Here is a 72,089-nt window from a genome sequence, read left to right on the forward strand (position 1 = left end):
AAAAACTGGTAAAATGTTCATCTAGGTTATAAAAAACGTAATATTTTCTTCTCAGCCATGTCAACAATTGTCCATGAGTGAAATCTCCTCCCATCCGTTGTCTGATTGGCTTTCTGTGCGCGCGTGTGTGTTTCAGGTGTGTGTCAGACAGTGCGAGTGTCCTGAGTTCATGGCTTATTGCACTTCCTTGCTAACAAAAATATAATGGTAACGGAGTGTAAAATGTTAAATTACTGCATAAATGGGGACAGAACCTCTGTCTGATGCGTGATGGCATTTAGTGTCTGGAATAGGCCCCGCCCACAGCAGAGATAACGAGACATGAAGTAGCTAAAGTTATACGTTTTGAGCAGTCGGAGAATTATCAGTTAAAACAAGTGTCTAAAACACATAAATAACTGCTCTATTGTGGATTTATTCTGCAATGAACTTGTTAGGCAACTTTTGACATGTGTTTGGCGTCGAGTGTGTTATTTTATATCGAGTTATTTTGACTTTGTATTACCAGGCACAACCGTGATTAATTTGTGCATTGTCTTGTGTTTTATGTAGATCTGATTCATTCTCAACGAAGTGAAACCCCTATTTCCACGTTTTATATCTACATTGTGCATGTAATATGTATAAAAAATGTTGTTATTTAATGTGTTTAATGGATTAATTGTTTTATTCATGTAGTATTGTGCATATTCACCACTAGGTGGGGATGTTTCCCTTCACATTTAGTTTAATTGAGTTGTTCAGCATTTCATTGAGTTGATGTGATTTAATTCACTGAAAATGAATTATAATTGTCAATCTGCAAAATTGTACTCACTATATGATCACAACGCAAAAAGATTACATTGATTTAAAATATTAAAAAGAAGAGTAGTACTGTTTTAAATAAACATTTCTAATAAATTTATATTTTTGAACTTATAAACGCAAGCTTGATAAAAATGATCATTCTAGAAGAAAATTTCAGATGGCACTTAGAGGCTTTTGCATCTGAACTCTTCATACATATACATATACACCGGTGCTCCACTTTTAAGTTTAGTTTGATAAACAGTGAACTGTGTTTCTTTCCATTTGTATTAGGATGGAATAAAACAGTCAGCTGTGTTTAGAAATAGGCCAAATGCATTGCATGGTAGCTCATTTATAAAACAATAAGCCGGTCTGTCACAGGTTGAGGGACATCGCGATTTAAGAGACAGATTTTGAGATTGTCTGATTTGAATGGGTTTTTTTTTTTTTTACCACTAATTGATTTTTAAGAAAGCCTCATGTGAGCAAGACTCTGAGATTGTAGCTGGTTTTCTACTCTCAGAATATGATGTTGATGATGATATTATAATAAAGCTAATAAAAGATTTTACAGGATCCACCTCTTAGTTTCTTCAGCTGTTTTAATTCAGTGATGTATAGAAGCTTGTTTCCGCCACAGAATAAAAGGTAATTGCGCCTTTTTATCTCACAATTCACATTTCTAAACTCCTTATATCCTGCAATTCTGACTTTTTTCTCATAATTTCTAGCCTTGATTAATTTGGACAAAAATCATCCCTGCACAATGTCCATTGCATTGTGATGGTGGGAGTGGTCCTATGTGTGTATATACAATGCAGTTTTCTCTGTATATGTATATATATATATATGATGTGCATGGATAAATCATTTATAATAAATTATTTCTTTATTGCAATATTCAATAAAAACAACAATTGTCCAATTGTCCATTTCATGGTGACTTTAATATGTTGTTCAGGCAACACGTGCATACTATGATTATCTTCACTTTATGCATATTTATAATTAAACAAAATATGATATAAATCAAATAAAACCAAATCAGGAAATACATGCATACTCTGTTTATCTTTAATGTATATTTATAATACAGAGAATATAGTATTATACATGAAAATGAGCTATTTTGGCTTTCAATGTAAACACCATTGTTAATTCATGTGTATCGTCCTAATAAATAAAGTTTAATTTTTTTATTCAGTTCATTTTACAAAGTACAAATGTTGGTGATGCTTCGTTCCCTTGTTCATTCGCTGGTATCCTTAGGCACGCTCCGCTTTTTACATGGACTTCGCTGACTTGCACCTACATTTTCATATAAGCATGATTGCTTATATGAAGAAGCAATAGCAAGTAAAATGATGATTTATTGAACAGATGTTCACACAGGAAAACTCAGAACAGGCAGATGATCGCTTGATGACGAAAGTCAGACCAGGAACACAGACTGCAGGAGAGCGGTGACGCAGGGACTGAGATGGGCGATCCAGGGGTGAGTGAAGCAGAGAAGATAATCCAGAGGTGAGAACGGGAGTGAACTCAGTGAAGCAATCCGGTATCCAGTGAGACAGGAAACACGAGGAATACAGGAAACAGGCACGAACCCGGGAAGCTTCAACAACGATCTGACAAACACAAGACGAAAGACAGGGCATTAAGTATTAAGTATTGTTATTAAGTAAGCTGGCTAGATGGCCTGCAGCTGCCGCTGATGATGATAATAAGCGGTAACGCCCACAAGAAACAATCAGCGCAAACGAGACCCACACACACACACACACAAGACCAGAATGATACAGCGGATCTACCAACCGTGACAGGAAATAGACATAATCAGGTTTAATAAGCTGGAGGAGGTAAAAAAGACATATCACTTAACTTGTTTCACCATGAGGGGTCTATGAATTTGACTGAAATATACAAAGTATTCTAAATTGAGGATAACAAACAAAGTAGCTTAGTTGAAGACCGTGCTTGTTTGTTTTTAATAAATCTGAAAATAATTGATCATTTTCGACAATTACCCTGAATATCTGGGGGAAATGTGGGTCCCTCTCAATGTCTATGGTGGTTGCAGCCTTAGCTGAAGTTTTTACCTTGGAGGTCAGGAAACCAAGTCTTGTGTTTTCTCTTGAATTCAGCTTTCTCTTCTTCACTTGGTTTAGAGTCAGATACTGGAGGAATAAAAAATCATTAAGACACAATTGATGGAAATAATCAATATTAGAGAACAAATTTTTATGTTCAAGAATTTATTTCTGGGGGAAAAAAACAAATTAACGTGTATCCTAAATGTTTAAGAGAAATCGTCTCGGTTATGTATGTAACCCTCGTTCCCTGAGTAGGAGACGTTACGCTGTGACGACGAATGGGGTTTCGCTTAGAAAGCCTCTCGCCTTCGAGTATTATAAAACGGCAGCCTTCTCTTCTCCACTTGGTTTAGATTCAGATACTGGTGAAATGAAAAATAATAATTAAGATCCAATTGGTGGAAATAATATATTAATAATCTAAAAGAAAACAGTATCTTTTGTTGTTGTGGCGCTGGCTGAATTTCTTACCTTCAATGCCAGGAAACCAGGTCTGGAGCTTCCTTCTGAACTCAGCCTTCTCTTCTTCAGCGTGTTTAGAGTCAGAAACTACTGAATTAAAAAAAAAATCATTAAGTGGCACATTTGGTGAAAATAATATACTAATATATATATATATATATATATATATATATATATATATATATATATATATATATATATAAATGAAGGTGACTTGACTATAAAAAGAACATTACAATGACCAAAAATTTGAAAACCTCACTACAAATAATCCAGAATTGAAGACAAATGCTAATAATCTACTCTGTCTGTTACTCTTCCTCACACCTGAAATCTCTGATCGAGTGAATCTCCTGAAGTTCTCCATCCTACAGTAGATCATTTCTAATCCACTTATGTTGTAAGATCTGCTCTACCGTCGGGCGTTTAGTTGGATCCAGGGTTAGGCACTGGCTAATCAGATCACTGCATTCTGTACACATTTTATTAAGGAGAGAGCTGGTTAGTCATGACCATGTGACACTAATGTTGGCATCTATGAAAACAGCATCTGAAACATGATTAATATAAGGTAAAGTGTTCTTTATCTTTACTTTAAAGGTGAAGTATGTATTTTCTTCTGCACTAGTGGCACGTTGCGAAATGACAAAATAAAGCATATTTTAAAAAACCTACGTCATCACGTCATCCCCAACTCAAACATCACAAACGCAGCTCTTACTGGTACTTGTGAAGGCATGTTTCAGGTCCAACATATTAGGAATACTTTTAGCTGTGTTGCATTTGTCTTTATGAACAATAATCTCCGAAAGTAGAAATGCAGTGAATTTTGGCTTTCACTTCTGTGACTAAAGCTACATTTCTTATAGTATTTAACTATATATCAAAATTTTTACACACTTTAACTGTGTCTGTACTGAGCCTTTTGCTTTATGTGTGTGTTTATCACTGTTATCAATATCATTCATTCACCGTTGGATAAGCTGGTGTTCTGAAATGTAAGTTTGGCTTCTTTGATTTCCGTTGGATTGTGAAAAGGAGGACGTGCGTTCACCATCTCGTACAGCAACACTCCTAGAGCCCAGACATTTGCTGGGACGGCGTGGAATCGAGGTTCTGTGAAGACTTCAGGAGGGCAGTAATCCAGTACTCCTGTAAGCAAGACATTTGTGCATTGTTGAGCAATTTTTTCAAAGTGTCAAATAATCAGCAAGTCATTACATCCAGGTTTCCACACACTCCCAAAATGCTCACCAATGTAAATGTGGCTGTCGTAGCCATCACTACTAAGCAGCTGACCACAGCCAAAGTCTATCAGCTTGAGCTCTAACGTGTCTTTCTTCAACAGGAAATTGTGCGCATGAACATCATTGTGAAAAACGTCATGATCAATGCAGTGTTGCACTGCCAGCACAGCCTGTCGCATGATGACCCGTGCGGTCGTTTCGTCCAGTTGAGGATTACGAATGATGAAGTCCAGCACGCTCTCGCAGGGTTCGGGATACTCCATCACCAGGGTGAATTTTCGAGGGTGCTCAAACCAATCGTGTAGTTGTATGGCGTAGGGGCTTATGGGTTCTTGCCTCATCATTAGCAGCAGAGCCACTTCTGTAATGAGAGGTTCGGGACGCCCAGGCTAGAGAAAAGAAAAGAAGACAGAAGATTAGCTGGGTAAAAATCTGAAGAAAACTTCATTTTTAAAGGTACTTTTCTTTGATCTTTGTAGATCCGATCAACAGAGCCTTTCCAGGCTTATTTGTCCATTACATTTACACCTAATGCTTCCTACAGGTGTATTGACTACAGTAATCAGCACTTAAACAACTAAATACACATTCAGCTTTTGGCCAACTTACAATAGCAAGATAAACATCGTTGCAAGTCTTGCGCATCCGCTTGATGGCAACCTGCAAAAACGAAAAAAGAAACACACTATTCAATAACAGTAACAGCATTCAAGCGCCTGACCTTGCACATAACATTTACGATTTGAGCATCCAAGTATTAAATCATCTGTTTTAAATATGTTTTGATGCGTGCAAGAGCAAAATGTTTATACAATTCAACAAGACTGCTTTACCTTTTTGCCATCAAATTTGCGTGTTCCCTCGAACACTCTTCCGAATCCTCCGGATCCAATCATCTCTCCCGCGTTATAGAGAGACTCAAAGGAGTCTGAAAAACAAACAGGAAAATATGAGAAATATATGAGCTTATATGAGCGTAAAAATATCAGTGCAGGTCGAAAAAATAATATGAATATTCTCTGAAAACAAGCCTCAAGATATCTTTAGTGGGAAACAAGACGATAATACTGTTTAAAACAATAATGACTGCAGATTTACCATGATCTGGCTCGACGCCGGAGTGATCTGGATCAGAATCTGGCTCTGAGTCCAGATCTAGAGGAGGAACGAAAGGCTCCACAACATCCACAGCTTTACTGTCAGAACAGCAGCAGGACAGACTCGTCCACAAGTTCCTGATGAACCGACACATTCTTTCCATCTTCTTACGTTTTGTAGGTTTTTCTGGAAAAAAAAGGAGAAATATTTAAGCATAAACAAAAATCAGAAACATCTCTGACCTCACATTTAACAATGATATAACTTCCATTTTACTGTTAAATTCTTATCTTTAATGTCACAAATCCAAAGTAATGCAAATATTTGCAAGCTATCCGCCTGACGACGCTCTGTTTCTGCTTAATACCTGCATAAATGTCCCTTAGCGGTGACCAAAACGTTTTTCACAATATTAAGTAATAATCATTTTATTTCACGATAATGATAGTTATTTTTTGGTTATTTTATTTGATCTTTTATTAAAAAGAGAGCATACATTTCCAGGCCTCATTTGGCACAGTTCTGGCAATGGTAAAGGTCATATGAGCCATCATGTCTTAAAATATATTTCACATTTCTTTTTTATGAAATATAATATACTTAAATAAACATTGATTTTATTAAATACAGCAATGTCTTATTAAAGACATAACTTAACCGACTCTGTTTACATGAATACTGGTCACAACAGCCATTTTGACACAATTTTGTCAGTATTTGACCATACAAACACAATACAGAACTCTATTCAGGATCGTGTGTTTTCGGGTGTGTGTCAGACAGCGCAAGTGAGTTCATGGCTAACCGGCTTAACAAAAATATATTCTAAGAACGTTTTGTCCAACTAAAATATTTCAGAAAAATTTCGCTAAGAAACAGTAAATGTGACCAGACCTTAACTTGTCAAACATTTTAAGCAGTCACCATTCTGCCTTATTTCAGTCTCACCTGTCGAGCTCTTGTTCACATCCTCCATGGCACCCGGAGCAGTCGGGACATCTGAAGTCTTGACGGGAACAGGCAGTGGAGGACACATCCTCTCTTGGAAGCTGTCGGATCTGGACAAACTTCTGTTTCCGCCACTGCCCTGTTCATGTTGGCTCTCAGATCTGTTGTTACTGCTCCTCTTCTCGACGATGTACGTGCCTGTGCTGCTCAAGCTCGACGACAACCCACAAAACCGCCGCACCACATCCCTCACGCAGTGGGACAAAGATGGTGTGGACATGATGCCCGGTGGAGAATCTGTGGAAGCAGCTCCACTGGATCTGCCTGAGGCTGGAATATTCCAGACATTTTTAATAATATTAATAATCAAAAAATGCAACTTTCTATTTTTAGCAGTACATCATTCTGCCTTATTTCAGTCTCACCTGTGGAGCTCTTGTTCACATCCTCCATGGCACCTGGCGCAGTCGGGACGTTTGAAGTCTTCATTGGCTCGACGGGAACTTGACCTGGCAGTGGAGGACACGTCCACTCTTGGAACATTTCTAATAATATTAATAATCAATGTCAGTGGTCACACCCAAAAAAATGCACCTTTCTATATTCAATGACAAATAATTTATGAACTTTAATAAAAGCCTATTCTGACCTCTCTGAGAGCGTTTGGATGAAGTGGACGGACGTCCATCATCTGTCCTCTGCAACTCTCTCTTCCTCTGAGCCGGACCTGTGGACACAGAAACAAACTCACAAGACAGAGGTGTTAAATATCAAGGAATAAGCTCCTGGTTCTGTGCCTGGCTCGGGCCTGGCATCCTCCTTCAAACTGTAATAAAAACAATACAATACAATAAAATTCTCCTCAGAAAACCCCCTCCCAATAAAATAAAACAATTAAATAAAACTCCAAACTCCCTCTAAAATTAGAAAAGAACAATCGAATAGAAGTGTCCACAGAAATAATATGATAAAACTATAAATAAAACTATGTAAATGATTATCCTCCGATCTCCTTCTAGAATAAAAGTCTCTCTGAAATCCTCCAAACAGCTTCAAAATCGCAAGATCAGCACAGAAAATATTCAGCAGAAGTCTCTGAATCGCCTCGTCTCAACCAGCAGATAGCGATCTAGATTTGCAGACAGAATTCATAACACGAATTCATAACACGCGCTTTTGTTTAGCAACAAAAATTCGAAGCATTACAGTTACAGCATTATTCGAAATGCCTGAAGTCACGCGTGAGCAGAGCGCGTGAGCGCACATCGCATCTGGAAACAAACTGAATCAGGACTGAATGTTATTGTTAAATAACCATTTAACAAGTCATATAATAATGTATCATAACTGCTTAGCTAAAAATGTAATATGTTAACTTAAAGCATGAAATAAGGTACCACGCAATCAGTGAATTTGAGTTTCACGAATCAGTGAATTTGAGTCTGATTAGTGTATATTATCAGTAATAAATATAGTAGTAATATATAATATTTCGGTAATATAAAGTAATATAAAGTAATATATATATATATATATATATATATATATATATATATATATATATATATATATTGTAATCGTTCAAAAAAGTATTATGACATTTATGTCAATGCGATTCAGAGACGAATACTAATGTTGTCCACCAGAGGGAGCCACAGAATAGCAAGTTAAAAAACTATGAAAATTGTTCATTAACTTGTAGTCAAAATAGCATATAAATTCATTATAGTTTCATAAAGTTGAATAAAGCCCAATAATGAGTTTGCAAAAACTTACAGACCATGATTTTTTTATTTATTTTTAATGATATTGACAACATATTTGTCAAGTTGCAGACATGACAGAATGTATGTCCAATTGAAGAAGAGGCACTATATTAACGGTCTACTTTTATATAGTACATATATTAATACTTCCATAAAGAGACACTTAAAAACTCATATTTTATTTGAAAAGAGACATGTCCATTGTATAACTAAATATCATCAACACAAGCCATTGTGCTTGAACACCGACGATCGCCTCAAGTTAAACTGCATTGTTTCATTTACCTTCTGTGTCATTGCCCACAACGCTTACGTGACAGGACTTGAAACAGCTAAAACAATAAAAGGCATGATGACTTACATCGCATCCAGCTAGCCAGCTCCGTCCAAGCTCCATCATCCTTATTTTTTCTTCGTTTGAACGCCATGAGAAAGGATTTTGTAAAGATAAAACCGATTAATTCATCTTGAAAGAGATATTGCGGCTGGCTTTACCTTGAAAGTCGAGAACGGTCCAATCACACAAGGCAAAAATATTAAAAAACAACTTTGATTCGCTGAAATCAAAAGTGGGAGGGTCTGGCACAAGGCCATTCTGAAACAAACCAATTAGAGCTTAAGAATAATTAGGCACGTTGATTTTCTGATCATATATATTTTTTGACCAGTTCCAAACCACATTAATCTTAATAACTACTATTCATTTTGTATTGAATCATTTATAAGTGATATATAATTGTTCATGAAAGCTGGAAATAAAAAACGCCTTGTATTCAGGTATGCATAATTATTAGGCAAGTTTTCTTTTACAGATAAAATAAGCCACAAAAATAAGAGAGAGGTAAAGATTTGAACTAAGATTACAATTTTAACACATAATGAAAATTTATTTTTATTACGAAATCCCAAAATTGTCATCTCTTGAATATGTTTTTTTTTTTTTTTTATCCAAACATTTTCATCCACAAGCAAAAGTGGCTGACTGCTTTATTTTTTCCTCTTTTTCTTGTTGAATTTAACTGTCGTTTCATCCCTCAGGCCTAGGCCTATAAATAACAAAAAATGTTTTTTTTTAAATGTATTATAATGAATTATTTAAGAAAATATATATTAAGATATTCAACCTTGTAGGTTCTTTTTTCCTGTGTTAAAAAATCTCATATTATGTATGCAAACCCATAATATATATATATATATATATATATATATATATATATATATATATATATATACATGTCCTTCTCAAAAAATTTGCATATTGTGATAAAGTTCATTATTTTCCATAATGTAATGATAAAAATTAAACTTTCATATATTTTAGATTCATTGCACACCAACTGAAATATTTCAGGTCTTTTATTGTTTTAATACTGATGATTTTGGCATACAGCTCATGAAAACCCAAAAGTCCTATCTCAAAAAATTAGCATATCATGAAAAGGTTCTCTAAACGAGCTATTAACCTAATCATCTGAATCAACTAATTAACTCTAAACACCTGCAAAAGATTCCTGAGGCTTTTAAAAACTCCCAGCCTGGTTCATTACTCAAAACCGCAATCATGATGGGTAAGACTGCCGACCTGACTGCTGTCCAGAAGGCCATCATTGACACCCTCAAGCAAGAGGGTAAGACACAGAAAGACATTTCTGAACGAATAGGCTGTTCCCAGAGTGCTGTATCAAGGCACCTCAGTGGGAAGTCTGTGGGAAGGAAAAAGTGTGGCAAAAAACGCTGCACAACGAGAAGAGGTGACCGGACCCTGAGGAAGATTGTGGAGAAGGACCGATTCCAGACCTTGGGGGACCTGCGGAAGCAGTGGACTGAGTCTGGAGTAGAAACATCCAGAGCCACCGTGCTCAGGCGTGTGCAGGAAATGGGCTACAGGTGCCGCATTCCCCAGGTCAAGCCACTTTTGAACCAGAAACAGCGGCAGAAGCGCCTGACCTGGGCTACAGAGAAGCAGCACTGGACTGTTGCTCAGTGGTCCAAAGTACTTTTTTCGGATGAAAGCAAATTTTGCATGTCATTCGGAAATCAAGGTGCCAGAGTCTGGAGGAAGACTGGGGAGAAGGAAATGCCAAAATGTCTGAAGTCCAGTGTCAAGTACCCACAGTCAGTGATGGTCTGGGCTGCCATGTCAGCTGCTGGTGTTGGTCCACTGTGTTTTATCAAGGGCAGGGTCAATGCAGCTAGCTATCAGGAGATTTTGGAGCACTTCATGCTTCCATCTGCTGAAAAGCTTTATGGAGATGAAGATTTGATTTTTCAGCACGACCTGGCACCTGCTCACAGTGCCAAAACCACTGGTAAATGGTTTACTGACCATGGTATTACTGTGCTCAATTGGCCTGCCAACTCTCCTGACCTGAACCCCATAGAGAATCTGTGGGATATTGTGAAGAGAAAGTTGAGAGACGCAAGACCCAGCACTCTGGATGAGCTTAAGGCCGCTATCGAAGCATCCTGGGCCTCCATAACACCTCAGCAGTGCCACAGGCTGATTGCCTCCACGCCGCATTGAAGCAGTCATTTCTGCAAAAGGATTCCAGACCAAGTATTGAGTGCATAACTGAACATAATTATTTGAAGGTTGACTTTTTTTTGTATTAAAAACACTTTTCTTTTATTGGTCGGATGAAATATGCTAATTTTTTTGGATTTTTGTTTTTTCTTTACTTTTTTGCCAAAATCATCAATATTAAAACAATAAAAGGCTTGAACTACTTCAGTTGTGTGTAATGAATCTAAAATATATGAAAGTCTAATGTTTATCAGTACATTACAGAAAATAATGAACTTTATCACAATATGCTAATTTTTTGAGAAGGACCTGTATATATATATTATGGGTTTGCATACATAATGAGATGTTTTACAGATCTCATAACATCAGTAACTTGACAGCCCTACCTAGAACGGGTTTCCTCAGCATTTGTAATGTCTGCACAAAGGGCAGCTTTTCGAAGATTCGCCTTTGGAGGAAAACTGTTTTTATACTCGAAAAATGTAAGTATCGTTAATATTAAAAATTAAATTACCTCAGAATGAATTGCATTGCTATCCCAACCCAAAACATACAATAACAACAACGATAAATGCTGACCAATACTTAATTATATTACTTTTTACTGAAAATGATATAATTCAATAAAACAAACAAAATGTAATGTATGTCATATGACATAGCTATGCATGAATACACTCTAGATGTGTATATAATGAACATATCTACATTTTCTTTCAAACAATTAAATAAAACATTAATTAAATAATTATATTTTATTTACTGACAACAATGAGAAATATTAATAAATTAGTAAAAGAATGAATGAAAGTCACCATCACACAATAAACAAATATACAAGTCAACACATGAAACAAAGCTTTATTCAAACTACAATCATGTATGTAGGCTACAGGCGCTGAACCCCACATCCTTCTGCCATCTCAACACAGCGGTTCCCATTCTGCGGCTTTATTCTGATGAATCAGCTGACCGCCAGAGGTGAGCCGTTACTTCATGCCTGAGGTTGTTGCGTGATGTGTTGTGCTTCACAATCTGAGGCAATAAGAGCAGGTGGAGTGATGGAGGGTCTCGTAAGGGCTGGTGGAGTGATGGAGGGACTCGTAAGGGCTGGTGGAGTGATGGAGGGACTCGTAAGGGCTGGTGGAGTGATGGAGGGACTCGTAAGGGCTGGTGGAGTGATGGAGGGACTCGTAAGGGCTGGTGGAGTGATGGAGGGTCTCGTAAGGGCTGGTGGAGTGATGGAGTGATGGAGGATCTCATAAGGGCAGGTGGAGTGATGGAGGGACTCATCCATGGCACCGTTTCCAGGATTCAGCTCTGGGCTCTTCATCCTCAGTGCTCACACCAGCCTGCTGACATTTCAGATCCTACAAAATGCACAAACATAACACAAAAGCAGTAATTTTAACCGCACAATGTCATTTGATTTCAGTATTATTTAGAAGACAAAAACGCTTTTTTTCCACAAATGCCGCCGTCATCTTCCCTTGCAGGTCCTGCTCCACCACAAAAGCTGTGCAGCAAATGCACAGAAATCAAGAATCAGAAAAGTGCTGTAATAGCTCTGTTTGAAATTACAATCATTAAAATAAACTACAACTTAAGATTTAAATAGTTGTTATTCATTTCTGTAGTATACTCACTCAAAGCCTTCATGAGCCACTCTCCACTGGATAAACACACATCTGTTCATCTGTCCCTGTAACATCCAGACAAGATTCACATTATTTCTGTGATTTATGAACTAATCACCAATCAGAATGAATTCAGTTAGATTGAAACAAAAGGTGTGCATGTAAACAATGAATGCCGACCGCAGAAAGCAAAAGCCGAATCCCGGACATTTTGGACGATCTCGATGGCCGGACATGTCCGGGAAAAAGAGGATGGTAACCCCTACTACTCAGCTTTCTCCACAGAACAAGAGCCTGCTAGCTTAGCTTCCAAAGAAAGATGGTTGACACTGTTTGTACATTCTGTGAGTGAGATCCCACCCTCTATGGGCGGGTTGAAAACATGCGGGACAGCCCCTACTACTGGCTGTAGTCTTTAGCCTCTGGCCAAAAAATCCTCCGATGACGCAAAATGACGATTTTTTCCAGACAAAAAATACATAAATCTCTCGTCTCAGGGGGATATGAGGGTGGAAAGCACAGTAATTTGAAAATACTACAGGTTTTCTACTAATACAAAGCTTAACGCTAAATCCTGAAGTATCCCTTTAAGGATATAGCCTTCATAAATAGCCCACTAGTGTTCTCATTTAAGCATCTCTTCTTGACAGACACAGATCTAGCTTCAATAGTAGGAGAGATCAATATGTCAAGGAAAATACAGAAATGATCAGACAGTGTAACATCCTTCATAACAATCGATGAAATGTTTAGACCTAGTAAATCTAGAGTGTGTCCACGAGTGTGTGTGGGTCCATGTACATGCTGAGTCAGATCAAAAGTATTTAAAACAGTTTTGATTTGTTTTGTCATATTCGTTTCTGCATTATCTATGTGAATGTTAAAATCCCCAGCAATGGCAAAACAGTCAAACTCTGAGGAAATTTTTGATAACAGTTCTGTAAAGTCCTCAGCAAAGGCTGGAGAGTATTTTTTAAGTGAGTTGTGTAAATTTGAGAAATTACTTTAAACACAGCTGTTTTAGTTTTAATGCACAAACATAAGAGCATTATTTAATTTGAACTCACCTGTTTGTCCAGATTAAAACAAAATGTTGATTGCATCCTCCGTTTGAGCATGATTTGATTCCCATAAAATGGAGAAAGAGTGCTGAAGGATGAGCGTTGAACCGACGTGCTTTCATATATCAATATAGCGCCACCTGTTGACCAAAGTGCGGAACTGCAGAAGCAACAACTGCATCACAGTTTCCACAGTCATTAAGCGTCACAATATTAATAATAATAATAATCAGAAATGTTTCTTAAGCATCAAATCATCATATTAGAATGATTTCTGAAGGATCATGTGACACTGGAGCAAAGGCTGCTGGAAATGAATCTATTGACTGTAGTTTTGATCCAATAAATGCTGACTTGCTGAACATAAGAATCTTATAAAAAAAATAAAAATATATATATCCCAAACTTTTGAACAGTATTTTGAACCTAAAAGACTGTTCTGATAATTAGGATCAAGTCAGTTAAAAGTACCGAGAGAGAGTGAGACCAGGTTTATTTATTTATTTATTTATTTATTATTTACAGGTATCTTTTACTACTGGTTATTTTAAATCACTTTTATGTGAAGCACTTTGAATTGTCATATTGTAGTCATCTTAACACACTTAGGCCTGGTTTCACAGACAGGGCTTAGATTAAGCCAGGATTAGACCTTAGTTCAAGGACATTCACCTAACTTTTATAAACCTGCCTTAGAAAAACAAAACATTACTGGTGTGAATCTTGAGACAAGATTACAACTTGCCTGTAGTCAGGTGATATGTGCAGATGAGCACCTGTGCTTCTAGGTCATGTGACCACATGCAGATATATAGCATGCAGTCTACAGGCTGCCATTTTGAATTTGCCCTGAAGAAGGCCACAGAGGCCGAAACATGTTGGCATGTTTTTTAATGGTTAGCCAAGGCTAACCAATAAAGGCTTTTTAAACCTATATTCCTTTTGAGTGCCTCAGAACTATTGTTTATTTGGGAAACATTTTTGGATCTCCAAGCTGAAGAGCACCAGAGGAACACATCACTCAATACCCAAGTAGCACTCCTAGTAACTCGTTTGTGGAAAACAGAATGCTTGTTTGGCAATGCTTGTTACAACATTTAAGGCACATTTTTAAAACATTTTATTCTCACTTAACTTACAGTAAACATTCTTTATAACATTTTGATAAACAATCAGTATAATGCCTATTTATACATATAGCCTACTGATGCAAATTTCTAGAGCCTATAAATTACCAACAGGATCAAAACTTTGCTGAAAAACCTGTTGCACTCAATCTACAGGGATTTGGACATGGACATCAGGAAGACATGAACTGGAGTGATCTAATATTCACATGTGCACAGAGAAGCCATCGCTACACTCGGGAAAAAACGGTTCATAAGCTGTCACTGGGACACTTTTGAAAGGGTGACGCCACAGTAACTGTTACATTTTGTTAGTTTTGTTATGCATGGATATTCAGTTTGTTTTCATTTGTCACGTCTCTTCCTTGTTCAGTTTTCCTGCTCCTCGTTTGTGTTTTTGGTTTCAGCTGTGTGTAATTATTTAGTCTGGTTTGTGTTTGCTATATAAGTTGAAGCCTCACATTCATTCTCTGTTCGGTCACGTTCGGTGTGTTTCTCTGCCCTTATTGGATTGTCTTGTCAGTATGGATTTATTAAACTTCGTGTTGGAATTATATTCTTCTTCTAGTCTTCGTCTGTCTGTTTGCTACACACACCCTGTATTGTGACAGTAACAGTTTTTGTACCTTTTTCTCTGAGAGTGTCCTCAAACACACCCAAGAATAACATGGTAAAAATTAAACAGATGCATAATTCACACACAAGCATTGAAACAGTTCTGTCACAACACATCAGTTTAGCTGTGGTTGACTTTACCATGAGATGACATATGATGATGTCTAATTAACAGTGCTTACTTTAGTAAAATCTACTTTTACTTCAGTAGAACTTTTGAGCTCGAGACACTGTGCAGAATAAAAACAACAGTATAAACCCCAGGATGGCACAGCTGGAGATATAACCCAACAGATCCCAACAGACATCAGTGGATCCTACAACACATCGAGAAAAAGAGAACTGTCAGGTTACATATTAAAGTTTTGTCTATGAATATTGTTGTCTCTGTGTTGATTTACTTCTGTTCCTAAATGCATACATGCATAGACTAGACTAGAATGACTCACCAGTGTTATCCACATAGAGCACACCTGACACGCGTCCATACGCGGTTGATGCTGTACAGATGTACACACCATTCGAATCAGAGGATGATTTTGGGATGAAAAGTTTATTGCCTTCAGAATGCGGAGTACTCCCATTCACTCTGTTAATGAAGACACATGAGAGAAACTGACATTATAAGAAAGTCTAAGGCCTGCCCAATCGCTCCAGCGACAGTTTCCCCAGGTGAAGGTTTACTGCATGTTACAGTCTTTTCAGCATATCAAAGTCATTTAATTCCAATTAAACTTTTATCATGACTCCATTTTATCACAACCTCAAATTTAGATTAGAATGCCAATTGGTTATTGGTCATTTAGTTTGGAGACGCATTTGATTATTCTATTTAACTCTTTACTCTTATTATCCTCGTTCATTCGGGTGCCTCGCACCGGCCGTTCACATTATCTGGGCCCACGATCACAAATTCGCCAGTCTGAACGATAACCAGAGGTTATGGCTAAAGCAGTTCAACAATGTTGCAACAGGCTTGTTTTTGTTAAAAAGTACCCATGTAGCCCTACAGTCGCCTATAGGACAACTTAGTTAAAGCCCAAAACAATAACCAGAGGTTATGGCTAGTACATTAAGATAATGCCGCTTCAATGCTTGCTATCACCTCAATAGTATTCTTATCTAGCCCCTTACAGTAATGCGCCTGCAGGTCAAGCAGTGAGTCAGGAATCTAGAATCCCACCGGATATGCCTCACGCTCCATCTACACTGGGATCTAGTGTGTACTTAAGCCTGGATGCAGATTTGCGGAAACAATGGATACAACGTAATCTACTAAAGTTAATCATTTCAAAGTCAGAATAAATCCAAATATAAAAATGTATTAATGGTCAGGTTAATGTATCATGCCAATTACATAATCAGTTCAAAGATAATAAATGCAAAACATCAAATGCTCTGGAATAAAGAGAAAAGACGCAAACCTGACATTAGAAAAATACATAATGCTGAATGTCTGAAGACGTAAAGCATTACGGGCTGATATCAACTTCAAAATCTGAGCTGAGCCTCTTGTGGCATTTCTTTAAGTACTCAGACCAAGACAGAAACTTCTTTCCCATGTGCTAACGATGGGAATTTGCATGAATCACTGTCTCACCAGAGTTTACACCTTTTGATGGCAGGATTCCATTTGCATGCAACCTCCTCTGAAAGCAAGATATCTCATGTTTGACTTATTTGGGGATGAGACCTTTGTACCAGTCGCACTGAGACATTTCAAATGATACCAGACATGTATAGTGTTGTATGATAATTGTTCACATTAAACCATATAGATTTTTGGGTGAATTCAGGTGATCTCAGCATGAGAGAGAGACGAGATGGGGGAGTGTGATTTCGTCTTGGATGGGGATGCTAGTTTCTCAAGAGAGAGTTCAAATATTAATTTCCAGAAACGTCCTTTGTCTTCTCAGGGAGTGGTCTTTCCTCAACCAGACTGCCCGGCATTTTCTAATGTCTCAAGACTTACACTATACGGGGGGGCGCTAGAGAGCACCACATGGAGTGGACGTAAATTAAAGGAGAACTCCGGTCAATTTTAACATTGAGCTCATTTTTTTGTACATTTGGAGTGCTGTCAATACAGAGAACAACGACAAAAATCGGTGTTGCCTACACCGAGTTATTCTATTTTTAAAATTTGCACCCTATTGACTTCAATGGGGCAAGTAGTAAGCCTGCTTTTTAGCCTCTTAACATCCTTTAAGTGTCATTACAAGTGCACAGAAAATGTGAGTGATTCCTTCCGAGTGAACACGGGTGGATCTGACTGCAGTAGATGTTAGAGATATTAATAAAAATGAAGTTAATTCAGCCAGCGCTCATACCTTTGTTTACATCCTGTTTTCGGTGGAAGGCCATAGTAGTCGATTGTGGAGTTCACGCGCGTGATCATAGGTACTAAACCTATGCGCATGAACTCGACAATCGATTACTATGGCCTTCCACCGAAAACAGGATGTAAACAAAGGTATGAGCGCTGGCTGAATTAACTTCATTTTTATTAATATCTCTTAACATCTACTGCAGTCAGATCCACCCGTGTTCACTCGGAAGGAATCACTCACATTTTCTGTGCACTTGTAATGACACTTAAAGGATGTTAAGAGGCTAAAAAGCAGGCTTACTACTTGCCCCATTGAAGTCAATAGGGTGCAAATTTTAAAAATAGAATAACTCGGTGTAGGCAACACCGATTTTTGTCGTTGTTGTCTGTATTGACAGCACTCCAAATGTACAAAAAAATGAGCTCAATGTTAAAATTGACCGGAGTTCTCCTTTAAGGGAGCTCCCTCAACAAGCCTCTAAAAACTAGTATTATTTGACTATTTTGATCACGAAAGTTTGCTCAACAATATCTAACAGTGAGATGAAGAAGACTAAGCCCAAGAAAGGTGATTCGCCAACCAGCGCAGTTGAACACCTGGCCGAGAATCCGTCGTCTATTGAGCATGAGCATGAGACCGATCGCGGCACGGCCACGGACTCAACTGCTATCCTGTCAGCCATTCAAACTATGAATAACGGTATGAACGACAGATTTAATTCGCTCGAAGCTACTTTATCTCAGCTGCAAACGGCGCTGTCTGAAACCGCCTCGCGTATCGCGGACCTTGAGAGTGTTAAAGCTGAGCACGAAAGCCGCATTTCTGACCTGGAGGCCTCCTGTCAGGAAATACTATCAGCTAATAAGGCCCTACGTGCAAAACTGGATGATCTCGAGGGCCGTTCCCGACGACAGAATATTAAGATTGTCGGCTTACCCGAGAACGTGGAGTCTGGTCGCCCCACTGATTTTGTGGAAAAACTAATCCCGAACCTCCTGGGAGCCGAGAACTTTCCTGCAGGAATCAAAGTTGACCGTGCACATCGCACCGGGCCTTTACCCCCGAAAGGAGGACGTCCCCGAATTATGATCGCGAGGATACATCACTACCCGGTCAAAGAGATGATCCTGCGGCTTGCGCGGCAACACTCGCCTTTAAAATATGACGGAGTTCACATCTCCTTCTTCCCAGATTTCACGGCTGAGGTACTCTCACAGCGAAGGGCGTTTGACGGGAGTGAAAAGGAAATTGAAGGAGGCTGGTATTCGATTCGGAATGCTGTTCCCCGCACGTCTTCTTGTCACCCAGGGCACTACCAAGAAAATCTTTGGCTCGGTTTCGGATGCTGAATCGTTCGTTAAAGGTCCCATTCCATGGATTATTTTTATTATTTTATAATGTTTCCAGGGGTGCCCTTATAATGTTAGTATGTTTTTTAGATCAATTTTTTTTATAATTTAGAAATAAAAGGCATATTTCCTAGCCTGATTTCATTCCCTGGTTTGAACACTCTGTCTGAAGGGGCGTGTCTGCTGTGAGACTTCAGTGTAAACGCCCTCTGCTGTGATTGGCTGACATGCTTGCATATGAAATATCTGGCATTACATGTGGAACTATCTGGAAAACTTTTACTATTACAGCTATTATACGTTTTTACTATTACAGCTATCTGGATTAACGAATCATGAGAAGTTTTTTAAGTATTTAGATCTATTACCATCACATAAAAGGTTGGAGTGATGAGCACTGAGCAAATGACAGTCTGTTGATCGCGTGAAAGATCTTATCATTGCAACGCAGTTTCTGCACTATCACTAATGATTTCACCAATGCAAACATGAGGCATATAAATACAGTAAGAGCTTCGTTGTGCAGCGTAACAGCGTCATTGATTTCATAACGAGTTTTGGCAAGTGTCCAGATAAACTCGCGCTGTGTGATTGATAGCTTGGGCGATTGGAAAGGGATTGTTCTTTGATCGCTTTCTGTATATTAATCACAGTTTAAGTAAGATTATTTTCATCCTACTAAGAGAAACGAACGATATGAAGAGTGATCGCTACTTCCATATTAAATCACTACTTACCGCTTGCTGGAATATAGTTGAAATAGTCCCCTTCGTCAGTATGAAACGCTGAGAGAAGTCTGCTTGATATTATTCCAAATAAAAACAGTCCGTGGTGAAATGGACAGAGCAAACTAACTTCGAATTAAACTTTTGCGGTATCCGATTATTATAGATAAACATCAACCACGTCTGTTGACATTTCGCCATCAATACGCCTGTGTTCCTGTGGGCGGAGGTTACGGTTCTAGTGACATCATTAAAGCAGGATGTAGAGGGGTGTAGTCCAATCCAGCCGTTTTTTGTAGTCAACTTCTGTTAAATAAAATATCTCGCTTGGCATTGAACTTTGAGCTTTATAATTTTACAGATATTATTTATACTCTAACAACAACATTACACACTAACTAAAGTTTGAAACATGGGATCACATAGAACAGGACCTTTAATACCATCGCTGTTCAAGAACCTTCTTGATCTGCTGCGCGTAGGATTGTTTTTCAATGCCGTTTCCATGGCTGAATGACTTAAATCATTGATCCTGCTGTTTATCGGCGATCTTTAGTACGAGGTTGTGAGTATTTTCAACAACAAAAAAAAAAAAAAAAAAAAAAAAAAAAAAAAAAAAGAGACATTGTACAGTCTGCTTACGATCATGTTATTTGGTCAGTTTACACACGTTATTAGTGTCTTATCTGCACGTACATGTTCATACTATCTGTCACAATTTATAGTTTAAACTGTGTTTATAAAAAAATATATATTTCTGTGTTACAAGGGTGGTGTGCTACACACACTTTAATTCAGCTTTATAGAGCAATTCTTTTGTTGATAACTTAGTTACACGGAGGCTGCGTGGGAGTCCCCTGGTTTCTCTTTTAGAGGTTATTTTAGTAACGTTACACAGGTTTTCCTCTTAAGTTACTCCTTATGCTGCCCTGCAGCTCCACTGTTCATATGAGGGGGTTTTTCCGGCTTCATTTGCAGAAGCTGATGAAAGGGGGAGGGAGGGTGGGTGGTCTTGTTTTTTTTGTTTTGTTTTTTGGTCGTTGTCTCGAATTTACTGTCTGTACATCTCCTTCACTGGTTATTTCAGTGGTTAATATCCCTTCGAATTCATTTTGCAGCTGCCTCTATAATAGACATTATACTATATGATGTGCAGTAGGGGGTCTTCACTGAAAGGTGGCAATGTCACTCTCGCCAGCTGGAATGTCCGGGGATTAAATAACCAGGTTAAGAGAGCTAAAGTTTATTCTTATTTGAAGTCCATCCCTGCTGACATAATATTTTTACAAGAGACGCATATTAGGAATTCTGAACAAAGGCGACTGAGATGCAATTGGATCTCCCAGATATTTCAATCTACCTTCTCATCCAGGGCGAGAGGAGTAGCTATTCTGTTTCGTAAGTCTGCTCCTTTTAAGCACATATCCACTATCAGCGATCCTAACGGCCGCTATTTAATTGTAACTGGCCTACTTTCCTCAATTAATATCACTTTGCTTAAAGTCCCTGTAAAGGCAATTCAAAAAAAAAAATCTAAACACATTATAAATGTTTGAAATGTATTGCTAAAACATATTACAAAGACTGTGAACTGTGAAGTACTGAATTGTGGAGTTAGACCGTTAAACAGTTTTTCACCATTGCTGTGTTCCGGATTTTTTGGGCGGGGCTAAAACGGGGGCTCGATGACGCACTGAAGCCCCTGAGCTCCTGGACACGCCCCTACTTGATGACGCACTGGAACCCCTGATGCTGCCCCTCCCCTAACAATATAGCACATGATTCATTCACATCAGTTTGCCGATCGCGAGTTACTGTCAGTACTATTAGTTACTACAGCCTACAGTTTGCTAGCTAGCTATGCCTTCGTCACGGAAATGCGTACTACCTGGATGCGATCACGTACAAAACAGATCGGTGTCCTTATTTAAATTTCCGAAAAACGATCACATCAAGAAGAGGTGGATTAATTTTGTGAAGAGCCACCTTGATGGAGAGCTGAGGATCACCACCAAAACCCGCCTCTGTAGTGATCATTTTACACGGGATAGTTTTATAAACTTTCATCGGAGACAACTGGGATTCACAGACAATCCGCTGTTACCGGTGAATGGGGCCGAACCGATTAACGTTATCTCCCGCCTCGGCCTTCATCCTCCCGTCGCGCCGACAACTGGTGCCATTGTCGGCAGTGCGAGCCCACCAATGAGTGTAAGTTGCCTTGTGTGCTTATGTTATAATTATAGTAGTCCAGGCTCGAACATGTATGGCTTTGTAAAACCTATGAGCATCCATTCCGGCTGTAGCGGTGACAAGAGTTGAGTGTGGCGACGGCAGCTTTCCCACGAGTGGGCGTGGTTTCAGCGCAGCCAGCGGACACGCCCCCAGCGTTTGAGAGCAGAGACTACTGCTCATTTTTTCAAGATTTTGATAGCTTATTTTATGTACGTGCCGGCTTTTTTTATCATTCAAATTTGGCTGGGTGGCTAATAACACATTTTTATGTGGTGTGACAAACTCAGAACACATACTTAATTTTGACTTTACAGGGACTTTAATGTGTACGGACCTAATTTTGATGACCCTGCTTTTTTTCGCAGAGTCTTTAATCTTTTACCAAACACTCTGAACACGCACCTGATAATAGGTGGTGATTTTAACTTGGTGTTGGACCCCACTGTAGATAGATTTCCTCCTCGCTCTGGAATATCCTTGGCCAACTCTACCTCTGTTCTTAACGATCTGATTACCTCCTTTGACCTTGTTGATATCTGGAGACTAAAACACCCAACGGACATGCAGTATACTTTTTTTTCGCAAGTTCATAAATCATACTCTAGGATAGATTTCTTTTTAGTTGATTCTAAAATTATTCCCTGTGTAAAATCAATGAAGCATCACATTAGAATCATCTCCGACCACTCAGCAGTGACAATCTCTCTAGATCTCGTAGAAATTAAACCCCACTATAACTGGCGTTTTAATCCTACTCTGCTCTCGGATGTCAAATTTTGTGAACAATTAACAGAGTTGCTAGCGGAGTTTCTCAAATTTAATGACACGGGCGAGGTTTCTGACTCGACTCTATGGGAAAGCCTAAAGGCTGTCCTCAGAGGACATATTATTTCATACGAGTCCAATCTAAAAAAGCAAAGGGTAAAACGCCTGTCAGAAATTGATAATCATCTTACTCGGCTGGAGGACACTTACAGAGATTCAACAGACTCAGAAGTGCTTAACGAAATTACAGCACTTAAATTGGAATATAACTCGATTCTTTCGAACCAAGTTAATAATATGTTGTTAAAAGTGAAGCAAAAACAGTTTGAACTTGGGGATAAACCAGACAAATTGCTTTCTCGCCAGCTGAGGGGGCTACAAGCCTCCAGAGCAATTCATAAAATCAAGAACAAGAATGGTGTCGTTCTAACAATTCCCGGTGAAATCAATGATACATTTAAAGAATTTTATGAAAAATTATACAAATCAAAGGGTTCTTCTGACCCCTCAGCTTTAGCAGATTTCCTTCATTCATTACATCTTCCAAAGTTGGGGTGCACAGAACAGGCAGCTTTGAATGCGGACATAACGGTAGAGGAAATATTAGTAGCGATTAAATCTTTCCCCAGTGGCAAGGCGCCTGGCCCAGATGGTTTCGGGATTGAATTCTACAAAAGATTTGCGCAGGTGCTCTCTCCTTTGCTGTTGAGGATGCTTAATCATTCTTTTGACAAACATGAACTTCCCCAGTCCTTGTATGACGCAAATATTTCGCTGATTCTTAAAAAAAGTAAAGAAGAAACTGACCCATCATCTTATCGACCCATATCTCTTTTGAACTCTGACCTTAAAATTTTTACTAAAATTCTGGCTAATAGATTAACTAACTGCATTGGGAAAATTATCCACCCTGACCAATCTGGTTTTATTCCTGGCCGTTATTCTTTTTTTAATGTCAGGCGTTTAATGAATATCTTATACACCAGATTTGAATCTAAAGCTAGTGTTGCAATTCTTGCCTTATTCGATATGGGTGACGCTTTTGCCTCTTGGGTGAAGTTGTTATATCTCCATCCTTCGGCTTCAGTTCTCACCAATTTTAACAAGTCATCGCCATTCCAATTACACAGAGGCACTCGACAGGGCTGTCCACTCTCGCCTTTGCTTTTTGCGATTGCAATCGAACCTCTCGCCCTTGCAATTAAAAGTAACCCTTTAATTTCGCCCTTGAATTTAGGCCAAATTAACCATCATATTTCCCTCTACGCAGATGACATAATTCTGTATCTAAGCAATCCTGAACAGTCTATTCCACCCTTATTAAATCTGTTGGAAACATTTGGTAAACTCTCTGGTTACTCAGTGAATTGGCAAAAAAGTGAATTCTTGGCTGTGACTAACAACATCGATCAAATTTTTATGCGTAGTCTACCTTTTAAAATAGCCATAAACAGTTTGAAATATCTCGGAGTTAATATACCTAAAAACCCTAAGGATATATATAAGCTTAATTATTTAACAATGCTTGAAAACCTAAAGGACAATATAAAATGCTGGAGGACCTTACCGCTATCAATGATGGGGCGTGTGAATGCTATTAAGATGGTGACGTTACCCAGATTCTTGTATCTTTTCCAGAATTTGCCGATTTATTTACCCAAAAAGTTCTTCAAAACCTTAGATTCTATTGTGCTGCCTTTTGTCTGGGGCTTCAAAGCACATAGAATATCTAAATTACACGTGTGTAAGCCTAGGTCGCTGGGGGGGTTGGGTTTGCCAAATTTTCAACATTACTACTGGGCTGCCAATTGTAGAGCCTTAACTTACTGGCAGGACCCGCGCCCCGACAGTCCCTCAACTGACATCCCTTCATGGCTTATGATTGAGCAAGGTGCATCAAATTCGTCACTCTCCTCATTACTTTTTGCTAACCCAGCGACTTTTAAAGCTGCAGTAGGATCCCATTTTATGATTAATAACTCTCTTAGGATATGGCTTCAGATTGGTAAAGCATTTAAATTGCCAAATACCTCTTTTCTTGCTCCTATCTGTCGTAACCATGCCTTTAGACCTTCACTGTTAGACCCAGTGTTCACAGGTTGGGCCAGAAAAGGAATCCTTACCTTGAGAGATTTGTATATCGACAATAATTTTGCCACATTCACTCAACTAACGGAGAAATTTGACCTTCCTGCTTCACACTTCTTTAGATACCTACAAATTAGAAATTACGTTCGTTCCACTGTGCCAAATTTTGAAATATTATCAGCCGATAATGAATTACATAAATTGCTTACTGGCGTTCCCAACACTCCAAAGTTAGTTACAAAATTTGTTGACTTCTTCACAAGTCAGTTAGATTTTTCCACTATTCATCTGAAAAATGTTTGGGAAGAGGAAAGATGTTCAGCTCTCTGAGGAGGACTGGGAAAAATGTCTTAAAAATATATACACCTGTTCTATTAATGCCAGGCACCAACTTATTCAGTATAAGGTGTTACACAGATTACATTACTCAAGGGTTAAACTTAATTCTTTCTATCCTACTATCTCCCCTCTCTGCAATAAGTGTGAATCTGCAGAGGGCTCTCTTGGTCATCTTTTCTGGGCATGCCCAAAACTGGGTGAATTCTGGTCAGAAGTTTTTCAGTTTCTTTCTGAAGCTTATACCTGTGAGCTTCCCTTAGATCCTGCGACTGCCGTTCTTGGTTGGTCGGCCTCCTTGCGCCGCCTTAATAATGCCACCCGATTGCCTATACAGTATGGTTTGATGATTGCCAAAAAATCTATACTCTGCATGTGGAAGAAAAATTCGAAGCCACTATTCAAGATGTGGTTGTCAGAACTTTCCTCCACTCTGCATGTGGAAAGACTTAGATATAGTATTTCTGGAAATTTAGATAAATTTGAAGCCTCTTGGAGGCCTCTTTTCAATCACTTGTTAAAAATCAATAATGACGAGGCTATTTAAAATGTATTTCTATTCATTTATTTTTCTATCAGGATTTTATTGTCATTTCCGTTGACCTCTGTCTTCAATATAGATATCTGAGATATCTGCCTGGTGATGTGGTTATCTGCAAACTTGAATCTAATTGAAGGAGTTTTTTTTTTTTTTATTAATTTTTTTTTTTTTTTATGTGTAGTTGTGTTTGGTTCTGTCCTGTGATTGTATTGTCTATTTGTCTGAAAATCTGAAAATGCTACAATAAATATAATAATAAAAAAAAAAAAAAAAAAAAAAAAACTTACACTATACATGTGATGATCTAAAATGGTAAAAGGCAATAATCTGGAAACTTGAAAGAGGAAAGAGGAAGGGAGGAGATGGATGGATGACAGGATTTTCTTTGAATAAGAAATCAATATATGAAATCCATTATATATACAGTATAAGCTGTGACATAGTTAATCTGGTTAATTTCTTTTTTTGGCTAGTAGAAGTTCTGAATGGCCGGTAATTGGCCGGTAGTAGCCAAATTGTCCAGTCAGTGAAAAAGTTCATTTCAACTTTCATTTCAAACCCTGATTACCAATCATGTTTACACATGGTAAATATGACCGCTTGAAGAAATCAGACAAGTATTTTTGGTGAAAAATTTGTAGAAATGATCATTCTTTCTAAATGTGATGTAAATACTGTCCTGTGACTACAAATAAACAGAAACAGACACAACTTAAGTAAGTGTGTCCTCCTTCTTTAGTGAAATAACTGTAATAATCACTTTATTTCTGTGTAACTAATGTGCAATCTTGACATAAATTAGTTCATTATGATCAATGTATCACTTATTATTGTAAACCTGTGGTAAAACATCGATGCTTGGGTTTTAAATTTTACAAAAATACCTAGTAAACAACAAAAGTAAACAACAAAGGCAAACGTTTCGGTCACATGCAACCTTTGCCATTGAGAAAGGTCGCATGTGACTGAAACTTGTGCCTTTTTTCTCAGTAAAAGCGCTTGATTTTATCTCGCTTTTTGACGTCCTTCGTCTTTTGTGGAGTGTGCGGACTCTTTTGAAGTGCCTCTCTTATTGTTTTTTTTGTCTGCGCACCTCATATGGACTAATTTTAAGGCATGGAAGATTCCTAGCTACTCTTCAATAAATAAATGCATAAATACATTAAAAAATAAATAAATGTGGTAAAAATACAATTATACATAAATAAGGAAATAAAAGTGTAAATACTTTTTTACATTTCTTTGTATATTTATTTTTATTTTTATTTATGTATTTCTGTTTTTTTACATTTCTTTGTATATTAATTTATCTATTTATTTATTTATTATTACGTCAGCTTTGGCATTGAGCATGTGAGCATGAATGACATGCGTTTTCGGTCATGTGTGTGGATGGAGATCTTTTCTGAAACGCAGTGGAAACACCAGAATGAACGAGGATTGTTTTCATTTTAAAAACACAGTGTTTAAATGAAAATGCACTAGTGTGGACAGAGCCTGAATGTGTCTGAAAAGTGTAGAAATCAAAGAACTGAGGACTTCATTACCTGATCCAGATGTAGCTAGTCGGTGTTGGGTTACAGTCCACTAGACAGTGATATTCTTCAGCCTCTGTTGGATCATCAGGGATTATCTTCACCACTTCTGGAGGATCTTAGAGAATTCAACAATATGAGAATAATAATAATATTGCATTATCATAAACATTGTTCATGTGGTGTTGAAATTTAGGTATTCTTAGTTACAGGAGGGCAGCCTGACCTTGTACTGACCCAGTTACACTTCTGTCCAAGTATAATCATTAGTTAGGCCAAAAACTGTGATTAATGTTTTTATAGGAGTAAAAAATTCCCCTGCATTCCACCTCCACCAACAAACAAATATGATATACAGGGGCCCAGACCTGCTAGTGATGCCCCTGACTGTTATATTAATTTGTACGCTAGCTTGACTTTTACTGTGTATACAGTGTTACTTACAGTGGACATTTATCACATAGTCGAGTTCAAGCTGCTTTGTCAGTGTGCTGTGTTTTACCACACACTGGATCTTCTTCTGGTTTAGATGTTTAGATGGTGCTCCCAGTATGTTGGTCACAACAGTGACGGTGCCGTCTGAGTGCTGTGTGCTGCTGGTTTCTGTTCTCAGAGAGTCATTCAGAGCTCCTAATCTCCACAACACTTCTGCTGCAGGAAGGGCATTCGAGGCTTCACATGATGCCAAAGTAACATCGTAATGATCAGAAACATTTGTGCTTCCTGTTACTTTCCCCGCAGGAGGAACTACATTTTAAAAGAAAAGGACAATAAATGAATTGTGAACCATGAGTCATCAAAATTAGCCAGTAACTGATATGGCCCAGATATTGTGCATACCTAACTACAAACACTGTCATTTCACTTTTACAAGTTTTGCTGTACACACACCATGTTTGTGAGAGGAAATATACTCATGAAACATACTCAGTATTATTACATTATTATTACATTACATTATTACATATTACATTCAGTAGTTCATCAAAAACTGAAAATCCTTTATTTTATTTTTTTGCGGACTGAAGCTTTAGTACGGAGCCCCTAAAGGGACCTTTGCAAAAATAAAAATATCCGTACTTCCAAGCTTCAAAAAAGGACACAAAAACACCATTAAAATATCGTAGCAGTGATTTATATGACTCATTTGCGGTATTACAAATCTTGTAAAACCATATGGTAGATTTACATGAGGAACTTTATAGTAATTGTAGGGAAAAGATAATACTCTTCAAAGCATCCCCTTATTATTAAATAAATAAAATCCTTACAGGTTTGGAAAAACATGAAGGGTGTGTAACAGGATCACAGAATTATCTATTTTAATGTAATTTCACTTTCCAAGTGTTGATTTACACCATGTTTGTGAGGGGAAATATCTTCATGAAACATTTAAATGACTGTCAGTAGTTCATCCAAAAACTGGAAATCCTGTCGTCATGTTGCTCCCCCTTCATGTTTTCCCAAAACTGTACGGGATTTGGAATACATCACTATGACAATGAGGCTTTTGTGTCCTGTTTTTGAAGCTTGAAAGCTTCAGTCCCCAATCGTTTGGCTAAGCCCCGCCCTCCTTAGTTACTGTTGCTACGTCCGACAACTTCATCTGGGCAACAAGGTGGCGGTAACGTTAGTCACCTTAAAACTACCACAACAGCGTGTCTGTAACATTAACGTTAGGTGTATGTATCTTGAATAACAAAGTTAGCTAACATCCAGCCGCTAGTCAAAACATACAATCCTGACTTACGTGATAACTAAACTATCGCTAAGCTTGCTTGCTAGCACCTTGATTCTTCATTAATTAGGGTAGAGAACCGAAATCATAACCTAAAACAGCATAAAGCTGTCTAACTAGTATAACTTCACAGTAAGGTTAAAAGCAAAATTTACCACAAAAGTGTACTTGTTGATCCTTGAGGGATTTAGCTGACTGTGAGGACGTCCACACAGTTTAATCCAAAGACGACACTTGTCAGGATTTGACTTCGGTTTTGGGAAGGGAAAAAAACGGACACCCCCCTCCAACCTCTCTGGGAAACGCATATCTGTGTTACAAATGCCCCAGGCACAACGTTTAACCATATTTTTGATAAAACTACGACGGTAATAGCCTGCCGAGACCAAAAATATGAGACGCCTGTGTTAAAGTCAATGGAGCGCTGTGAAAAAGTGTCGGACCTCTGTGGGAGCTCGTTCTTGGCTGCGCTGTGATTGGTCAATCTACATTCTAGGGTGTGGCTTAGCCAAAGGCGAATTGCATGTAAATAGTGTATTTTGAGAAAGAAAGAGAGTTACACAGTTACACTACATGGGTTAATAAATGACAGATTTGTCATTTTTGGTTGAACTTGAAACCCAAAGTGAGAGAAAAACATTCGCAGTCTTACCATGTACTGTGACATTGATGTTTGTCACAATTTTTCCACTAGGAAATGTATTGAAGATGCAAGTGTAGATCCCGTCATCCAGGAGTGACATTCCCAGCAGCTGAATCGATCCATTCTTCTCTTTAAAGTTCCCAATAAATTTGACCTTGTCCTGTAAATCATTTCTGTGTTCAGTTTTCCCATCTTTGTGGATGATAAAGAAGCTGTGCTGTTCAGGGTTTCCTCTTGTCTGTTTCTGCCAGACGATATGAGTTAAAGTCTCCTCGGTCTCAGTCAGGTGACAAAACAAAGTGGCATTCCCTCCTGTCATGACTGTTGAATCATGGCCAATAATCTTTACACCTGCACAATTAATAGAAAAAGAGTGAGTGAACGTATACATATCTGCTGGCATATCTAACATAAACAAAAGTATAAATATTTCACTTGCCTGCTATGCTGGAGCATTTGAGATAAATCAAAAACAGTCCATAGAGTGATAGATCGAAAGTGTTTCTTCTCCCGGTCATGTTGTCCTGTTATAAATCCTTCCTCTCAGTGCTCAGTGAACCAACTGTCTCCGATTACCTCACATATGTAAACAAACCAAATCAAAAGTAGTTCCCTAAGTTTGCATCAATGGTTTGAATAAAAAATTAGATAAAGGCTGAGGGGATAGCAGAGGGGAGAGAGAGCATGAGGATGACCAGCAACTCGCTCACTAAAGAATGATATGTGATGGGTTTGTGTGACGTTGTTCCGGGCGTGTGAAGCTCTGCAGAGCTTGTGACCCAACAGCGGAAATGCAGCATGGTCCTGGGCTCGGTGCTATTAGCATATTAGTGAGTTTGGTTAGTTTCTACCGCGATCACGTAACTTGGTCACGAGCCACTTCCTCTATTTATATGAATAAACTCCTGTAAAAGGTCTACCTTTATAGACTCATGAGGAGTCGGGTAGGAGTATAATGATAATGTACTTGTCTTTGATAACATTATCTCAGGGTCCATGCTGATCACGTCCGTACTCCCTAGCCCTTCAGTCCAGATAACATCAAGCCTACTTCTGTTCAATACACCAGAACTGGCTCTCCGCCCTTAGAAGACACTAATGCCTGCTCATGCACTCTCACAACCCACTCTTTTGCGACTGGTTTGCAAGCTTGACTGACTTTGTAAAGTCCGTCGGGATATCAAATACAAATCTATCTTTTTCAGACAGTTATCTCATGATACCCAAAAATGATTCTTACTCTCCAGCAATAAACAGACTGGGACAATACTATACAGAGTTTTGAGGGCATTCCTCATTCTCAATTTATTATTTCTTGCAGAGGCAAATAAATACACTAAGCTAAATACACCACTCTATGCCAGCTAAGCTGGAAGTTTCGTGGGCCAAATACACAATTACATTGGTAACACTTTACAGTACGGGTGCACTAATAAGCATTAATTCATGCTTAACAGATGCACAGATAATCACATATGTGCTAATGTATGACTCATGAAGAACTAAACCATTAATTAATGATTACTGCATCAGCAACTAATAAAGATTCTAAATGATTAATAGATTAAGTAATATATGAATTGTTATTAATTAAATGTCATAATGTATTAATTCCTTAATAACTTATTTTATTAACTATTAGTGTAAATTAATGCGTTAATTACCACAATTGGTCAAAGCAATGTACTTCAGCTTTGAATTGTCTGCTTTAATTAATCATTAGCTAATGATTTGCAAATGTACCATTAGGTTATGACTTTACTTGTTGAGGCACATGACTATTAACTAATTAAGTAATATGCCATTTTGGTTTTGACATCCACACTAAGCCATGGATTTCAATTTCCAACCATGTACAACCAAGATTTCACTGAGTCCGATGAACCTTGTTGTTCACACACAGGACTATGTCAGGTTCAGCTTGAGGTCGAGGTACACTGAGAACATGCGGCCGAGCGCTGCTGTTTCATAACACTGTGTCTAGACTGGATGCTATCAGTGATGCTACACTGGATGCGGTGCAACGCTACACGACAAAACCCATACAGAAAAAAAAAATATTGAAATATATTTTAAAGTGTCAAAAATATATATTGAAATATATTTGCATTGTTGTTCACTTATATTTATCATTTTGAAATATATTCTGAAATATAACAAAAATATATGATGTTAAGTGTGAAATATATTTACATTTATAACATGTAATGTAAAATATATGACAAAATATATGGTCATAAAATGTTTAGCTTGCTAAAGAAGGGTCGAAAATGTATTTTGATGAAATACAAATTCATGGTGAATTCAGGTGATCTCAGCATGAGAGAGAGACGAGATGGGGAAGTGTGATTTCGTCTTGGATGGGGATGTTAGTTTCTCAAGAGAGAGTTCAAATATTAATTTCCAGAAACGTCCTTTGTCTTCTCAGGGAGTGGTCTTTCCTCAACCAGACTGCCCGGCATTTTCTAATGTCTCAAGACTTACAGTATACATGTGATGATCTAAAATGGTAAAAGGCAATAATCTGGAAACTTGAAAGAGGAAGGGAGGAGATGGATGGATGACAGGATTTTCTTTGAATAAGAAATCAATATATGAAATCCATTATATATACAGTATAAGCTGTGACATAGTTAATCTGGTTAATTTCTTTTTTTGGCTAGTAGAAGTTCTGAATGGCCGGTAATTGGCCGGTAGTAGCCAAATTGTCCAGTCAGTGAAAAAGTTCATTTCAAACCCTGATTACCATAGTAAACATGGTAAATATGACCGCTTGAAGAAATCAGACAAGTATTTTTGGTGATTTTTTTTTAGAAATGATCATTCTTTCTAAATGTGATGTGAATACTGTCCTGTGACTACAAATAAACAGAAACAGACACAACTTAAGTAAGTGTGTCATCCTTCTTTAGTGAAATAACTGTAATTATCACTTTATTTCTGTGTAACTAATGTGCAATCTTGACATAAATTAGTTCATTATGATCAATGTATCACTTATTATTGTAAACCTGTGGTAAAACATCAATGCTTGGGTTTTAAATCTTACAAAAATACCTAGTAAACAACAAAAGTAAACAACAAAGGCAAACGTTTCGGTCACATGCAACCTTTGCCATTGAGAACATTTACATTTACATTTAGTCATTTAGCAGACGCTTTTATCCAAAGCGACTTACAAATCAGGACTAAATTAAGCGAGTCATCATGAAGAGGCAAAAGACAACAACAACGCAAGAAGTGTTCAGAATACGAAGTTCAGGCATTATTCAGAGTAGCATAAGCATGATAAGTGGGATTTTAAGGGAAATTTTTTTTTTTTTTTTTTTTTTTTTTTTTTTTTTTTTTTATGAGTTTAGGTGCTCATGGAAGAGATGGGTTTTCAGCTGTTTTTTGAATGTTGTCAGGGATTCAGCATTCCGGATGAGGGTGGGGAGAGTGTTCCACCAGCATGGAACTGTGAATGAGAATGATCTGGAAAGTGATCTTGTGGCTTTCTGTGATGGAACCACGAGACGTCGCTTGTTGATTGATCGTAGGCGTCTGGTGGGGATGTAGGCTCGTAGGAGTGAGTGAAGGTAGGAGGGAGCTGAGCCTGTGATAGATCTGTAAGCAAGCGTCAATGCCTTGAACTTGATGCGAGCAGCGAGAGGTAGCCAGTGCAGAGAGATTAACAGAGGAGTGACGTGGGCCCTCTTGGGCTCGTTGAAGACAAGACGAGCTGCAGCATTCTGGATCATCTGAAGAGGTTTGGTAGCACATGCTGGAAGTCCGGCCAGAAGAGCATTGCAGTAGTCAAGCCTAGAAATGACCAGGGCCTGGACGAGGAGTTGTGTTGCGTGCTCAGTTAGGAAAGGCCTGATCTTCCTGATGTTGTGCAGCGCAAACCTGCATGATCGAGCTGTCTTTGAAATGTGATCTGTGAAGGTCAGCTGGTCATCAAACGTTACTCCCAGATTTCTGACCGACCTTGATGGTGTGATTGATGATGAATCAAGCTGGATGGTGAAGTCGTGCTGTAGAGACGGATTGGCAGGGAGGACGAGCAGCTCAGTCTTTGCCAGGTTGAGCTGCAGGTGATGTTCCTTCATCCATGTGGAGATGTCTGCCAGACAGCTCGAGACCCGTGCAGCTACTGTGGGATCATCTGGTCGAAATGAGAGGAAGAGTTGTGTGTCATCAGCATAGCAGTGGTAGGAGAAACCATGTGCCTGTATGATGTGTCCCAGTGATGTAGTGTAGATGGAGAAGAGGAGGGGACCGAGAACTGAACCCTGGGGAACCCCTGTGGTCAGTTGATGTGCTCTGGATACCTCGCCTCTCCATGCGACTTTGAAGGACCTACCTGTGAGATAGGATTCAAACCAGTCGAGTGAAGTTCCTGTGATGCCCAGTGATGAGAGGCTGGACATAAGGATCTGATGGTTCACGGTGTCGAAGGCAGCAGACAGATCAAGGAGAATGAGGAGTGAAGATTTGGAAGCAGCTTTTGCAATCCGTAGGGCTTCTGTGACCGACAGTAATGCAGTCTCAGTTGAATGCCCTTTCTTGAAGCCAGATTGGTTGACATCCAGCTGGTTGTTTAGAGACAAGAAGGATGTTACTTGGTTGAAAACAGCTCTTTCAAGTGTTTTTGCAATGAATGGTAGGAGAGAGATGGGTCTGTAATTCTCTACAAATGATGTGTTTAGCGTTGGTTTTTTAAGCAGTGGAGTGACCCGAGCCTGCTTGAATGCTGTAGGGAAGGTGCCAGTATGGAGGGATGAGTTGATGATGTGTGTGAGTGCTGGTAGAAGTGTGGGAGAGATGGCTTGTAGAAGGTGTGAGGGGATGGGGTCTAGAGGGCAGGTGGTAGGGTGACTGGAGAGGAGAAGTGTAGATACTTCTTCCTCTGTTAGCGGCGAAAAGGAGGACAGAGGGGTATTGGCTGTGGAAGGGGTCGGTCTGGGTTCCTGTGTGTGTGGAGCTGAGAATTGACTGCTGATAGTTGTTGTTTTGTTGGTGAAGAAGTTTGCAAAATCGTCGGCAGTTAAGGAGGAGGAGGGTGGTGGTGGAGGTGGACAGAGGAGTGAGTTGAATGTCTTGAAGAGTAGTCGTGCGTTGGAGGAGCTGTTGATCTTGTTGTGGAAATAAGAAGATTTTGCAGCATGAACATCAGCAGAAAAGGACGAGAGGAGAGATTTATACATACTCAGGTCAGATGAGTCTTTTGATTTGCGCCATTTCCTCTCCGCTGCCCTGAGTTCGGTCCGGTGTTCACGAAGAACCTCAGATAGCCAGGGGTTAGAAGGAGTAGCGCGTGCTGGCCTGGAGGAGAGAGGGCAGATTTTGTCTAGAGTAGAGGTTAGTGTGGAGCATAGGGTATCCGTTGCAGTATTCACATCCAGAGATGAGAATTGTGAGGGTGGGGGAAGAGAAGAAGACACGGCAGAAGAGAGGTGGGAGGGGGAAAGTGAGCGTAGGTTTCGCCTGAGGGTGACTGGTGGTGGGGTTGGTGGCGCAGGGGTAGCGAGTTGTAGACTGAAGGTGATGAGGAAATGATCTGAAACATGATCTACATGAGAAAGGTCGCATGTGACTGAAACTTGTGCCTTTTTTCTCAGTAAAAGCGCTTGATTTTATCTCGCTTTTTGACGTCCTTCGTCTTTTGTGGAGTGTGCGGACTCTTTTGAAGTGCCTCTCTTATTGGATTTTTTGTCTGCGCACCTCATATGGACTAATTTTAAGGCATGGTGGATTCCTAGCTACTCTTCAATAAATAAATGCATAAATACATTAAAAAATAAATAAATGTGGTAAAAATACAATTATACATAAATAAGGAAATAAAAGTGTAAATACTTTTTTACATTTCTTTGTATATTTATTTTTATTTTTATTTATGTATTTCTGTTTTTTTACATTTCTTTGTATATTAATTTATCTATTTATTTATTTATTTATTTATTATTACGTCAGCTTTGGCATTGAGCATGTGAGCATGAATGACATGCGTTTTAGGTCATGTGTGTGGATGGAGATCTTTTCTGAAACGCAGTGGAAACACCAGAATGAACGAGGATTGTTTTCATTTTAAAAACACAGTGTTTAAATGAAAATGCACTAGTGTGGACAGAGCCTGAATGTGTCTGAAAAGTGTAGAAATCAAAGAACTGAGGACTTCATTACCTGATCCAGATGTAGCTAGTCGGTGTTGGGTTACAGTCCACTAGACAGTGATATTCTTCAGCCTCTGTTGGATCATCAGGGATTATCACCACCACTTCTGGAGGATCTTAGAGAATTCAAAAATATGAGAATAATAATAATATTGGATTACCATAAACATTGTTCATGTGGCGTTGAAATGTAGGTATTCTTAGTTACAGGAGGGCAGCCTGACCTTGTACTGACCCAGTTACACTTCTGTCCAAGTATAATCATTAGTTAGGCCAAAAACTATGATTAATGTTTTTATAGGAGTAAAAAATTCCCCTGCATTCCACCTCCACCAACAAACAAATATGATATACAGGGGCCCAGACCTCCTAGTGATGCCCCTGACTGTTATATTAATTTGTACGCTAGCTTGACTTTTACTGTGTATACAGTGTTACTTACAGTGGACATTTATCACATAGTCGAGTTCAAGCTGCTTTGTCAGTGTGCTGTGTTTAACCACACACTGGATCTTCTTCTGGTTTAGATGTTTAGATGGTGCTCCCAGTATGTTGGTCACAACAGTGACGGTGCCGTCTGAGTGCTGTGTGCTGCTGGCTTCTGTTCTCAGAGAGTCATTCAGAGCTCCTAATCTCCACAACACTTCTGCTGCAGGACGGGCATTCGAGGCTTCACATGATGCCAAAGTAACATCGTAATGATCAGAAACATGTGTGCTTCCTGTTACTTTCCCCGCAGGAGGAACTACATTTTAAAAGAAAAGGACAATAAATGAATTGTGAACCATGAGTCATCAAAATTAGCCAGTAACTGATATGGCCCAGATATTGTGCATACCTAACTACAAACACTGTCATTTCACTTTTACAAGTTTTGCTGTACACACACCATGTTTGTGAGAGGAAATATACTCATGAAACATACTCAGTATTATTACATTATTATTACATTACATTATTACATATTACATTCAGTAGTTCATCAAAAACTGAAAATCCTTTATTTTATTTTTTTGCGGACTGAAGCTTTCATACGGAGCCCCTAAAGGGACTTTTGCAAAAATAAAAATATCCGTACTTCCAAGCTTCAAAAAAGGACACAAAAACACCATTAAAATATCGTAGCAGTGATTTATATGACTCATTTGCGGTATTACAAATCTTGTAAAACCATATGGTAGATTTACATGAGGAACTTTATAGTAATTGTAGGGAAAAGATAATACTCTTCAAAGCATCCCCTTATTATTAAATAAATAAAATCCTTACAGGTTTGGAAAAACATGAAGGGTGTGTAACAGGATCACAGAATTATCTATTTTAATGTAATTTCACTTTCCAAGTGTTGATTTACACCATGTTTGTGAGTGGAAATATCTTCATGAAACATTTAAATGACTGTCAGTAGTTCATCCAAAAACTGGAAATCCTGTCGTCATGTTACTCCCCCTTCATGTTTTCCCAAAACTGTACGGGATTTGGAATACATCACTATGACAATGAGGCTTTTGTGTCCTGTTTTTGAAGCTTGAAAGCTTCAGTCCCCAATCGTTGTAATTGCATGTAAATAGTGTATTTTGTGAAAGAAAGAGAGTTACACAGTTACACATGGGTTAATAAATGACACATTTGTCATTTTTGTTTGAACTTGAAACCCAAAGTGAGAGAAAAACATTCGCAGTCTTACCATGTACTGTGACACTGATGTTTGTCACAATTTGTCCACTAGGAAATGTGTTGAAGATGCAAGTGTAGATCCCGTCATCCTGGAGTGACATTCCCAGCAGCTGAATCGATCCATTCTTCTCTTTAAAGTTCCCAATAAATTTGGCCTTGTCCTGTAAATCATTTCTGTGTTCAGTTTTCCCATCTTTGTGGATGATAAAGAAGCTGTGCTGTTCAGGGTTTCCTCTTGTCTGTTTCTGCCAGACGATATGAGTTAAAGTCTCCTCGGTCTCAGTCAGATGACAAAACAAAGTGGCATTCCCTCCTTTCATGACTGTTGAATCATGGCCAACAATCTTAACACCTGCACAATTAATAGAAAAAGAGTGAGTGAACGTATACATATCTGCTGGCATATCTAACATAAACAAAAGTATAAATATTTCACTTGCCTGCTATGCTGGAGCATTTGAGATAAATCAAAAACAGTCCATAGAGTGATAGATCGAAAGTGTTTCTTCTCCCGGTCATGTTGTCCTGTTATAAATCCTTCCTCTCAGTGCTCAGTGAACCAACTGTCTCCGATTACCTCACATATGTAAACAAACCAAATCAAAAGTAGTTCCCTAAGTTTGCATCAATGGTTTGAATAAAAAATTAGATAAAGGCTGAGGGGATGGCAGAGGGGATAGCAGAGGGGAGAGAGAGCATGAGGATGACCAGCAACTCGCTCACTAAAGAATGATATGTGATGGGTTTGTGTGACGTTGTTCTGGGCGTGTGAAGCTCTGCAGAGCTTGTGACCCAACAGCGGAAATGCAGCATGGTCCTGGGCTCGGTGCTATTAGCATATTAGTGAGTTTGGTTAGTTTCTACCGCGATCACGTAACTTGGTCACGAGCCACTTCCTCTATTTATATGAATAAATTCCTGTAAAAGGTCTACCTTTATAGACTCATGAGGAGTCGGGTAGGAGTATAATGATAATGTACTTGTCTTTGATAACATTATCTCAGGGTCCATGCTGATCACGTCCGTACTCCCTAGCCCTACAGTCCAGATAACAATCAAGCCTACTTCTGTTCAATACACCAGAACTGGCTCTCTGCCTCAGAGGACACTAATGCCTGCTCACGCACTCTCACAACCCACTCTTTTGCGACTGGTTTGCAAGCTTGACTGACTTTGTAAAGTCCGTCGGGATATCAAATACAAATCTATCTTTTTCAGACAGTTATCTCATGATACCCAAAAATGATTCTTACTCTCCAGCAATAAACAGACTGGGACAATACTATACAGAGTTTTGAGGGCATTCCTCATTCTCAATTTATTATTTCTTGCAGAGGCAAATAAATACACTAAGCTAAATACACCACTCTATGCCAGCTAAGCTGGAAGTTTCATGGGCCAAATACACAATTACATTGGTAACACTTTACAGTACGGGTGCACTAATAAGCATTAATTCATGCTTAACAGATGCACAGATAATCACATATGTGCTAATGTATGACTCATGAAGAACTAAACCATTAATTAATGATTACTGCATCAGCAACTAATAAAGATTCTAAATGATTAATAGATTAAGTAATATATGAATTGTTATTAATTAAATGTCATAATGAATTAATTTCTTAATAACTTATTTTATTAACTATTAGTGTAAATTAATGCGTTAATTACCACAATTGGTCAAAGCAATGTACTTCAGCTTTGAATTGTCTGCTTTAATTAATCATTAACTAATGATTTGCAAATGTACCATTAGGTTATGACTTTACTTGTTGAGGCACATGACTATTAACTAATTAAGTAATATGCCATTTTGGTTTTGACATCCACACTAAGCCATGGATTTCAATTTCCAACCATGTACAACCAAGATTTCACTGAGTCCGATGAACCTTGTTGTTCACACACAGGACTATGTCAGGTTCAGCTTGAGGTCGAGGTACACTGAGAACATGCGGCCGAGCGCTGCTGTTTCATAACACTGTGTCTAGACTGGATGCTATCAGTGATGCTACACTGGATGCGGCGCAACGCTACACGACAAAACCCATACAGAAAAAAAAAATATTGAAATATATTTTAAAGTGTCAAAAATATATATTGAAATATATTTGCATTGTTGTTCACTTATATTTATCATTTTGAAATATATTCTGAAATATAACAAAAATATATGATGTTAAGTGTGAAATATATTTACATTTATAACATGTAATGTAAAATATATGACAAAATATATGGTCATAAAATGTTTAGCTTGCTAAAGAAGGGTCGAAAATGTATTTTGATGAAATACAAATTCATGGTGAATTCAGGTGATCTCAGCATGAGAGAGAGACGAGATGGGGGAGTGTGATTTCGTCTTGGATGGGGATGCTAGTTTCTCAAGAGAGAGTTCAAATATTAATTTCCAGAAACGTCCTTTGTCTTCTCAGGGAGTGGTCTTTCCTCAACCAGACTGCCCGGCATTTTCTAATGTCTCAAGACTTACAGTATACATGTGATGATCTAAAATGGTAAAAGGCAATAATCTGGAAACTTGAAAGAGGAAGGGAGGAGATGGATGGATGACAGGATTTTCTTTGAATAAGAAATCAATATATGAAATCCATTATATATACAGTATAAGCTGTGACATAGTTAATCTGGTTAATTTCTTTTTTTGGCTAGTAGAAGTTCTGAATGGCCGGTAATTGGCCGGTAGTAGCCAAATTGTCCAGTCAGTGAAAAAGTTCATTTCAAACCCTGATTACCATAGTAAACATGGTAAATATGACCGCTTGAAGAAATCAGACAAGTATTTTTGGTGATTTTTTTTTAGAAATGATCATTCTTTCTAAATGTGATGTGAATACTGTCCTGTGACTACAAATAAACAGAAACAGACACAACTTAAGTAAGTGTGTCATCCTTCTTTAGTGAAATAACTGTAATTATCACTTTATTTCTGTGTAACTAATGTGCAATCTTGACATAAATTAGTTCATTATGATCAATGTATCACTTATTATTGTAAACCTGTGGTAAAACATCAATGCTTGGGTTTTAAATCTTACAAAAATACCTAGTAAACAACAAAAGTAAACAACAAAGGCAAACGTTTCGGTCACATGCAACCTTTGCCATTGAGAAAGGTCGCATGTGACTGAAACTTGTGCCTTTTTTCTCAGTAAAAGCGCTTGATTTTATCTCGCTTTTTGACGTCCTTCGTCTTTTGTGGAGTGTGCGGACTCTTTTGAAGTGCCTCTCTTATTGTTTTTTTTGTCTGCGCACCTCATATGGACTAATTTTAAGGCATGGAAGATTCCTAGCTACTCTTCAATAAATAAATGCATAAATACATTAAAAAATAAATAAATGTGGTAAAAATACAATTATACATAAATAAGGAAATAAAAGTGTAAATACTTTTTTACATTTCTTTGTATATTTATTTTTATTTTTATTTATGTATTTCTGTTTTTTTACATTTCTTTGTATATTAATTTATCTATTTATTTATTTATTTATTTATTTATTATTACGTCAGCTTTGGCATTGAGCATGTGAGCATGAATGACATGCGTTTTAGGTCATGTGTGTGGATGGAGATCTTTTCTGAAACGCAGTGGAAACACCAGAATGAACGAGGATTGTTTTCATTTTAAAAACACAGTGTTTAAATGAAAATGCACTAGTGTGGACAGAGCCTGAATGTGTCTGAAAAGTGTAGAAATCAAAGAACTGAGGACTTCATTACCTGATCCAGATGTAGCTAGTCGGTGTTGGGTTACAGTCCACTAGACAGTGATATTCTTCAGCCTCTGTTGGATCATCAGGGATTATCTTCACCACTTCTGGAGGATCTAAGAGAATTCAACAATATGAGAATAATAATAATATTGGATTACCATAAACATTGTTCATGTGGCGTTGAAATGTAGGTATTCTTAGTTACAGGAGGGCAGCCTGACCTTGTACTGACCCAGTTACACTTCTGTCCAAGTATAATCATTAGTTAGGCCAAAAACTATGATTAATGTTTTTATAGGAGTAAAAAATTCCCCTGCATTCCACCTCCACCAACAAACAAATATGATATACAGGGGCCCAGACCTCCTAGTGATGCCCCTGACTGCTATATTAACAGGCTTGACTTTTACTGTGTATACAGTGTTACTTACAGTGGACATTTATCCCATAGTCGAGTTCAAGCTGCTTTGTCAGTGTGCTGTGTTTTACCACACACTGGATCTTCTTCTGGTTTAAATGTTTAGATGGTGCTCCCAGTATGTTGGTCACAACAGTGACGGTGCCGTCTGAGTGCTGTGTGCTGCTGGTTTCTGTTCTCAGAGAGTCATTCAGAGCTCCTAATCTCCACAACACTTCTGCTGCAGGACGGGCATTCGAGGCTACACATGATGCCAAAGTAACGTCGTAATGATCAGAAACGTGTGTGCTTCCTGTTACTTTCCCCGCAGGAGGAACTACATTTTAAAAGAAAAAGGACAATAAATGAATTGTGAACCGTGAGTCATCAAAATTAGCTAATAATTAATATGGCCCAGATATTGTGCATACCTAACTACAAACACTGCCATGTCACTTTTACAAGTTTTGCTCTACACACACCATGTTTGTGAGAGAAAATATACTCATGAAACATACTCAGTATTACATTATTACATATTACATTCAGTAGTTCATCCAAAACTGAAAATCCTTTATTTTATTTTTTGCGGACTGAAGCTTTCATACGGAGCCCCTAAAGAGACCTTTGCAAAAATAAAAATATCTGTACTTCCAAGCTTCAAAAAAGGACACAAAAACACCAATAAAATATCGTAGCAGTGATTTATATGACTCATTTGCGATATTACAAATCTTGTAAAACCATATGGTAGATTTACATGAGGAATTATAGTAATTGTAGGGAAAAGAGAATACACAGAACGATAGATAGATAGATAGATAGATAGATAGATAGATAGATAGATAGATAGATAGATAGATAGATAGATGTACGGGATTTGGAATATATCACTATGACAATGAGGCTTTTGTGTCCTGTTTTTGAAGCTTGAAAGCTTCAGTCCCCTATCATTGTAATTGCATGAAAATAGTGTATAATATAGAAGTATAAATATTTCACTTGCCTGCTATGCTGGAGCATTTGAGATAAATCAAAAACAGTCCATAGAGTGATAGATCGAAAGTGTTTCTTCTCCCGGTCATGTTGTCTTCAGCTGTTAAAAATCTACTTCCCTCTCAGTGCTCAGAGAACCAACTGTCTCCGATTACCTCACATCTGTAAACAAACCAAATCAAAGGCGGTTCCGTAAGTTTACATCGATGGTTTGCACCTCAGATTATAAAAAGCCACATGCAAGCATTACACCCCTCACTCCCTCTGCATTCCAGCTCAAGGGCATTTTATGGGGACACTCTCAAAATTTAAATCTAGTTCAAGGAAAAAAATAAAATAACAGACCATATCATAAGGGTGAATCACAATATGCGCGCACACACACACACACACACACACACACTCTCTGACAATCCACTGACAGATCCTCTGACGCCTGCGGCTCCTCCACTGACAGGAGAGACCTGTGCTGGAGTCATTTCCCCTCTCTCTCTCTCCCTCTCTCTCTCACACACACACACACACACACACACACGCACACACACACACACACACACACATTTCAAACAAGTATTACACGCTAACTAAAGTTGAAGAAAGTGAAAAAAAAAAACCATTCTGTTCTTTTAAAATAATATAAATGAAATGATTATATCACTCAATATAAAAATAAACATCTTACTAAATTTTTTGTAATATATAATCTTTTGAGTGCTTCTTAAGAGACAGAGACAGAGGTGTGAACATACAGTATATGTTGTGACAGTCACAGCAGTGGGGGACGGTGGAGTCCAGGTCAGCACACAGGGTGCCACAGCATATGGAAGTCAGTCTTAGTCTGTTAACTTTTCCACAGCAAATGTTTTGATAGAGTCAAAAAATAACTTCAAATCATAATTGTAAAAGATTAAAAGGAAAGAGACCCCATTGGGGCTAGCTACCCTTGTCGGCAGTGTCCAGCTCTGTGTTTACAGGATGCTGGAAACACCTGCCCAAGGCTTTTAAGAGGAATATCCCCTAGAGTCTGCGAGAGACACGGATAACACGATTAACGACTTAGGAACGGAAACAGATATGAGTGTGGAGAGTACTTAGCCATTTGGGTTGTGAAGTTGCTGATGGTGGTGATGTGAAAACATTCCTTTATAAGGAATAAAAATGACTGCATAATCAAGTCTCTCAGATGCTCTGGGACGCTCTCAGATGCTGTGGCAGACTTTCCCCAACGCACCTGACTTAAGTTAAAACTTGGTGTCCCAGACACCTATGAGTTTATACTCTACTAAGCGTACTTCAATACCTGTTCGAGTCGGCCGACGTCTCGACCTTTTTGAACACGATCACTCAGGAATAAGGTCTCTATTGCTCCACTAAACACTTGAGAATAGAAGTGAGAAGAAAGTGGAAGTAAGTGGAATATGCTTTCAATCACGGCCAGAGGACCTCAGACCAATTTCAGTGAGAATCCCACCAACAAAAAGAGTACAACAGTTTTGATAGAATTTTGATAGAATGGGAGCATAGAAAAGGTAACATGTCATGACATATTACTCATCAGCACATAATTTTTCTCTAATATGATTGGTTCTACATTGGTGCAAACTCAGCAAATGTAAAGGCCTCCCGTCGGCCCAACGACGGATTCCAACGGTGTGTGTGAAGGTATAATGCGTGTTTGTCTTTTCAGCGTTCTGTGAAGTCAACTTAATTTATTAGAATTTAGTTTCAATTTTACTTTAGCTCCACGCTTAATCTGACTCCAATTCCAAATGCTTATAAAATTTAGATCATGTTTCTTATTAGAAAATAATCATAAATATTGATTATGATTTAATTTAGATCTTTGATTATTCTGGGTATCCCATTGAAACCATCAGTTATTCGTTCATTAAAGGAGAACTCCGGACAATTTTAACATTGAGCTCATTTTTTTGTACATTTGGAGTGCTGTCAGTACAGAGATCAATGACAAAAATCGGTGTTGCCTACACCGTGTTATCCTGTTTTTAAAATTTGCACCCTGTTGACTTCAATGGGGCAAGTTTTAAACCTGCTTTTAGCCTCTTAACATCCTTTATGTGTCATTACAAGTGCACAGCTAATGTGAGTGATTCCTTCAGAGTGAACACGTAGGAACTAAACCTATGCGCGTGAACTCGACAATCGACTACTGTGGACTTCGACCGAAAACAGGATGTAAATACAGGAATGTGCGCTGGCTGAATTAACATCACTTTTATTCATATCTGTCACATCTACTGCAGTCAGATTCACCATGTTCAATTTGGTGCAAGAAGGCCGTTTTCTCCTGGGATGCAGCTGTGAGAGGAACTTGCCAGTATCCCTTTGTCAGGTCCAAGGTGGAAATATATCAGGCTCTACCTAGACGCTCTATAAGCTCATCTACTCAGGGCATGGGGTAGCTGTCGAAGGTGGAAACTTCGTTGAGCTTCCGAAAATCATTGCAAAAACGGAGGGTTCCATCAGGCTTTGGGACCATCATGATGGGACTGGACCATGGGCTCCGGGATGCTTCGATGACCCCAAGTTTCAACATCTGCTGGACTTCTTCCTCAATAGCTTGTCGACGAGCCTCGGGGACCCTGTAGGGGCGCAGCCGGACAATAGTTCCAGGGGGAGTGCGAATGTCATGTTGAATTAAGTTGGTCTGCCCGGGTAATTCTGAAAAGACATCTCGGAACTGTCTGACCAGGGATTCAAGTGTTATCCTCTGAGTGCCTGACAATTGTGGTCCCAAATCAACAACTGGTCCTTCAGTTTGTGAAAAAGCAGCCAGGTGGTCTCGAGGTGCAATCCATTTTTTCAACAGGTTGATATGGTAAATTTGTTCTGCTTTCCTCTTTCCTGGCTGGCGAACTCTATAGGTCACTGGCCCAACCCGCTCAATTATGGTGTAGGGCCCCTGCCAGGACGCAAGGAATTTAGAAGCAGCACAAGGAACCAGGACAAGGACCCGATCTCCTGGTTGGAATTCCCGAGCTTGAGCAGGTCGGTTATAAAGGCGTTGTTGCGCGCGCTGGGCAGAGGCTAGATGTTCTCGCACTAATGGCATGACTCGGCCAATCTTCTGTCTCATATCTCGTACATGCTCTATCACTGTTCGATGTGGGGAGGGTTGACGTTCCCATGCATCCCGGGCTACGTCGAGGAGTCCTCGCGGTTGCCGCCCAAACAGCAGACTTCGGCAATGGTCCCACCAGGTCCATCCCAATACGCTCAAAGGGCACCTCGATAATTGGCAATGGGATAAGTGGGCTGGGGGGAGGTTGTAGCGGTGACGTTCTTTGACAAGTTGGGCAGCTTTGGCAGAACCGCCTCACCTCAGCGTCCAGGCCAGGCCAATGGAACCGATCTCGGACACGCTGAATAGTGTTCTGCACCCCCAGGTGCCCTGCCATTGGGTGTGAGTGGGCTAGCTCCAACACGATTTCAGTCTTGGACTTTGGCACTACCAACAGGTGTTTCTCTTCCCCCCGCCGTTGGGCGACACAGTAAAGCAGGCCATTTTTCACTACGAAGTGTGGGTAGGGATGGGGGGCTGGATGTTGTGCTTCTCCCTCCACCTCCCTAACCTGTGACCAACAATTCCGTAGCCTATCATCCTCTCGCTGTTCACGGCCAAATGAGCCCCCTTCAGTGATCTGTTGGAAGAAATCAGTATACAGGTTAGGGGGTGAATTTTGTGACTCAACATTTCTCTCACTGTCGGTGGCCTGCAGGACTGGTCGGCTAGCAGTCTGACGGTGGGCCTTTTGTTTTCGGTGACTCCTGTTCCGACTAGCAGGTTGTATGGTGGTTGCTAGCAGGTGGTCAAACCCGGCCAATCTCTTCCAAGTAGTGCGGGAACCGGGAGGTCCTTTACCACCCCAACCTCCACTGGCCAGGATTTCGATGCAGCAGAGATGGTGACCGTTTGGGCAGGCACATAACACGTGTCCCCATGCACGTAGGTGATTGGGATAGATGATTTTCTGCCTGGCCGGGCCTTGACGATTTAGGGTTGTACCAGGGTCACTGAGCTGCCTGAATCCAGAATAGCATTCACCATCTTCCCATCGATCCGCTCTTGCCGTTCAGGCGCCTCCAGCGGTATAGCTTGGTGGACAATGCAACCTGCTAGCCACACTTTGGCATCAGGTGGGTGTGGGTCGGTTGGCATGGGTTCATCCCGCGGTATGGACGCTGCAGGCCTGTTTACTGGTCTTGAGATGCCCTCTGGTGGTCGCCGTTTTGGGGGCACCCTCCGGGGAAATGTGGCTGCTCTCTCTCCGGCGTCCCAAGCTTGGGCTGCCTCCGCTAGCTCCACCGCCTCTACGAGGTCTGCAAGGGTTGCCGGATTCCTCATACTAACCACTTTCCGATGAACTCGAGGTAATGCACGCAGTAGGCGGTCCACGGCCACCTTTTCAGCTACCTGGCCAGCCGTGGGGTTCCCAGAGAGAAGCCAAAGTTGAGCTAATCGTGATAGCTGGGCGGCTTGAACTCGTGCAGGCAGTTGCAGGTCATACACCCATTCATGGAAGCGTTGTGCAGCACTCACCGGGGAAAGTCCCACTCGTGCCAGGATTTCCTGCTTTAAATGTACATACGACTCATTTGAGGGGGCTTGGAGTGAATAGTAGGCTCGCTGTGCTTCACCGGTGAGAAGAGGTGCTAAGATACGTGCCCACTCATCCTCATCCCATCCTTCTCGAGTAGCTATGATTTCAAATGTATGCAAATAAGCTTCAACATCATCATGCACTGTTAATTTTGTGAGCAGCTGTTGGGCCTGGGCACGGGGGTTTGGAAGGGGTACCTGGGCTGCGGTTCCCATGCTTAATTGCTCAAGCGCAAGCTCCATGCGTTCTTGTCGGCCGGAGAGTTGTTCTACGAACTGCTGTTGGCGAATGCTGACATCGGTAAGCCGGCGGATAATTTCCTCCATTATGAGAGAGAGTGTGGTTTCTGCAGTAAAGATAAACAGAAGTGTCATCAGCATGAAAAGTCTGACCTCATTCAGCAAAAACACTTGCCCGCATTCTCCACCACTGTGGCGGGCTGAGTGAGTGAGGACACAGACCAAACTGGCTTGCAGTGCACACGTCCCCGAAGGGTTTTTGCTGAACATAGACAAATATCTTAATATGGGAATTACGGTGATCAAAGGTTGGAGAAATGATAAGGGTGCAGAAGGGGTCTGTGGCTTTCCAGCATTAGAAGGTCAGTGCTGATCAGTTAATCCTCACTTGAGTCTGTAGAAGCAGAGACAAAGAGAACACACTGTTAGCGTTTCCTTCAGTGGAGAACTAGCTCACCCTTTCATTCTCTTGCTCTGCTTATATTCTCTCTTCTTAATGAAGCACAGGTGTGGCCGATCAGCACTTGCTCCTTGCTGCTGATTGAATGATGAGAAGTAATTACAGGGCGACGCTGAAGTGCTCTCTGGAGACTCATCACAGGTGCTTCATTACAAATAGAAGTAGGAGAAATGCCGTTAGACTTAAGGCGATTACAACTTTCCATGTCTTACTGGATAAATCTGCAAGGTCATGAAGAAACACACCCTACAAAGAAGGTGTTATTAGAATGCTGGGAGTATGGGCATCCACTATGCAGTTTTGGGTGGCATGGGAATAGGCAGGCAAAAGATATGGAAATTGACAACATTGCTTGTTGCAAAACTGTTAACATACCAACAATCCCACCATGGATGTTTTGTTCTCCCAGGGTAGATTTGAAAGCTAAAAATATAATTAAATCAGGGATATATCAAAACGTTCAGCAATATATTGACATAAATTATGAAGACACAGTTCAGATTTTTACAGACGCATCAAAAGATCAGACTGGGAAAACAGGGGTTGCAGTCCACATTTTAAAGTATAATGTAAATATTAAAAAAAGGACAACAGACCATCTGGCCATTTTTACAGCAGAAATGGTAGCAATAATTCTGGCTTTACAATGGGTGGAAGAAGTAAAACCAAATAAGGTGATTATATGTTCAGACTCAATGTCCTCACTAGAATGCATTCAAAGTGGAAAATCTACATGTAGACAGGATCTACTAGATGAAATTAATCAAATTAATTTTAGAATAAGTCAACAAAGCATAAGCGTAGGATTTATATGGGTTCCTGCACACAGGGGAGTGGAGGGGAACGAGAAGGCAGACATGCTGGCAAAGGAAGCAATTACATCAGAACTGGTTGAACTCGATATTAAATTAAGTAGGTCAGAAATTAAAAGTATAATTAAGAACAAAATTAACATAAAGTGGCAGGAGAGATGGGATAAGGAGGGAAAAGGCAGACATTTGTATAATATACACAAAAAGGTTACAGCTAGAAAATTCAGTGGATTGGAAAGACAGGAGGAAACATGGTTTTCCAGACTAAGGATGGGACATACAAGTTTAAATAGTGGATTACACATAATAGGGAAACATCAGACTGGACTATGCATAAATTGTGGAGTAGTAGAAAATGTAAAACATATACTTATAGATTGTACACAATACACCAGAGAAAGGGAGAATATGAAGAGAGCAATAGACAGAGAGTTAACCATGGGAAATTTATTGAGTGTAACCAGCACACAGTCCACAGTTAGGGCAGTTATTAATTATCTTAAAGAAAGCCAACTAGCAAGAAGAATTTAGTTATTTATTTATTTATTTATTTAATAATATTATTACAAGTTTGAGGAGCTATAAGAGTGGAAGCTGGAGGAGCTGAACACGCAGCGCCAGCTGAAGCTTTATTTATTGTTTATTTAGTTACTTTTTTTTTTTTTTTTTTTTTTTTTTTGACATCCCTATGTGATCACACCTCAGCCCAGTAGATGGCGGTAATGCACTTTGACTGCAAACTGCCAATAAAATTATAGAAGAAGAAGAAGAAGAATCACAGGTGCTTTACGGTTTCTTCCAAAATTTTGCCATAAATTTCTTTGAAATCAGATATAGTAACTTTCTGAGGTTGTGATTTGATCTGTCTGACCTCATTGCCACACGAGGACTTTATTATATTATTGATTTTCTCAGAGAAAGAGGAGGCAAACTCTCTGAATTTGCTGTCTGAGAGCATTTCACTGGTTTTGTCTTCCGCCACATGTGCTCTGCTTTTCTGCATTGTCTTCTCATATTCTGCACTGCTGTTGAGTTTCTCCAATGTGCTTTTAGTCTGCCACTCTTCATCCTGACTTTCACAGGAGCAATATCATCAATTACACTTGTAACTTTTGAGTTAAACGAATCAAGGAGAAAATCAACAGAGTCTTCAGATGCTTGGTGTTAAAGGGATACTTCACCTCGGGAAAGATTAATGTGTATTTAAAATGGGTCATTTATGTAGAAGAAATGTGAAATTATTTTTGAATTTGGAGCTTTCTAGACTGAGAAAAGCCAGAAAGTGTATTTTTGGCTTATGTGGATGAAAGACAACAACTCCCAGAATGCACTTGCTTCGCTTAGGAGGCCACTCCCAAGCCATGCCTACCGGTTAGAGAGCAGTTAAACATCAAGACTAGGCTACTAGTGAGTCTCCGTGACGAGTCAGCCCGGGATTTCGAGATCGCCCAAAATGTCCGGGATTCGGCTTTTGCGTTCTACAGTCGCCATTCATCATGTTTACTGTGGCGAGCAGGACGAGGCTGATGGCCGCGGGAGAACAGCGCGAGGCCGGTGGCGTGATTACTGATGAGTGGCACCTGTGAGACGCACCGGTCTCGTATCTCTCACGGAGGAGCGGGAATTTTCTTGATCACTTGTTTAGCGTTCATGTAAACACTACATTCAGATTCACCAATCGGAATGAATTCAGGTAGATTGAAACAAAAGGTGTGCATGTAAACAATGAATGGCGACTGTAGAAAGCAAAAGCCGAATCCCGGACATTTTGGACGATCTCGATGGCCGGACATGTCTGGGAAAAAGAGGATGGTAACCCCTACTACTCAGCTTTCTCCTACTAGTCAAGTATATTTGTATAGCGCTTTTCACAATACAGATTGTATCAAAGCAGCTTCACAGTATTAAATTAAAATAATACAACAAGGTTTGTTTCTAGTGGAATTTATTGATTGATAAAATCAAATTAAATATCCCCAGAATATCCCCAACTGAGCAAGCCAAAGGCAACAGTGGCAAGGAACCGAAAAACTCCATCAAGTGACCTAATGGTGTCCTAAAACTCCATCAGGTGACCCAATGGAGAAAAAAAAAAAAACCTTGGGAGAACCCAGGCTCAGTCGGGGGCCAGTTCTCCTCTGGCATTTATGACCTAGAGGCCGGATTGTAATTTGAACTGTAAGATTAAAAATATTATATGAATGCCTGGATGAAGAGATGCGACTTTAATCTAGTTTTAAACTGAGAGAGCGAGTCTGAGCAACGAACACTATCAGGAAGACTATTCCAGAGTTTTGGAGCTAAATGTGAAAATGCTCTCCCTCCTTTGGTGGATCTGGATATCCTAGGTATGACCAAAAGCCTCGAATTTAGTGATCTTAAAGTGCGCGATGGATTATAGTACGATAGAAGATCCGTTAAATAGACTGGAGCTAAGCCGTTTAGGGCTTTATAAGTCAGTAGCAATACCTTGTAATTAATACGGAACTTTATAGGTAACCAATGCAGTGATGATAAAATCGGTGTTATATGATCATATTTTCTTGATAGAATTCACATTTCTCAGATGGCTAAAAAAGATTTTTGCGTCATCGGAGGATTTTTTCCAGACAAAAAATACATAAATCTCTCGTCTCGGGGGGATATGAGGGTGGAAAGCACGGTAATTCTAAATTACTACAGGTTTTCTACTAATACAAAGCTTAACGCTAAATCCTGAAGTATCCCTTTAAGGATATAGCCTTCATAAATAGCCCACTAGTGTTCTCATTTAAGCATCTCTTCTTGACAGACACAGATCTAGCTTCAATAGGAGAGATCAATATGTCAAGGAAAATACAGAAATGATCAGACAGTGTAACATCCTTCATAACAACCGAATGAAATGTTTAGACCCTTACTGATAAGTAAATCTAGAGTGTGTCCACGAGTGTGTGTGGGTCCATGTACATGCTGAGTCAGATCAAAAGTATTTAAAACAGTTTTGATTTGTTTTGTCATATTCGTTTCTGCATTATCTATGTGAATGTTAAAATCCCCAGCAATAGCAAAACAGTCAAACTCTGATTAAAGTGTTGATAACAGTTCTGTAAAGTCCTCAGCAAAGGCTGGAGAGTATTTTTAAGTGAGTTGTGTAAATCTGAGAAATTACTTTTTCTAATCCTGTCAACACAGCTGTTTTAGTTTTAATGCACAAACATAAGAGCATTATTTAATTTGAACTCACCTGTTTGTCCAGATTAAAACAAAATGTTGATTGCATCCTCCGTTTGAGCATGATTTGATTCCCATAAAATGGAGAAAGAGTGCTGAAGGATGAGCGTTGAACCGACGTGCTTTCAAATAGCAATATAGCGCCACCTGTTGACCAAAGTGCGGAACTGCAAAAGTAAAACTACATCACAGTTTCCACAGTCATTAAGCATCTCGATAATAATAATAATAATAATAATAATAATAATCAGAAATGTTTCTTAAGCATCAAATCATCATATTAGAATGATTTCTGAAGGATCATGTGACACTGGAGCAAAGGCTGCAAGAAATTAATCTTACTGTTTTGACTGTAGTTTTGATCCAATAAATGCTGACTTGCTGAACATAAGAATCTTATAAAAAAAAAATTATATATATATATATATATATCCCAAACTTTTGAACAGTATTGTGAACCTAAAAGACTGTTCTGATAATTAGGATCAAGTCAGTTAAAAGTACCGAGAGAGAGTGAGACCAGGGGCCTGTACCATGAAGCCGGATTAGGTGGCTAGCCGGCTATGTTTCAGTTTAGTTTCCGCCAACCCTGGGTTTTAGGTACTATGAAAGTAGCTCGGCTTTAATCGGTGTTCGTTGCCATGGTATCTTACGCTGCACGGCTAACCTGCTCCGGGGCAGGTTATGTTCTGGATTCGAGATCTCAGACTGAAGTTTGACCAATCAGCTGAGAGCAAAGAAACATATAGGTGACGTAACTTATTCCAAGTGTTTGTTGCAATGACTTCACCTTTTCTTCCAAATCCGGTGGACATCTCAGCGCAAATTGTTAGACGAGCACTTTGTAAAGAAAGAGTTTTTAGCCTGACAAAATCCCCTTGCCTTTCCTGAAAGTTACTTGTATGAAAGATACAGCTTTTCCGCGGAAGGAATGTCTTATCTTTGCGAACTTCTTGAGCCGCACATAAATAATTTAACACGTCGAATTCATTACTGTACCGCAAATGGTATTGCGTTTGTGTTTTTTTGCAAGTGGTACATACTTGCACGGTGGGTGATGCACAGAATGGGGGAAAACACGGTTTGTCGAACCATTCGCAAGGTGGTCCTTGCTCTGCAGGAGTACATGAATAGTTTCATTAATATTGTTCCCCGGACATTTATCGACTATGTCCATAAAAGAGGGCTTTTATAAAATTGCCGGTAAGATGTATTGATAGGGTGACATCACATGAACACTTTTTTTCTTCAAAATGCACATTTCACAAATGTACTATACAATATAATACATGTTAAGAATTATTTTAAATCTTTATTATTATTTTTATTATTATTATTTATTATATATATATTTTATATATATATAATATATATTATTTTATATATTATTTATTATTATATTATTATTATTAATCTTATGATAGGATTCCCTATAGTCTATTGCTCCAGTCTCCACTGCTCTAAGAGAACATGAGGCAGATGTTAATAGGAAATCCTATCACTTCAGGTAGAGATGTGAATTTGTAAGATGATTATTTTCTGTGAGATGAATCTTTAAATTAGTAACATTAACAGATATAAAAATGATCTACTAAACATTTCATCTGCTGATGACTTGTAGTCATGAACGTATGATCACAAGTTTGGATGCCAAATGGCCTGGCTCCAGTGCTTGACTCACGAATTTTCCGTGAGTCTGTGTTGTGTCAGCGCTTTGAGGAAAGCAAGTTAAATTTGGTACAGTACAAAACAGTTAATTTGAACTAAGATAGAAAAACCTACACAATAACCCTCTGACCTCAGACAGGGCCACAGCACCGCTTCAATGTGGCCCTCAGTAAAACCAGAGTGAAGATCGAGATGACCCTTTGGCATCCTAAAGGCACGTTTCAACTGTGTTCAGCGCTTAAGAGTCACCAGAGCGGGCATCACAGATAGTGTCTGCATGTGCCATTCTGCACATTATAGCCACCAGTAGAACAGAGCGAGAACCACCACAAAACCAGCTTCTCCCCGATGAAACTGACCCGATCACACTTGACCACCCAGCTGGTGCAGATGTAGATGCAATCACCATACAATATTACACTTAATAAAAGCACAATGAAACTGCAGATAAGTCTCAAACTGTTTTATTGGTTTTGTGGGATGAGAGGGAGAAAGAGAGCAAGAGAAAGTTTCATTGATAAATATTAATACTAAAGTGTTACTTGGTTAAATAAGTTCACATACTGAGATCAGTTTTATTCAGCTGTTTGATCTCCATTTTATTTTTTTCTCAGCTCACAGTCAGCTCCTAGTGAACAGTCTAGTTCAAGTCTCCTTTAGTGTGCAGTCTAGTTCAAGTCTCCTATAGTGTGCAGTCTAGTTCAAGTCTCCTTTAGTGTGCAGTCTAGTTCAAGTCTCCTTTAGTGTGCAGTCTAGTTCAAGTCTCCTTTAGTGTGCAGTCTAGTTCAAGTCTCCTTTAGTGAACAGTCTAGTCCAAGACTCCTTTAGTGTGCAGTCTAGTTCAAGTCTCCTATAGTGTGCAGTCTAGTTCAAGTCTCCTTTAGTGAACAGTCTAGTTCAAGTCTCCTTTAGTGAGCAGTCTAGTTCAAGACTCCTTTAGTGTGCAGTCTAGTTCAAGTCTCCTTTAGTGTGCAGTCTAGTGCAAGACTCCTTTAGTGAACAGTCTAGTTCAAGTCTCCTTTAGTGTGCAGTCTAGTTCAAGTCTCCTATAGTGTGCAGTCTAGTTCAAGTCTCCTTTAGTGAACAGTCTAGTTCAAGTCTCCTTTAGTGTGCAGTCTAGTTCAAGTCTCCTATAGTGTGCAGTCTAGTTCAAGTCTCCTTTAGTGAACAGTCTAGTTCAAGTCTCCTTTAGTGAGCAGTCTAGTTCAAGACTCCTTTAGTGTGCAGTCTAGTTCAAGTCTCCTTTAGTGTGCAGTCTAGTTCAAGTCTCCTTTAGTGTGCAGTCTAGTTCAAGTCTCCTATAGTGTGCAGTCTAGTTCAAGTCTCCTTTAGTGAACAGTCTAGTTCAAGTCTCCTTTAGTGTGCAGTCTAGTTCAAGTCTCCTATAGTGTGCAGTCTAGTTCAAGTCTCCTTTAGTGAACAGTCTAGTTCAAGTCTCCTTTAGTGAGCAGTCTAGTTCAAGACTCCTTTAGTGTGCAGTCTAGTTCAAGTCTCCTTTAGTGTGCAGTCTAGTTCAAGTCTCCTTTAGTGAACAGTCTAGTTCAAGTCTCCTTTAGTGAACAGTCTAGTTCAAGTCTCCTTTAGTGAACAGTCTAGTCCAAGACTCCTTTAGTGTGCAGTCTAGTGCAAGACTCCTTTAGTGAACAGTCTAGTTCAAGTCTCCTTTAGTGTGCAGTCTAGTTCAAGTCTCCTATAGTGTGCAGTCTAGTTCAAGTCTCCTTTAGTGTGCAGTCTAGTTCAAGACTCCTTTAGTGTGCAGTCTAGTTCAAGTCTCCTTTAGTGAACAGTCTAGTTCAAGACTCCTTTAGTGTGCAGTCTAGTTCAAGACTCCTTTAGTGTGCAGTCTAGTTCAAGACTCCTTTAGTGTGCAGTCTAGTTCAAGACTCCTTTAGTGAACAGTCTAGTTCAAGACTCCTTTAGTGTGCAGTCTAGTTCAAGACTCCTTTAGTGAACAGTCTAGTTCAAGTCTCCTTTAGTGTGCAGTCTAGTTCAAGACTCCTTTAGTGTGCAGTCTAGTTCAAGTCTCATTTTGTACAGGGCCCTGACTGAGTCTGTTTCCACCTGAAACATAATTCCACCACAAACATGATCATTACAAGTTTTCTGGAGGCTCATCAAATCACAAAAAAATCCTTGACTTCCTACAAACACAGGACTGACTGTAATTTATGTCAAGGGTTTTAAATTCTTACACATTTCTTCTGAAGCCCATTGAGGTAGAGGCCTCAGTTTCTGGGGCAGGTTGTGAAAAATCCTACAATAAAAGAGATGTGTAAGGGCCAGTCCCTTTTTTATGCCACACATTCAAATGTTTGCCATAATAAAAAGCCCAGTGCATTCACATCAGCAACTGTCTGAGAACACACAGACAGAGTGTCTTCATTTCCTCCACCCTAATAAATAAAAATAGGCCAATGTAAAGCATAACTGTTGTAAAGCAGGTTATGTTTCTGGTGTTCTGTCTGCTGCATACTGACCTCTGTGTGGGAGACTGTGTGTGTGTGTGCTGGCTTCAACAGGGACACATTTCTCTCTACTGCAGAACATACAGTCAGCCATATTTACAACTTAAAAGTAGTAATGTATTGCACACGTACCCAGTGTTACTTACTTAAAGGAGCCAGCACCAGGGTCAGATTGTACAGCACCTGTAATCCCATCCATAATCGGCCGCCCCTTATTGCCTACTCAGAGCCAACTCCTCCACCACAGAGTATTCTGGTTTTCTGAATTTAACTCTTTATTTCTGTTTGCTGCAAACAAGTGTTTGTGATCAAATGTTCACAGAAGTAATAAAAGGTTGTGGTAAATACTCACCACTTTGAATTATTATTTTTATATTTTGTCTTTATCTGCTGCCAAGAACATTTGGAGTTGGGGTTGCATTTAAAAATCAAGGAATATTAATCTTTCTTAGTACATACATGTACATTTTTTATATATTATACAAATAGGCTATAGGGTATAGTAAACATATAGGCTACACATACATATACATAATTTTACATAAATATAGAACGTATTTGTTTAACTTACACATTAACAATCAGCAATCTTTCTCCAACAGTCTTCTCTTGCTTTGGCACAGAGACCGTATTGTTTCGAGCTTGAAATACATATTTAAATTCATCGTAATTCTGAATAATTATCTCTTGCTCCTCCGCGGAAAAATATAACGCTCTCGCTCTACTACCCGCGATTGGCTGTTCAGTGTCGACGTCACTCTTTTATGTGCACGCGCGCGTGGAGTAATCATAGCTTAAAGATCAAAGCCTGAGTTGACAGAGAAAGTTGATGAGCTGCATCATGGTACCAATAAAGCCTGATCGCAACGGTTTGGATTTGTCAACTCAAAACCAATCCTGTAACCCCGAGTTTGTTCAGCTACCTTCATGGTACAGGCCCCAGGTTTATTTATTTATTTATTCATTTATTATTTACAGGTATCTTTTACTACTGGTTATTTTAAATCACTTTTATGTGAAGCACTTTGAATTGTCATATTGTAGTCCTCTTAACACACTAGGCCTGGTTTCACAGACAGGGCTTAGATTAAGCCAGGATTAGGCCTTCACCTAGCTTTTATAAACCTGCCTTAGAAAAAAAGAAAAAGAAAAAAAACATTACTGGTGTGAATCTTGAGACAAAACAATGGCTGACAGATTTTAAAGATATGACGGTGCAAGTTGCTTCCAGCTTAAACAGCTCAAACATGCATTTTAGTCTTAAATGCAAAACAAGGATCAGGAAAAATGATACAGGCAGTTTTAAAATGCATAAAGAATAGTGGCCTTAAAGGGATAGTTCACTCAAAAAGGATGGGCCCCATTGACTTTCATTGTGTATGTTTCTTTTCCCCCTCCATACTATGGAAGTCAATGGGGCCCAGTCTATTTTTTTACAGTCTATGGGCCCAGCACATGTTTGGCTACCCATATTCTTCTAAATATCTTCTTTTGTGATGAACAAAGAAATTCATACAGGTTTGAAACAATTTCTGTTTGAGTACATGATGATAGATAAAAAAAAATTGGTGAACTATCTATATTTGGTCACTTCACACTCCACACAGGAGGTGGCGGTATGAACTGAGAACCCACCAATAAACCCACAGAAGAAGAAGAAGAAGAAGAAGAAGAAGAGCTGTTGTTGTTGTTGCTGACATGTTGTCAGGATAATATCATTTTAAACGAATTATAGCCTACGCTGTATTTCTTCAAAGGGATTTTTAGATCAGTGTCGCTGACTAGAAAGTCTAACAAATCAATAATAGAAATCTGATCCATGACTATGGACGAATCTAACCGCGCCTCCTCGTACCTGGACGAGCCGGCGAACAGTCGTCTGTTTCTCGTCACCAGTAAGTCCATAACCGAGGAGATCATCCGAGAACACTTCACCCCTTTCGGCGAGATCCAGGACATCTGGGTGGTGAAGGACAAGCACACGAAAGAGTCGAAAGGAGTGTCGTTTGTGAAGTTCTCCAAGTCCTCTCAGGCCTGCACGGCGATGGAGGAGATGCACGGCAGGAGCCTGGCCGAGGGCACCAAACCCATCAAGGTGATCCATAGAGTCAAACACCTCATTTATAGCGCTTTTAACCATGTAGATCGTTTCAAAGCAGCTTTACAGTGATAATAGGACATTAATAGTGCCAGACACGGTTACAGTCCGTGTTGGGGTAACTCATTAAGTAACTTTATTTGTTTTACAATTTAATGTCTGGGTCTGGGATGAGGGTAAAGCAATATAATCTCTATATAAATGCAGAGGAACTCATTACAAGTAACTTCAACTTGAGGTATGTAATCAGATTACTTTTTCACGTAACTAAAGTAACGCATTACTTTTAAAATTTACAACTAAATATCCGTTACTTTTTCAATTAAGTAACGCAAGTTACTTTGTTTTCCCATTTATTGACTGACAGCTCCTCTCCTGTCCTCATGTTGAGACCAGTCGAAGTGTGTGTGTGTGTGTGTGGGAACATGATGGTTATTGTAGTTCTATACTAAATGTGAGCGTGCGTTTACTCATCTCACTTGCACAAAAAAAGTTTCAATATTCCTCAAAATGAATAAAATCAGTGAAATGCAGAATCAGAATACTATGCAAACCTCCAATAACTAAATGTGTTAAATAAAACATAATAGTTGTATGCATTTAATCTCAGTTTAACTGACTGATGTACTTGCTTTTGACCTTTGATGATTCAGTTAAACAATGAGCAAAAATGACTATATAATAGTTTTTTTTTTTTTTTATTATTAGTAAAGCAAGTGTTAAAGGGATAGTTCACTTTGAAATAAAATTTTGGTATGTTTTAGCTTACCTCAAGGGCATCCAAGATGTAGGTGTCTTTTTTTCCGCAGTAGTTTCAATTTTGATATTTTTAGGTCAAACCGTTCTTGTCTGTCAGTCATATAATGCAGGTCGATGGTCACTGTCTCAAAACACAAGCACAGAGTCCAAATTAAAACAATTCCCCATCGTCCAAATGAAACAATTCCCCATCATAAGTACACATTGATGGCCTAAGACACGAAACGAGCGGTTTGTGTGAGAAAACGAACAGTATTTATATCGTTGTTATCTCTTGAAAACAGCACACGTCCAAATGATCTGACGGCGCGGGCGGGTATAGATATATAAATAGATGTCGCCTTGGCTACTGCAGTTCATTGGAACGAAACCGTAGCCAAGGCGACATCTATGTATATATATCTATACCCGCCCGCGCCGTCAGATCATTTGGACGTGTGCTGTTTTCAAGAGATAACAACGATATAAATACTGTTCGTTTTCTCACACAAACCGCTCGTTTCGTGTCTTAGGCCATCAATGTGTACTTATGATGGGGAATTGTTTCATTTGGACGATGGGGAATTGTTTTAATTTGGACTCTGTGCTTGTGTTTTGAGACAGTGACCATCAACCTGCATTATATGACTGACAGACAAGAACGGTTTGACCTAAAAATATCAAAATTGAAACTACTGCGGAAACAAAGACACCTACATCTTGGATGCCCTTGAGGTAAGCTAAAACATATCAAAAATTTATTTCAAAGTGAACTATCCCTTTAAACTATTCTTCTCCTGCATCTGTTCTTCTGCTCAGCTGAATTTACATTTCCTTCAGCCTGAGGAAAAGCATTCTGCTGGATCATAATATATTATTTCACTTTTGGTGTGAAAGGATCTTTACATTTGCCCAAAAATATACTTTTTTTGTTATAAAAAGTAATGCAAAAGTAACGTAACGCATTACTTTTCTAAAAAAGTAACTAATGTGCAATAGTTATTTTTAAGGGAGTAACGCAATATTGTAACGCATTACTTTTGAAAGTAACTTTCCCCGAGGCTGGTTACAGTATGAGTCCTCATCGCAGCTGTTAACGTAAGCGTGTCCTGCTCGTCCAGGTGTTCATCGCTCAGGCCAGATCCTCCGGGAGCCACCGGGATGTGGAGGACGAGGAGCTGACCAGGATATTCGTGATGATCCCAAAGTCCTTCACTGAGGAAGATTTAAAAGACACTTTCAAGGTATTATCTGATGGGAAGTTTGAAAGCAAGGAAATTGACATCGCATGTACTTATATTTTGCATAAAAGCAAACACTTGCATTTCTAAAGACCAATTTATCGTGTGTCTAATTATTTTGAGATTATAACAATATAATATGATTAAATGGTTCATTTCAGTCAAGAAAATGTGGTTGTGAAGGAAGAGGAGCTCACCAGAATATCTGTGATGATCCTAAAATCCTGCACTGGGGACGATTTAAAGGCACAACGTGTGAGATTGTTAGATGAAAATATCCAAAAACCACTAGAACAAATATGTTGTTGACTTGTGTACTTAAATGATCCCAAATGTTTCTAACAGTGTTTAAAATCCAGAGAAATCAGCTATTTTAACCAGTTTTTCGTAGAAAAGATGCGTTAATATTTTGTTTTAGTAAGACAGCCAGGTGAGCAACTGTTTAGATGCCTTTATCGACACAACGAATTGTTATATATAAGCTCAACACGGTTAGTCTTTTTGTCTTAGTCTGTTTAAAGGAGAACTCCGGTCAATTTTAACATTGAGCTCATTTTTTTGTACATTTGGAGTGCTGTCAGTACAGAGAACAACGACAAAAATCGGTGTTGCCTACACCGAGTTATGCTCTTTTTAAAATTTGCACCCTGTTGACTTCAACAGCCTGTTTTCGGTGGAAGTCCACAGTAGTCGATTGTCGAGTTCACGCGCGTGATCATAGGTAACTAAACCTATGCGCGTGAACTCGACAATTGACTACTGTGGACTTCGACCGAAAACAGGATGTAAATACAGGTATGTGCGCTGGCTGAATAAACATCATTTTTTATATATTTCTTTCACATCTACTGCAGTCAGATTCACCCGTGTTCACTCAGAAGGAATCACTCACATGACCTGGGCACTTGTAATGACACATCAAGGATGTTAAGAGGCTAAAAGCAGGTTTAAAACTTGCCCCATTGAAGTCAACAGGGTGCAAATTTTAAAAACAGGATAACACGGTGTAGGCAACACCGATTTTTGTCGTTGTTCTCTGTACTGACAGCACTCCAAATGTACAAAAAAATGAGCTCAATGTTAAAATTGACCGGAGTTCTCCTTTAAGTCTCTTGTTTTCTTGATTTACCGCCAGTAACATGCTTGTACCTCAGAGACAACACTATAGTATTCTGCCAAGTGACTATCATAGCATAATCAGAAAGAGCTGTAGGAACAGTAATGCAGCAGTTTCTCCACTATACAATGTTTTAAATGAAGGGCATGCCATTTAGCAACACAACTCCTCCAGCTTTTATTAATATAATGTTCTAATATCGGTCTAGTTTCCTGCAGTGGGAAACGAGTGTCTCATGTCGGCCACCGAGCGAACAACCTTAACATAACTTTCAACACACTCAAATGTATTTTAATATGATTGTTTTGATCAAGTAAAAAGGCGCTGCATTGCTTTAATTCGTCAGATAATGTGAGGTGTATGAGTACTAATTGAGCACTAGTGACTGTTTAATTTGAATGAAATAAAATTATGTGAATTTAAGTGATCAAACGTAATTGTAACATTGTTCAAGTTCAGGGAAGAACGAGGCTTGTGTTAAACATAAATTTAATTGTAAAATAAACAACAAAATGAAAGGAAAGGACTTTAACTCATTAAAGATGATGATTCTCTGATCTCAAGGATCTGGGGAGAGTAGCCTATATATTGACAACATGTTGGACATAAACACAAGTGCCTGATCGTGAAGAGCCTTAAAGCTACAAAGCTACAAAGTTGATTCTTAGCAAAAACACTTTGTTCTTTCAAAATGATATGTGCTCATTCATGTGTAATTACTTCTACCAACTAATCAAGTATTCTCGTAAGCGTAGAACCTGCCATTTAGAACACATACGAGCGAGTCGCTCGAACGGTGGCAGCCATGTTGCGCCTCCATCTTGAAAATACATGTGCCAAAGAGGGACATACCTGCAAATTCAAGCTTCGCCTTTCGCGCTTTTACACTCAGTGGCACCGTGACGAATGCGAGGGGGAGATTACTCGCGACTGCCGGCAGATTTGAAATAATACGACCACTGTAGGACTTAAAACGCCCTCGGAATGGGAGGGGCTAGAAAGTAATATTCAGTTGGTAGTCATAACCAATTTCACCGCTAGATGGGAGAAAATCCTACACAGTGTAGCTTTAAAAACAAGTATGAGAATCTTATACAGAATTCTGTAATGTACAGGCAGCCATTTCAATAAAATGAATAGCGGTGTAACAGAGTCATGTTTATTGGCAGACTTGATCATCCTAGCTGCTGCGTTTTGGACTTTCTGTAAGCTGGCTAGTGATATAGCATCAGTTCCATACAAAGAGAGTTACAATAGTCCATTCGTGTGAAGACCAAAGCTGTAATTGCTTTCTCAAAATCTGGAACTGATAAAAATGGTTTAGTCTTTGCTAAAAGACGTATATGAAAAAACTGGTTCTCACAACTGAGTTTATATGACGATCCAATTTTTTACACTGGATTTCATTAAACCAGACAAGGGTGTTTGTTGATTTTAAAGATGGAGTCACAGCATCACTGCCAGGGCCGAACACAATCACCCCAGTTTTGTCTTCGTTAAGCTTAAAACAGTTTGCAGCCATCCAGGCCTCGATGTCTTGTAGACATGCTAATAAAGTATAAGTTGAATTTGTATTTGACTGTCTCACTAGCAGATATATCTGAGTATCATCCGCGCAGCACTGAAATGCTATATTGTATTTTCAGAAGTTAGCCCCCAGAGGTAACATATAAAGCCAAAAGAGTAACTGAGCAAGGACCGATCCTTGTGGGATTTTGAAAGATTTTTGACCAAATTTGATTGATTAACATGAAAATCATGCATGGAATCTTAATGGTCCTAAAACAGGCTAAGCAAAATATAATTCCTGTTTTCTTGTATTTGATTTTAAGCTGATATATGAGCCAGATGTCTCTCTGCTGTCTTTTCCACAGGTGTACGGAGATATAGAGTACGCTATCATTATCAGGAACAAGAACACGGGTGAAAGCAAAGGTCTGGGATACGTGCGGTTCCACAAACCCTCGCAAGCCGCCAAGGCCATCGAAAACTGTGACAAGAGTAAGGGTGTCATGTTCTCTACTTCTCGACTATAGCTGTTGTTTTCAGGTGTGCTTATAAACCGCTTGTCTCTGCAGCTTACAGAGCGATCTTAGCTGAGCCCAGGACCAAGAATTCATCCGCAGACAACGACTATTTCAGCAACCCCAGATCGGAGCACTCTGGGAATGATCCCGGCTCCAGCTCATACGCCTTTGGTGAGTATCTGCGCACTTCATTGCATTTATTTATTCATATAGGCACATTTAATGCAACAGCTGTTCACAATCACTAAATAATGATTTGTTACATGTATTTACCATAGTAATAGCAGTAATTACATGCAACTAACCCTCAACCAAATCCTAACCCTATAGGAAGTGCATGTAGTTGCTTAATATTACTCAGTACTTAAATATATAATTACACTGTAACACTGATACCTGTAGCGAATTAGCTAAAATAAAGGGAATACATAATTATTAATGAATTAACTGGTTATTATGATCAATTATTAACTACACATTTTAAATCGCCCAAAAAGGCAATACATAGCCCATGTATTTGTATCTCTATATATAGATAATAAACTACAACGAATTATAATCAATTATGAATATACAGATAGACTGTAGATCAAATTAGAGAATGACCTTTAACAGAATTAATTTCACATCGTATAATCCGTTCGTCCACCGAACCGACCATCCGATCTTCTTATCAACTCTCAAGGAGGATTATTCTTCCTATAAACTCTTAAGAAAGGTTATTCTTCTGGTCATGAAGAACTTTCTGTTCTATAAGATTACTAACTTAAAGTACTCATCAATATAAAGCGGTCACACATTTAAGAGGCTTTGTTCGGTGAGCAGCAGACAGAGACAATCAAGCGTATAATGGGTTTTAATAAATGAAACTATAAAAACAAACGACTACATTTAAACAAAGAATACATATAAACAGAATAACGAAAGGAAAGAAAGAGAGAGAGCAGATCACAGAATGGCAAAATATCACAAACAGTTGACCTTTGAGAGCCAGCAAAGAATCAAATCACCTTAAAGCAGGGCAGACAATCTCAAACGCATTTAAATCTCGATAGAAATAATACTTGCATGGATCTTTGGTGCTGAGCAAGAATGCGTGTGTGTGTGTGTGTGTGTGTGTGTGTGTGTGTGTGTGTGTGTGTGTGTGTGTGTGTGATGATCCTCGCTGGGTCCTGAGGTTGAACCGTTCTCTCGGTTCTTCCGGTTCGCGGGAAGTTCAGACGGTTTACTTGTAAGCAAAGTTGCCGGAAATTCAGGCTAAGTCCATTTCACTCGGGAATTCAGGCTAAGTCCAAAACAAGGCGAGAAGCCGGAGATTAGACAAAAAGCTAAGAAAACAGAGGTAAGACACAAAACAAAACTCAAAAGAGAGATGATGAGCCACTGTCATCGTCCTTTAATGAAAATCTTAGTCCACACCATTTTGGGTGAACCGACCACTAACACTCAGAAAACTTTGAGCAGGAGAGAGTCTCTTTGTTTCCTTCTGCCTAATTTGCATGATTTATGATGGTGTCAGAATTCATCATTTCTACTCCAAAGGATGGTAAACATAGTATAATACATTTTATTGTAACCTACTACATATATTTAGCTAAGGCAAACCAAGAGATTTAATTCGGTACCAAGAAAGATATGCCTGGAAGAGACAACAGTAGAGATACATTCTTACGCTTGAATATAAGCACTTAGAGTTCAGCTAACACCACTAGAAAGTCATAACTAGGCTGATATGAGGTGGGAAACATACATACACACAGGAATATATCATAACCTTTTAGAATGACTTATATTCTGAGTTAGATGCAAAGAATGTGTATTGGGGCGTCTCTGAGAGGTCCATCCACTTCTTGCTTGCCGTGAGAGGGGAGTTGAGGTGATTACGAGCCGTTTGAAGCTCACGAAGGAGTTTGGAGATGTTTCTGTTTAATCTCTACCATGACACTTAATGTGTTAATGGAGCGATTTGATCCAGACTCATTGGCGCTAGGACTGTAATTTACATGAATGAGTCCAATAGGTTAAAAGCTTTCTGAAGTTTAGAATGAATAAGTCATTGTGATTTCGTCCAGACGCTACACACCGTAAAATAAAGTGTAACCGGATGTGCTTTTAACATGGCCTTAAATCTCGGTAGACACTTTACTGACCTTACAGAAAGAGGGAGATCATTGCAAAGTTTGGGTCCGACACGGGAAAACTCTCTGCCGCCCTTATGTTTGTATTTTGTACTGACAACACAGAGAAGATTTTGATTTTCGTATCTCAAAGATCTAGATGGATTATAAATTGCCAGTATAGCCTACTAGAAAGATAAGAAGGGGCAAAATTGTGTAACGCCTTAAAAACAAGTAACAGGATCTTATGGATAATTCTATCTCGAACCGGCAACCATTTGTGTTTAAATGTTTTTTATTTGGTATTTCAGCAGAAGATAATTTGTAACTACACTTTTTTTTGCAAGCAAATAAAACTGACAACCTCACAAAAATCCATGAAAAAAAAAAACAACACACACCGCCAACCCCACCCAAAAGTGCTGTCCAGTGGTAAAGGCAGGTAATGAAGGCATAGTAAAACTTAAAGGGGGGGTGAAACACTCAGTTTCAGTCAATCTCATGTTAATCTTGAGTACCTATAGAGTAGTATTGCATCCTTCATATCTCCAAAAAGTCTTTAGTTTTATTATATTTATAAAAGAAAGATAGGCTGTACCGAGTCTTTCCGGAAAAAAACGAGCGGCTGGATTCAAATCGAACCGGCAACCATTTCGACGATTTTAAAAACGGAGTAATTGACTCTATAGTATTCTGTATTTTTTGAAGACGTGCCGATGCTTTGTTGTCAATTCCAGAGTAAAGAGAGTTGCAGAAGTCCATTCGTGAGAGAACAACCGCAGAAACTGCTTTCTCAAAGTCAACAGTTGATAAAAAAGGTTTAGTTTCAGCTGAGAGACGAAGGGAAAAAGAAACTAGATCTGACAACAGAGTTTATTTGTTCGTCCATTTTTTAACCGATGACAAGTCACCTTTATTTTTATAGCGCTTTTTACAATACAGATTGTTTCAAAGCAGCTTTACAGAGATAACAGGAAAATAATGCAACCGGGTTTGTTTCTAGAAGAAAATAGTGTCACAGTCCAGCTTAAGTAAGTTCAGTGATGGCTCATTGTTGTTGTATGTATATATAGCTGTTCTGGAGAAACCGTATCCTGAAAAACAATTTTTTGTGTGGCTTGTTTCTCGTTTAAACACATTAAAATCATTAACAAGCTTTAAAATGACCTATTTTTCGACTTAGCCTATCCAATTTGAGAAAAAATATTCAATCAAATGAACGCAAGAGTAGGCCACTGATCTCAATCAGACTATTCTACTAAACTATAAGCTTATGTTACGGAAAATAATGTGATCAACTTATCGATGAGTCTCTTTATTGTCAATAAAAGTCACTTGGAAAAAAAGCATTCAGTAACATAAAAACAGTGGATATATGGACATAAAAAATAACCCACTTTAACATTTCAGTTATTTCAAATGGCAACATAAAACATGCATATTAGGGCTTGGAAAAAAAAATCGATTTTTTTTAGTTATTTTAAAATCGATTTTTTTTTATTAGAGATATTAATTCAAATTAAATTGCTTTTTTTTTTTTTTTTTGCCCTTGCTTATAGATGAGGTTGACCTAAGTTATAGCCACTTTCGTTTCAACAGAGGATGAAATATATCGTTACAAAGCTGCACCATTCTTTAAAAGTCTGTGATCTCGATTCAAACACTCACGCGTTCTTCTTCCATTTCGTCTGTCTATTAAACCTTTGACAAAATCATATTGCAACATTCAAATCTGTGTTGGCGTGCGTCACTTTAAGGTAGTGGGAGGGAGTGTTGTGAGGTTAGGGGGCACATCAGCCAGAGTTGTAGTGTGTGTGCGTGCGTGTGTGAGTGAGACTGCTGCCTGCTGAACATTGGGTCGCAGGAATTAGGATCTTAAGTGCCGGTGTTTCGGGAACAAAAACCCGCCGAACTGATCCGAAACCAGCCCAACTTTTATCCACCCGCCCAAACCCATTTTTGCCCGCAAAATAGATTGCAAAACCGCCCAATTGGGCGGTAAACCGCCCAATCTGGCAACCCTGGCACTAGAAATAAGAAATACTACATAAAATGTTTAAGTAATCAAATGTATAAAAAACAATGCCTAGTCTTAAAATGACTAATTAAATGAGTAATTAGTAATTAAAGTTACTGAAGTGAGTCAAGAGCAGTCAGAGGTTTTCTCTTTTTTGTTGTTTGATTAACATGAATAATCACATCAGGTTAATTAGGCTGCAGTCACTTTAAGACCGGCTGCACGGATCCAGTAAAACCGTGTACAGAACAAACACCAGTTACACTAGTTGTAATTAAGCCTGAAGGTTTAAAATATTGAGCCACTTCCTGATAGCTAGGGCCAAACAGAATTGTAGTTTGGTTTCCTGAAGGTCTGTGTTTCCCTCAGCGCACGAGTCCAGCAGCTTCGCCCCCGTGGGGGACACGTGGAGCTCTGACATCATCACGCGGTGCCTGATGGTGTCGACCCGGGCCGCGGTCACGCAGGAGCAGATCTACGGCCTGTTCGACCTGATCCCGGGGATGGACTTCTGTGAGATGCAGATCGATCAGTACGGCTTCAGCAAAGGTTACATTCAATTCAGCTCACAGTTATTTGTATAGTGCTTTTCACAACACACATCGTTTCAAAGCAGCTTTACAGAAAATGCATGAGTCCACATCACAATTTAGAGTGATCTGTCTCAGTTATGTTTTTCAGAAATGTACATAGAAGCTAGAAATGTATTCATACACAGCATAGCAACGTCACATGAGCGTAACCGCAATCCAAAATCTCTGATGGTTGACAAATTTCTACCGGTTAATCGTGTCTTACAGTGTTTTTACAGTGTATATCGCCCAGCCCTCTCATAGATTAATTGCCAGTATGTGTGTGTCCTGCAGGTCAGGTGGTGGTCCGGTATAATAACCTGGGCTCTGCGGTTTATGCCAAAGAGAAGCTGAATGGGTTTGAGTATCCGCCTGGTAACCGGCTGTCAGTCACTTACATAGACGACGGGGAGGACAGGACCAGGTAGAGGCCGCTTTACCTTCGCCTGGTTCTGTTTCACAGTGTATAAAGTGTTTCTGGTGATGGGAAGATGCATACATGCTGCCTCATTAACAGATCCTCTGGTCTCATTCTGTTATTGGTGTAATTATCTAGATAAATTCATTACTTAACCTATCTCTTCTGTTGCATAAGGGATTGTGAGGTGTATAGACAGTCAAACCAAAACTTATTCAGACACCAGATCATTTTTAATCTTTTTTTACTATAAATAGGTAATAGTTCATTTATAAGAGAGAATAGCAAAATAAAGTAAACTGTGACATACTATACACAAAAAAAAATCTCCACACAGTGACTACCAGTGAAAAATGTATACAAATTTGGGACCAAAAATGATTCAGACACTTTGAGCTGACCAAGGGTTTTTTCTTTAATTGCTAATGCGACCTTTTTACACCACAGACTGAACAAAATGAAGCATTGCTTGGTCACTGGTTGAGCTAAACTGGTATTATCTAATTGTGTAGTTTAACAGCTGACAGATATTCAACATTATTCCTCTGAGAGACAGAAGGACGGACAAAACCAGTGAAATATCAACTGAGTTCATAACTCTGAGTTCTTGTCATATTTTATTACCATTTTCTAAACTATAGCGAATAAACTGTGATAATGTGGGAAATGTTGAAGGTGTCTGAATAAATTGTGGTTTGCCTGTATCTAAACACTGAACATCCACAGGAAAGAGTGCAGCATCTGGGTACCTTGAGGTGGATGGTTTTCATAGACTGCTGTATCTCAGCGCTGTTAAATAAGAAGTGCAGGTTTAGTTAGTGGTGTGTGTGTGTGTGTGTGTGTGCAGTCCCGTGGGGAAGATGGCGATGCAGCTCGTGGCCGCTCAGATGATGTCGATGGTGTGGAACGGCCCCTGCGGAGCACAGCTGATGAAGACCAGCGCTGTGAGTAATGTGTTCATTCAACCAGGAACATCAGCACATAATAATAATAATAATAATTTGTTACATTTATTTAGCGCTTTTCTGGGTACTTAAAGCGCTTTACGTGGAAGGGGGGAGGGGGGTCTCCTCAACATCCACCAATGTGCAGCATCCACCTGGATGATGCGACGGCAGCCATATTGCTCCAGAACGCCCACCACACACCAGCTTACTGGTGGAGAGGAGACCGTGATGAAGCCAATCAGTGTATGGGGATAATTAGGAGGCCATGATGGACAAAGGCCAAGGGGCAAATGTTGCCAGGATGCCGGGGTTACACCCCTACTCTTTTCCGAAGGACATCCTGGGATTTTTAATGACCACAGAGAGTCAGGACCTCAGTTTAACATCTCATCTGAAGGACGGTGCTCTTTTGGCAGTATAGTGTCCCCATCACTTTACTGGGGCATTAGGACCCACACAGAGCACAGGGTGAGCGCCCCCTACTGGCCTCTCTAACACCTCTTCCAGCAGATACAGTACCTGGTTTTCTCAGGAGTCTCCCATCCAGGTACTGACCAGGCTCAGCCCTGCTTAGCTTCAGTGGGCGACCGGTCTTGGGCTACAGGGTGAAATGGCTGCTGGCTACATGACACATCAGTCAGCTCTGCCGTCTCTTTAAATGAGTGATTCCTTCAAAACTTGTAAGACAGAAACTCATACAGTTCTGGAACAACTTGAGCATTCTCAGATTGTGTTTCTTCTGTGAGTCATGGTCATCACGTGATGTTTGTACATGCCATGGACACTTTTCACATTTCCGGGGTTTTCAGAAGCGGAAGTCGTTATATTGGGGTGAACTTCTACAGTGGCGAACAGGAGAAGACCGCAAATATAATTATAGCATTCCCTGTTGCTCCCATAGCAAAATAAAGAAAATGATTACGGTGGTCAAAAGAGAGGAAGATGTTAAATATGCTAAATGTTAAATATAACTAGTTTTCTGTCATGTAATGTCCAGGTGATTATACAAAGTATAGTGTTATAAATAAGATTTCTTTAAAAATATATATAAACAAGTTATAAAAAAAAAAATAATTATAAATGGAAAAAGAAAAACTGAAAATATGCTTAATACATTAAAAAAACTTTGCTGGATTTATTATGATGGAAACATCACCACAGTCTGTGTAAAGGGTCGCCCAAAAATGAAATATACTTTGTTTTCTGGTTTAATTTTACTGTTTGAATCTGTGTTGTTAAAAAGCATTGTCATTATTATATATGAGCTTGTCCTCCATTTATATTGGCTCAGGAAAACCTGATGTTGTTCAGAAAGGGCCAGACTGACCAATGGCTGTGTGTGTGTGTGTGTGTGTGTGTGTTCCTGTAGGGCTACACAGCGCCTCCTGTGGCCTGACTTAAGACTGATGATTGACCAGTGGTGTGTGTGTGTGTGGTGTTCCTGTAGGGCTACACAGCGCCTCCTGTGGCCCAGAAAGCTGAAGTTCAGACTGATGGTTGATCAGTGGTGTGGGTGTGTGTGTGTGGTGTGTGTGGTGTGTTCCTGTAGGGCTACACGGCGCCTCCTGTGGCCCAGAAAGCTCGTGTTCAGACTGATGTGGCTCTTCCTCCTCTGAAGAAGCTGGTGTCGTCTGACGGCGTGGTGAAGGAGAGACTCTTCGTCATCTTCAACCCCTCACCTCTGCCTGTGGATGTTCTGGAGGACCTGTTCTGGTGTGTGTGTGTGATTTACACACCAGCTCTGATAGTGTTGGAGCGTTGTGGTGTATTGTGTCTGAATTTATGTGAATATTTCCCATGAATGTTGTTCCACTACGGACATGGACACATGCTTATAGACTGGGTGATATTATATACACTACCGGTCAAAGGTTTGAAATAATTAAGATTTTCAACACTGCATTTATTCAATCAAAAACACAGTAAAATGGTAATATTGTGAACTGTTTCATTTCATGCTGATTTGCTGCTCGATTAGCAGTTATTATTATTATTATTATTATTACAGTTTTTCTCAGTCGCTTTGGTGCATTTCTCACATCACTATTTACATTTGCACAACAGTTAATGCAGTTCTCAAAACAATTAGTACAAACTGCAAAACCTAGTTGATAACCTGCAAAAGCGTGTCACTTGCTCAAAATGGATAGCTCATTCCTCAAAAGCAAGTATTCATGTCAATGAAAGTGTCAGAGTCATCAAGATGAAAAGTCCTGACACCATTGCTTATGAACAAGATAGTCAAATGGCTTTGTCATGTTTTCATTATGACAGTTTACTCTGTAAATGTTTTCCAATGCAAAAAAGTCAGATCTTGGTGACACTACCTGAAAATGCTCAAGACAGCACTATATACTATTTGCACAGCCATTTGAAAAATACAGTAAAGTTACACATTACTGTATTTAGTGAGGTAACTGAGTACAAGACACTGAATATGTATGTTTCACATTTTTACTGCATATGCTCTTTGCAGTTCTAATTTGTTCACAGCATTGTGCAAAAGAAAAAATACACCCTTATTTACAACAAACATAAACTCCCTTTGGGTAGAGCTGTGCACAACTGTACACAATACTGCAGTACATACTGGAACTGAACATACAACATACATAGTACTGTAATCATTCATGCACATCCAGACGTTCCTCTCTGTCTGGTATTGTTCAATTTAGGAGACATTTTCAGGAATTT

At 39.2% G+C, this 72,089-nt stretch overlaps 4 protein-coding genes across 7 annotated transcripts in view; 1 reads left to right on the top strand and 3 right to left on the bottom strand.

Annotated features, from left to right (window-relative positions):
- Positions 1-2,656: 2,656 nt before the first annotated feature.
- LOC311298690 (serine/threonine-protein kinase pim-3-like) lies at positions 2,657-7,864 on the bottom strand. The gene is made up of 10 exons (XM_084421824.1): positions 7,290-7,864; positions 7,066-7,185; positions 6,641-6,970; positions 5,693-5,878; positions 5,428-5,522; positions 5,204-5,254; positions 4,602-4,983; positions 4,320-4,499; positions 3,357-3,434; positions 2,657-3,247 (listed from the first exon to the last, which is right to left on the bottom strand). The coding sequence occupies exons 2-10, from the start codon at positions 7,181-7,183 to the stop codon at positions 3,201-3,203; spliced, it is 1,467 nt and encodes a 488-aa protein (XP_084277950.1). The 5' UTR covers positions 7,184-7,185; positions 7,290-7,864; the 3' UTR covers positions 2,657-3,200.
- A 6,429-nt stretch (positions 7,865-14,293) lies between these two features.
- LOC311298698 (nectin-3-like) lies at positions 14,294-35,908 on the bottom strand. 2 transcript variants are annotated; one of them, XR_014628981.1, is made up of 7 exons: positions 30,098-30,277; positions 29,668-30,009; positions 27,722-28,024; positions 27,290-27,395; positions 15,823-15,962; positions 15,385-15,690; positions 14,294-15,116 (listed from the first exon to the last, which is right to left on the bottom strand). XR_014628981.1 is itself a non-coding variant. In XM_084421834.1 (7 exons), the coding sequence occupies exons 2-7, from the start codon at positions 30,174-30,176 to the stop codon at positions 15,578-15,580; spliced, it is 1,083 nt and encodes a 360-aa protein (XP_084277960.1). In that variant the 5' UTR covers positions 30,177-30,234; positions 35,827-35,908; the 3' UTR covers positions 14,304-15,577. The 2 variants fall into 2 exon arrangements, 1 of the variants encoding a protein (XP_084277960.1); XM_084421834.1 differs by adding an exon at positions 35,827-35,908 and having other exon boundaries at positions 14,304-15,690; positions 30,098-30,234.
- On the bottom strand, positions 34,698-43,033 carry LOC311298701 (nectin-3-like). Its single transcript, XM_084421838.1, has 7 exons — positions 42,635-43,033; positions 41,663-41,965; positions 41,239-41,344; positions 37,934-38,070; positions 37,504-37,845; positions 36,259-36,561; positions 34,698-35,932 (listed from the first exon to the last, which is right to left on the bottom strand). Exons 4-7 carry the CDS (start codon positions 38,010-38,012, stop codon positions 35,823-35,825), a joined length of 834 nt encoding a protein of 277 aa, XP_084277964.1. The 5' UTR covers positions 38,013-38,070; positions 41,239-41,344; positions 41,663-41,965; positions 42,635-43,033; the 3' UTR covers positions 34,698-35,822.
- Positions 43,034-57,748: 14,715 nt separating this feature from the next.
- The window catches only part of rbm45 (RNA binding motif protein 45), a 25,954-nt gene continuing 11,613 nt past the window's right edge, over positions 57,749-72,089 (top strand). For all 3 annotated transcript variants that reach the window (XR_014628980.1, XM_084421827.1, XM_084421826.1), the window contains exons 1-8: positions 57,749-58,198; positions 60,061-60,183; positions 63,172-63,298; positions 63,376-63,495; positions 67,828-68,007; positions 68,325-68,454; positions 69,296-69,392; positions 70,945-71,108. Coding sequence is in view for 2 of the 3 variants with exons in the window: in XM_084421827.1 (XP_084277953.1) it covers positions 57,923-58,198; positions 60,061-60,183; positions 63,172-63,298; positions 63,376-63,495; positions 67,828-68,007; positions 68,325-68,454; positions 69,296-69,392; positions 70,945-71,108 (1,217 nt within the window). In the remaining variant the exon portion in view is untranslated. The remainder of the gene's footprint in view (positions 58,199-60,060; positions 60,184-63,171; positions 63,299-63,375; positions 63,496-67,827; positions 68,008-68,324; positions 68,455-69,295; positions 69,393-70,944; positions 71,109-72,089) is intronic.

The sequence above is a fragment of the Rutilus rutilus genome (assembly GCF_951802725.1).
Source record: "Rutilus rutilus genome assembly, chromosome: 10".
Lineage (NCBI taxonomy): Eukaryota > Metazoa > Chordata > Actinopteri > Cypriniformes > Leuciscidae > Rutilus > Rutilus rutilus.

Excerpts from the sequence above, each read along its gene's own strand:
- LOC311298690 (XM_084421824.1), bottom strand. The coding sequence starts at position 7,183 with ATGTTCCAAGAGTGGACGTGTCCTCCACTGCCAGGTCAAGTTCCCGTC. Across the intron at positions 5,523-5,692 it reads CGGCGTCGAGCCAGATCATG|ACTCCTTTGAGTCTCTCTAT; the intron begins GTAAATCTGCAG and ends TTTGTTTTTCAG. Across the intron at positions 3,435-4,319 it reads GAACACCAGCTTATCCAACG|TTTCTGACTCTAAACACGCT; the intron begins GTGAATGAATGA and ends TTAATTCAGTAG.
- LOC311298698 (XM_084421834.1), bottom strand. The coding sequence starts at position 30,176 with ATGACCGGGAGAAGAAACACTTTCGATCTATCACTCTATGGACTGTTT. Across the intron at positions 30,010-30,097 it reads CAAATGCTCCAGCATAGCAG|GTGTAAAGATTATTGGCCAT; the intron begins GCAAGTGAAATA and ends TTAATTGTGCAG. Across the intron at positions 27,396-27,721 it reads CTATGTGATAAATGTCCACT|ATCCTCCAGAAGTGGTGAAG; the intron begins GTAAGTAACACT and ends GAATTCTCTAAG.
- LOC311298701 (XM_084421838.1), bottom strand. The coding sequence starts at position 38,012 with ATGACCGGGAGAAGAAACACTTTCGATCTATCACTCTATGGACTGTTT. Across the intron at positions 37,846-37,933 it reads CAAATGCTCCAGCATAGCAG|GTGTTAAGATTGTTGGCCAT; the intron begins GCAAGTGAAATA and ends TTAATTGTGCAG. Across the intron at positions 36,562-37,503 it reads CATCAGTGTCACAGTACATG|TTCCTCCTGCGGGGAAAGTA; the intron begins GTAAGACTGCGA and ends TTTAAAATGTAG.